The sequence below is a fragment of the Elephas maximus genome, chromosome 7 (assembly GCF_024166365.1).
Source record: "Elephas maximus indicus isolate mEleMax1 chromosome 7, mEleMax1 primary haplotype, whole genome shotgun sequence".
Classification (NCBI taxonomy): domain Eukaryota; kingdom Metazoa; phylum Chordata; class Mammalia; order Proboscidea; family Elephantidae; genus Elephas; species Elephas maximus.
Window position 1 is genome coordinate 134,186,404 of NC_064825.1, and position 71,728 is coordinate 134,258,131.

The 71,728-nt window shown below is 47.8% G+C and overlaps 2 protein-coding genes across 8 annotated transcripts in view; both read right to left on the bottom strand.

Annotated features, from left to right (window-relative positions):
* Positions 1–3,185: 3,185 nt before the first annotated feature.
* On the bottom strand, positions 3,186–57,198 carry LOC126080696 (actin). Its single transcript, XM_049891875.1, has 9 exons — positions 57,109–57,198; positions 40,892–41,030; positions 33,464–33,592; positions 31,901–32,011; positions 22,968–23,052; positions 19,279–19,440; positions 12,132–12,320; positions 11,041–11,222; positions 3,186–3,329 (listed from the first exon to the last, which is right to left on the bottom strand). The coding sequence occupies exons 2-9, from the start codon at positions 41,006–41,008 to the stop codon at positions 3,186–3,188; spliced, it is 1,119 nt and encodes a 372-aa protein (XP_049747832.1). The 5' UTR covers positions 41,009–41,030; positions 57,109–57,198.
* A 4,808-nt stretch (positions 57,199–62,006) lies between these two features.
* Positions 62,007–71,728, bottom strand: part of DHCR7 (7-dehydrocholesterol reductase) — a 19,865-nt gene continuing 10,143 nt past the window's right edge. For 6 of the 7 annotated variants that reach the window (XM_049892783.1, XM_049892787.1, XM_049892784.1 and 3 more), the window contains 4 exons: positions 70,824–71,037; positions 66,176–66,380; positions 64,414–64,545; positions 62,007–63,384 (listed from right to left, as the gene is read on the bottom strand). In XM_049892783.1, the coding sequence (XP_049748740.1) occupies positions 62,920–63,384; positions 64,414–64,545; positions 66,176–66,380; positions 70,824–71,037 (1,016 nt within the window). In that variant the 3' untranslated portion in view covers positions 62,007–62,919. Of the gene's footprint in view, positions 63,423–64,413; positions 64,546–66,175; positions 66,381–70,823; positions 71,038–71,728 lie in introns of all 7 variants that reach the window. The other variant, XM_049892789.1, reaches the window with a different exon arrangement.

A 71,728-nucleotide genomic window follows, 5' to 3' on the forward strand; every position in this document is an offset into this window, starting at 1 on the left:
GGCTGTGCTCCACTCCCAACACTTCTTTCTTGGTGGTATGAGGTCCCTCTCGTCTCTGCTCCCTTCTGTCTTTTATATCTCAAAAGAGATTGACTCAAAATACAACCTAACCCATAGATTGAGTCCTGCCTCATTAACATCAGAGAGTTAAGGTTTACAACACATAGGATAATCACATCAGATCACAAAATGATGGAAAACCTCACAACACTGGGATTCATGGCCTAGCCAAGTTGACACACATTTTGGGGGGATGCAATTCAATTCCTAGCACTCTCCAAGCAGGGAATTCCAGGGCCCAGCCTCCTGTCTTGTTGCTCTTCTGTCATCAACCCAAGGCTCTCACGCTCAGCTGGAGGCCGTCTCCCATGCAGCCAGCAGGAAAGAAAAGTACGGAAGGGGGATGGAGTGTGGGCAGTGTGTGTGGGTCCACCCTGCAGCAAGGGAGTCCCATTCTCCCTCAGCTTCCATTGATTAGAATTCAGGGCCTTGGCCGCCCTACTGCCTGGGGCACTGGGACTCGTTCTCCACCCGTGTGCCCAGGAAGAGGAGGGAGAAGTTCTGGTCAACAGCTACCACTCTCGCCATTCCTGTGTTGTTCAAATCTTTTGAATTCTTATTTGTTTTCCAATTTGCCTTATCAATCACCAAGAGACATGTTTTAAACATTCCAATTGTGATGACTGTGGATTTGTCAACTTCTTCTGGTTCTTTGACTAATTTTTAAATAATTTTTTTAAATTGTGCTTTAGGTGAAGGTTGGCACAGCAAATTAGTTTCTCCTTAGACAATTACTACACATATTGCTTTGTGACACTAGTTGCCGACCCCACGACATGTCAACACTCTCCCCTTCTCAACCTCAGGTTCCCCATTTCCATTCATCCGGCTTTCCAGTCCCCTCCTGCCTTCTCATCCTTGCCCCTGGGCTGGTGTGCCCACTTAGTCTCACACACATGGTTGAGCTGTGTGTGTTATTATTTCATGGGCCTGTCTAATCTTTGGCTGAAGGCTGAACCTCAGGAGTGACTTCAGTACTGAGTTAAAAGGGTATCCTGGGGCTGTTCTCTCGGGGTTTCTCCAGCGTCTGTCAGACCAGTAAGTCTGGTATTTTTTTTGTGAGTTAGAATTTTGTTCTACATTTTTCTCCAGCCCTGTCCAGGACCTTCTACTGTGATCCCCGTCAGAGCAGTCGGTGGTCATAGCTGGGCACCGTCTAGTTGTGCTGAACTCAGTCTGGTGGAGGCTGTGGTAGTTGCAGTCTATTAGTCCTTTGGACTAATCTTTCCCTTGTGTCTTTAGTTTTCTTCATTCTCCCTTGCTCCAGATGGGGTGGGACCAGTATATGTATCTTAGATGGCCACTCACAAGCTTTTAAGACCCCAGACACCACTCACCAAAGTAGGATACAGAACATTTGCCTTATAAACTATGTTATTTTTATGTTAATTGAACTAGATTTTTTACGTAATATTTTTATCAAAGTTACGTGTGTTGTTGTTGTGTGCCATCAAGTCAATGCTCTCATAACAATCACATCTGACAAAGTAGAACTTCCCAATAGGGGTTTATAGCCCGTGATCTTTATGGGGGCAGATTGCCAGGTCTTTTCTCCTGTAGGCCAATGGATGGGCTCAAATCGTCAATCTTTCTATTAGCAGCAGCACGCTTCACCGTTGCACAACCAGGACTCCTTAATAATTATGCTACCATAACATGCCATAAAGGAGCCCTGGTGGTGCAGTGGTTAAGGACTCGGCTGCTAATGAAAAGGTTGGTGGTTCCAACCCACCAGCTGCTCCGCAGGAGAAAAATGTGACAGTCTGATTCCGTGAAGATTACAGCCTTGGAAGTCCTACGGGGCAGTTCTACTCTGTCATATTATAGGGTTCCTGTGAGTTAGAAGCGACTCAATGGCACACAACAACAATAATGTACAATACGCACAGGACTGGCCTGGTAGGGAGCATGTTGTTGTTAGGTGCCGTTGAGTCAATTTCACCTCATTGCAACCCTATGTGACAGAGTAGAACTGCCCCATAGGGCTTAAGCATTATGCAAACAGGGTTCTACTCTGTCTGGCACAATGGTTAAGCCCTCGGCTGCTAACAGAAAAGTTGGTAGTTTGAATCCGCCCAGCGGCTAACCAAGAACTCATTGCTGTTGAGTCTATTCCAAGCGGCCAGTGGATTTGAACTGCTTACATTTTGTTAGCAACTGAGCTCTTAACCACTGTGCCACCAGGGCTCCCCTATAAAGATTTAAAAAAAAAAAACAAAAACGCTATGGGGCAGTTCTACTCTGTCCTAGGGGTGCTATGAGTTAGAATTGACTGCATAGCAATGGGTTTGGTCTGGGTATACCAGTGGATGTAATCCCATTTGGAATAGGGTTTTCTTTGTTATGTTCTAGAGGCCATTTAGTGCGGGTGTGCCCTAAACCTATGACTTTTGAGATGTAAAAAGAGCAGATTAGACACAGAGAGAAGAAAACACAAATGGGGAAAGATGGGTGCCATATGCAGATCTCCAAGGACCTGCTGAGAAGGATTCTGGAGAAGCTGGGACAAAGCCTTTCCTCCAGAGCTGACAAAGAGAGCCTTCCCCCAGAGCCCACACCCTGAATTCGTACTTCTAGCCCCCTAAACTGAGAGAAAATAAATGTCTGTTTGTTAAAGCCACCCACTTGTGGTATTTCTGTTATAGCAGCCCTAGGAGACTAGGTCATTGTTGCTGGGTACTGTCGAGTAGATGCCGACTCATAGCGACCCCTGTGACAGAGCAGAACTGCCCCATAGGGTGTCCTAGGCTGTCATCCTTATGGGAGCAGGTCGGCAGGCCTTTCTCCCAAGGAGCCACTGGGTGGGTTTGAACTGTTGACCTTTTGGTTAGCGGCTGAGTGTTTAAGCATCGTGCCACCAGGGCTCCTTGGGAGACTAAGACATAGCCCTTATTCCACATTAACCTATGGAGTGCCCTGTGGGCCCCTCCCAGGCTGCTGCAAGCCCGGCCCTGATGAAGAGGCAGAAGCTGCACTTATGACCCTTTTTATTAAAGCCTGTGAAGGAAGGGCCGTCCTCGTGTCTGAGCTGGCTCTGAGTTCCCATCAATTCAGCCAAGCGGATGCCAGAGCCTGGGGCTGGCGCTGATGGCACAGGTGGTGGGTGGGTTCCAGAAAGCCACAACTCAGAAGCTTCTTCTAATGACGATGGAGGAGCCAACGTCTCCATACTCTTCCTTGGTGATCCACATGTCCTGGAACGTAGAGAGCGAGCAGAGGATGGAGCCCCCAACCCAAGAGCCGTACATGGAGTACGGGCAGGAGGACACCTGGATGGGGTTGGGGGTGGGGGGGGGAAGGAAGGCATGACAGGGAATGGAGGTGGCACCAGGGAGGGAGCAGAGAAAGGAGAAGAAACCAGAATCAAAACAAGGCTGTAGACCAGGAACGCAGAAATATCCCTAAAAGAACTCCATCAACAGTCATTTCCCCCTTGCAGATATAATTCATTATTGCCTTTTAAATATTTTAAATATTCCCTATAAAGCCCATGCTTCATCTGGCTCCTATTCCTGGCATTTTGTGTGCCAAGTCAGAGTACCTCTGGGCTGAGAGAAGGTCACATCTACACACCCATTTCTCAGGCAGGAGCACGGAGGCCCTAGAAGGTTGAGTCATTTGCTCAAGGCCTCCTGGCATGAGTCCCCTGCCACCCTGCCTCAGGATAGGTGCTCTTTAAAGGGATGCATTTACAAAAGTCAATCAGGAGGGTGTCCCCACCCTGACGACCCCTCTTCTCAGAGTCTGAGAGTTGGCTGTCACTCGCATCGTTTACTGAGAGCCCACTCGCCTGGGACCCTGTGACAGGAGCCCAGGAAAAGGTGGACACAGGCCAGGGGCTCTCTATTTCCCAGACAACAGCCTGGTGGGCCGGGGGTGTGAGGGAGAGGAGATGAGAGAAGGAAGGGGCAGGAGTTGACATCTACCAGACATGTGTTTGGGGCTGGATCTTGAAGACAGAGCAAAAATGAATCATCCCAGGACCCCCAGGAAGCAGGCAAGAGTGTCCATGGGGAGCTGGGGGCAACACGACACTGGTGGGAGATACTGCTGTGCACCCCAAATATCACCTGTAGCAGGAAGAGTAATAGCTCACCCCATTTTTAAATTTGCTTTTCTGTCTTCTTACGTGATTACATACCTTTCTTAGGGCATTTAGGTATCTAATAGTGTACAGTTGTCCCTCTGTATCTGAGGGTGATTGGTTCCAGGACCCCCCGCAGATACCAAAATCCATGGATGCTCAAGTCCCTTATATAAAATGGCATAGTATCCTCCTGTATATTTTAAATCATCTTTATATTACTCAAAATACATAATACAATGTAAATGCTATGTCAATAGCTGTTATACTGTCTTGTTTAGGGAATGCGCCCACTCGTCTGTCAGTTTGTCCTACTGTGGGGGCTTGTGTGTTGCTGTGATGCTGGACACTATGCCACCCGTATTAAAATACCAGCAGGGTCACCCATGGTGGACAGGTTTCAGCTGAGCTTCCAGACTAAGACAGACTAGGAAGGAAGACCCGGCAGTCTATTGAATATACCATCGACTGCCAAAAGGACAAACAAATCTGTCTTGGAAGAAGTACAACCAGAACGCTCCTTGGAAGCAAGGATGGCCAGACTATGTCTCACGTACTTTGGACATGTTATCAGGAGGGGCCAGTCCCTGGAGAAGGATGCCATGCTTGGTAAAGTACAGGGTCAGTGAAAAAGAGGAAGACCCCCAACAAGATGGATTGACACAGTGGCTGCAACAACGGGCTCAAGCATAGAAACAATTGTGAGGATGGCACAAGACCGGGTAGCATTTCGTTCTGTAGTACATAGGGTTGCTATGAGTCGGAACCAACTCGACGGCACCTAACAACAACAACGACAACATTGTTTCGGGAATAATAACAAGACTGGGGCAAACAATGCTCAAACAACTAGTGCTGGAGAGAGTCTGAGGATCTGTGAAAGGGCGGAAGAGTACAGCAGGGGATGACTGCACACTTCACTAGCGTGGACTCAGCGTAGGGCTCAGTGCGCAGCAAATTCAAGCTTCACTTTTTGGAATTTTTTCCACTGAATATTTTTGATCTGTGGTTGGTTGAATCCATGGATGCAGAACTAGTGGAATCAGAAGACCGACTGTAACAAGTTTATTATTCTAAAATTAAGGGCAGTGGTGGATCGCAACAGTCCAATCCGAAATCGATCATGGTGATGACGCAGGATCAGGCAGCGTTTCATTTCATCGTGCTTGGGGATGCCATGAATTGAGGCTAACTCAATGGTAGCTAACAACAAGAAGCCCAGGTGCCTCCTAAGAGAAGGCATTTCTATAATCAAAAGAGATGGTGTCCATTCAGCAGTGGCAGAGTTAAGCTGTGACTTGGCGGCCTCAACCCTGCAGCCTCAGCAGGACAGAGGCTGGGGCTTGTGCCAAGATGAATTCAGCTCAGTTAGAGGAAAGAGGGGGTGTTGGGGAAATGGTCTGTCTCTACATCTCCCATCTGGGCTGCCTAAGTAAAGGCCTTGGGCCCAGAACATTCTCTGATAAGGAGGCTGGGAATTGAGTCACTTTCTCTCCCCCAGTTCCTCCTCCTTATCAGAGAAGCTTTGCCCCTGTTCTGGCCACACAGTAGCTTTCTCTTTCTCTTGTACATGTGCAGGCACCATACCTGGCCAGCCCCACTTCTGTTTCTGGGGGGGAGGGAAATGGGTCGCTCATACTGCGGCACAAGGGGGGAACGGGACAGCAGAGAAAATGTGCCAGATTGTAAGAGCTGACCTTGGAGGTGGGGAGTGGACTGAAAGGGAAACAAAATTTTTAGGCTGAACATGAGCGCCCCATGTGGTCTGCTAATTCATTGCAGTTTGCATTCTTACGTAAGTCCCTGGCATGGAGCCACTATTGCCCACCACCACTATAAAACCTCTGCCCTCCCACTGCAGGGTGCAGAGATCTGCTTTGGTCCTGCAGCCACCCAGGACTTGCTGTTGTATGTTAAGTCTCTCTAATGAAACTTCTGTGCCACCATACTGAAGTTGACCTCTTTTTTTTTTTTGGTCTCTTGGCATCCTCCATTTTTGGAGGCAAATTTTAAGTTACTGGTCCATGCCTGGACAATTGGTGAGCCAGGCAGGGGGCCAAGGAAATGACTAATGGGGGTGAAGAATCTGTGGGGGAAATCCCAGGTTGGCCAGTGACCTTCATGTGGGAAGGTCTGGCCTGTATGCCTTTTTGTGAGGGAAATCCTGATTGGCCAGCTACCTCCATGTGGAGAGGTCTGGCCTGTGTATTCTCTGTAGAGGAAATCCCAGGTTGGCCAGTAACCTCCGTATGGGAAGGTGTAGATTGTATGCTTTTCTGCTTGTGGACTGCCACCTGAGTATGGGTATGTCCCCAAAACGCCAAGCAGCATAGCCCAGTTGTAGGCAGATATGTGCCTTCGTAAGTATGGCAAAAAAAGCTGGGAGAGTAGTAGCGGCCATGGGATGGCCATAGCTCTGGGCGGTACGGCTGGCCACTGGAGCCCAACTGGCTGCTGAAGCGCTGGTAAGAGCCCTGAAGGGAGAATTACAGTTGGAAAAGGATGTGTGGCAGTCGTGTGAGGGCACAACTGACGGGCTGAGCAGCTTCATCCGCGAACAGGATGAGCAACTAGAAACGTTTGCCTGCAGGTTTGTAAAGATGGGGGATTCAGGGGTTGGGGAACAATTCCCTTGCCATTGCTCAAAGCCCTCCAACAATGGGGCAGGAAGTAGTTGGAGGCGCTAAGCAGATCCCTGGCGCTGAGAACACCCTGTAACACCCAGCACAAAGCAAGAGTTGAAACAGTAGAAAAAGAAAAAAAGGAGTAAAAAGGCCTTCAGGATAGCTTGTGTTAAGCAGCCTTGAAGAGACCTTCGAGGTCCTCTCTGGAATCCTCTGATAATGGCCCCCGCCAATATAACCGAGCAGCAACATAGCCTCAGCTGCAGTAGTGAGGGGGAAGCTAAAAGAGGACGGCCCGCCTCCCGGTTACCAGGCAACTGGGCTGAACCCAGGCTCGCACTTGGTGTGGTGGAGGCACGGCCCCACAAATGACCGAGCGCTCTGCCAACTTTGCCCAGATCTTCTGACTTTCAGAAATAATTAAGACTGAGGGTTAAGCTGAGGTCCCTCTGTCACCAGGGAGGACCAAAGGCCTTGTGTTACAATTAAAGTTCAGTGAGAAAATGAAAAGAACTCCATGTCTTGGGTTTTTAGATATCACTGCACAGGTGACCATGATTTCCATAACACCTAACACCAAAACGAGGAAACTTTTGGGTCTGAGGTCACCATCATTGAGACCCTTGCCCAAGCCTGACTATGGATAAATCCTGTCGGGGCCCCCACAACCCCCTACCGTAAGTATTGATAATGTTTATGTATTAACGTACACTTCTGTAAGCGTTCGCCTCCAAGTCCTGATGGGAATCACTGCAGTTAGGGCCGTTTTACTGCGGCACGTGGAAACTATGACGTGGACTATAGCTAATGACCTGGCCATTCAATCTGGCCACTGACAACCCTCAGATTGACATATAAAGCAAGCCCTATGGGGATGAGACATCTGAACAACGACAACAAATAAAGTCAATTTTGCTCCTGAGAAGCTTTTGTTACCTGTGTGGGTGATCACCAGAAAGGCTCCTGTGCTGAGAGGGGAAAACAACCAACGAGCAGACGCACTTGCCAACTGACTGCAGAGGCTGAAGCGTCCTCTGCCCCAGAGCAAAGAGGTGAGCGACCAACCACCTCCTGGATTCAAGAGAGGATGGTCCGTGGAGATTCTCACGCCATCCTAGACCGGGCCTACACGCATGGACTGCCACAATCATCAGAAGACGCCAGACGCATGGAAAAGCTGACCTGCCAACAAAACCCTGGCCAAGGCTACAATCTGCCCAGGGTCAGATTCCTGGGCCAACTGGCCAGGGTATTCTTGGCAGGTAAATCGTATCGGGGCCTCTTATTCTATACAGAGGCTTCCACTGGATCTTAAATGGACTCTTCATGCCCTGTATCACCCTCAAACTGTAGGGGCTATTAAACACTTCAATAGACAGGCTTAAATGGCTGAGGGAAGGGGGTAGGACAACCCCAGCCTGAACTACACATCTCAGACAAGCAGTCTGGGGTCTCCATGCAGCAGCTCCCTGCAAGGGCATTGCTCATTTGTACCGTACGTTTGATGAAACTATCTATTCTGTAAAGTGTGTTTCTTTTGTATACAACTGTTTCTGACCAAAGATCTGGGTTCCCACAAAGGTCACTGCCTCAAGACTAGGACAGATAGCCTGGGTGGCTACACCCAGGCAACCCTCACCTCAAGACAAGAAGTTCTGCTCTTTAAAGTCCCCCACTCTGTGGTTTGCTCTGGCCTTTGCAGCACCAGCTCTAGGATGACGGGAAGACTCCGCACTCTCTACCTGGACAGCTCTGCCCCCTTGTGCATCATTGGCTCCCCTCTCCCTGTGGGTTGGCACACGCCCACCGGTCCTAAAGCAACCACGACCGCCAATGCTCTCCTGACCCCACCTCCCCTGAGCCAGCACCTCACTTCCTTGTTCTTTATTGTGGCCAAACTTAAGCCTCCCCCCCACCACCCCCCGACAGCCTCCCTCTCCTGGGCTGCAGCTAGTAATTGTCAAAGTCTCCAATACCCTCCTGGTGGTGACTTTCCAGTGGGTGGTTCTTGGGCCCAGTCATGCTCGACTGAGGCGGCAGGATTTCCCCGTCAGCCACTCCCTCCTGCTCCAATCCCCCTTACTTGGCCTCCAGGCACCTACTTCCTTAGCTTCCTCCCCTACTCCATGACTCCTTCTCCATGTCTTTGCTGGCCACTCCCGTCTGTCTGTCCAGGCTCTCTGCCTTGGATTGATCGGGGTTGCCATGTTGAGCCCTATGTACAGATTGTTGTTGTTGTTAGGTGCTGTCGAGTCGGTTCCGACCCATAGCAGCCCTACGTGCAACAGAATGAAACACTGCCTGGTCCCGCGCCATCCTCACATGCTCAAGCCCATTGTTGCAGCCACTATGTCAGTCCATCTCGTTGAGGGTCTTCCTCTTTTTCCCTGACCCTCTCTCTAATTTACCAAGCATGATGTCCTTCTTCAGGGACTGGTCCCTCCTGACAACATACCCAAAGTACGCGAGAAGTCTCGACATCCTTGCTTCTAAGGAATATTCTGGTCGTACTTCTTCCAAGACAGATTTGTTCATTCTTTTGGCAGTCCTTGGTATATTCAATATTCTTCGCCCACACCACAATTCAAAGGCGTAAATTCTTCTTTGGTCTTCCTTATTCATTGTCCAGCTTTCACATGCATATGAGAAGATTAAAAATACCATGGCTTGGGTCAGGGGCACCTTAGTCCCCAGTGCAACATTTTTGCTTTTTAACACTTTAAAGAGATCTCTTGCAGCCAATTTGCCCAATGCAATGCGTCTTTTGAAATCCTGACTACTGCTTCCATGGGTTGGTGTTATTAGGTACTGTTAACCCCTTCGTCTCATGGCCACCCCACATGACGGAGTAGAACTGCCTCATAGGCTTTCCTAGGCTGTGATCTTTACAGGGGCAGGTTGCCAGGTCTTTGTCCTGAGGAGCCGCTGGGAGGGTTTCAACTGCCAACCTTTTGGTTAGCAGCCAAGTGACTAACCATTTTGCCACCATAATCCTGTTAATTATGCCAATTTACTTATCTCTTACTTATGACTTTTTATTTCTTTTTCTCGCCTTATTGCAATGTCTAGAATCTCTACCGTCATGATGAACAGAAGTGGTGACGGGACATTTCTGCCTGTCCATGCCCCTAGGGGGTGAGTTCTACCTTTCCCCATTAAAGACGATGCTAGCTGCAGGTCTTCTTCTCTGTCTACACCTCCTCCCTTCTGGACTCTACTGAAGACTCCTGAGTATGTGTCTGCAGCCCAAGCCCCTCTCCCAACTCTACAGATCCCTCCCTCACACCTGCACTTAGATGCACTGTAGGCATCGCAAACCGCACCAGTCCAAACACCAGCCCTTTCCCCCAAGACCATCCTCCAGCCAACCCTCCTCTCAGTGATGGCTGCTCCACCTCCCCAGCTGTTCAGGGCCCCTCGGCTCCCCTCTCTCTCACCCCTATGTTGACACCCTCGGCAAATCCTGTTGGCTGTGCCTTGAGCAAGAGTCCAAATGGGACCCTTCCCACCCTCTCCCCAGCCTACTCTGAGCCACCAGATTTCTCAGCTGGGTCACCGCACTTCCACACCTGTATCCCATAGTCTGCCTTCTGCACGCAGCCGGAGAGATCCTTCCAGCATCTGGCTGGAGCGTGTCACTGCTCTGCTCAAACCTCCTGGTGGCTTCCAGTCTGTCTCAGATCAGGGTAAAAGCCAACGCAGCTTCTCTGTACTCATCTATACCTTGCCCTTACCCACTCAGCCCCAGGCAAGCCTTCCCTGACCCTCCTCCAGGAAGCAAGACAGGCTCCTGCCTCAGGGCCTTTGCACAGGCCACTCCCTCTGCCTGGAACACTCTTCCTGACATCCATGACGCTCTCACCTCCCTCAGGTGTTTACTCCAATGTCACCTTCTTGAAGAGGCCCACCCTGACCCCTCACTGTACCAAAAGGTCAACAGTTTGAACCCACCAGGTGCCCTGAAGGAAAAAGACCTGGCGTATACTCCCATAAATATTATAGCCTTGGAAACGCTGTGGGGCAGCTCTGCTCTGTCCTGCAGGGTTGTTGTGAGTCAGAACTAGCTCGATGGCAATAGATTTTTTTTTTTTTTAACGTGGAATCACCCTCCACTTTATCTTTCACTTGTACTGTTCATTGCGCCTCCCCACGGAAGTGAAGGTCCATGGATTTGTGTCCATCCTGTTTCCTGATGCTTCCGCCCCTACCCCCTACCCCCACCCAGGACTGACCGGCAGGCTGCAGGCATTCCAGGTATTCCGGAGCACCTACCTGCACGTTTATGGAAGGGGAAACCACGTCAGATATTTCTCTCTGCAGCCGGAATCGCAAGCCGGAGCAGGAGCCAGTCCCTCCCGACAACACCATGTTGCCGAAGAGGTTCTTCCAGAGGGTGGGGTCGCAGGAGGAGACACTCTGGGAGGCGACCATGTGGATGCCCAGGGTGTTCCTCCCTGTGGGGATGGGGGGGACAGAGAGAGAGAGAGAGGAGAAGAGACAGAGAGAGGCAGGAGGGGAGAGAGGAGGAGAGAGAGACAGACAGGAGAGAGAAGGGGAGAGACAGGAGAGACACAGGGAGAGACAGAGAGAGGGAGAAGGAGAGAGAGTGAAAGAGAGACAGAGAAGTGGGGAGAGAGAGGCAGTCAGAGGGAGGAGGAAAGAAAGATAGGGAGATTTTTTGGACATGTTGGTCTTCTTGGCTGTGGTGGAGTCAGCTCCCGCCTCATGCTGAGCCCATATACAACAGAACCAAATGCTGCCCAGCCTTGCACCATCCCCATCAGACTGTTGTGATCTATAGGTTTTTCATTAGCTGATTTTGGGGAGACAGTTGCCAGACCTTTCTTCCTAGTCCACCTTAGTCTGGAAGTTCACGGGAACCTGTTGAGCACCCTAGCAACATACAAGCCTGGCTGCACATGAGGTGCGCTGGCCGGGAATGGCACCCAGGTCTCCCGCGTGGAGGTCAACAATACCACCACTGAGCCACCACTGCCTCCTAACAGACACGTCCTGTTGTCGTCGAGTCGATTCTGACTCACAGTGACCCTATAGGACAGAGTAGAACTGCCCCGTAGGGTTTCTAAGGAGTGGATGGTGGATTTGAACTGCCGACCTTTTGGTTGGCAGCCAAGCTCTTAACCACTGCTCTACCAACAGGCACACAGGAAAAACCCGTGGCCGTCGAGTTGATTCCAACTCGTAGCATTGGTGCTTAATAAGTGTTGGTCGGTCCGAGCTTCTGATATGGGGTGCCTATTTGCCGCTGACATGGAGTCCCCTCCAGGCCAGCCTGTTCCTCCTCTCTTACGGGGTGCTCAGCTGTCCCAGTCTGGCTAACTCTGTCCTCCCCAGAGACCCACCTATGAGGCTTGTGTTGAAGAGCGCCTCGGGGCAGAAGAACCTCTCTCTGCCAACATCCATCTCCTGACCGTCGGGCAGCTGGTACGTCCTCTTGAAAGCGGGTGACTCGGCTTTTGCCTGCTCTTTTTCAAAGTCCAAAGCCACATAGCAACACTTCTCTTTCATGCCTCGGATATACTCCCGGTCATCTGTGGGAGACAGGAAAACAGAGGCGTCCCTGGGGGATGTGGAGGGTGCAGACCGCCCCGGGTGACACTGTCAGAGGGGTGACACCAAAATGACCGTCTTTAAGATTTTCGTGCAGTGTTTCAGCAGAAATTTATCATTTTTTAATAAAAATATCCCTGCAGTTAGCTATAAAAACAAAAACACTCTTTGTAAGTCCAGCTTACGTGTACGAACACACCTACCAGGCTAAAACTGCACGCTAATTTGCTTTTTGAACCTTCTCAGGCGCTCTGTTCAGGGCTGTCATTATCGCCCATTTACAACGACGCTTCGGCTCACGTGGTTTCGTCTGCACGCACTACAAGCTTGCGCTCTTGTTTTCGTTGCTGCCAGCGTTCTCATAGTCGCTGATTTTGTCAAATTTTTTGGTGTTTTACTCTTCAGCTAAAGATTAGACGGATCCATAAAACAAAACAAGACTAAATGTGCACACCTGCCCAGGGGCACGGACGAGAAGGCAGGAGGGGACAGGAAGGCTGGTACTGGGGAACCCAAGGTCGAGAAGGGCAGAGTGTGGACATGTCGTGGGGTGGCAACCAATGTCACAAAACAATGTGTGTATTAATTGTTTAACGAGGAACTAGTTTGCTCTGTAAACCCTCATCTAAAATACAGTAAAAATTTTTTTCTGGTGTTTTAGCTACAACATTGTGGTGATTAGTATGGGGGGTGACACCAACCCTAGTGGCACCACTGGAGGAAAAGAGAGTGTCGGTCTGTGAGTTCACAGCAGGGAGCATCGTTTTAAAGATCCAGGTCCTTGTGGAGAGGACAAGGCAGTGACATTTTAGCTGCTGTTCCTACTTTCACATCACACGCTACTGTCTCCTGATCTCTGCTTCATGATGGGGACTCAGTTTGGGGAAGAGAAGGGAAGAACAGGGATGCCCTAACCTGACAAGTGGGCCCTGGTGGCACAGTGTTAAGAGCAGGGCTGCTAACCAAAAGGTCAGCAGTTCAAATCTACCAGCCACTCCTCGGAAACACTATGGGGCAGTTCTACTCTGTCCTATAGGGTCGCTGTGAGTCGGAATTGACTGGATGGCAACGGGTAACCTAACATGCAAGACTGAAAATTTTCTTCATTTTCTAAGCCAATACCTGTCATGAATTGAATTGTGGCCCCCAGAAATGTCTGTCAACTTGGCTAGGCCATGATTCCCAGTATTGTGTGACTGTCCACCATTTTGTCATATGATGTGATCTTCCTGTTTTTTGTAAATCCTACCTCTACCAAAAGTTTGGCAGTTTGAATCCACCAGCCACTCCCTGGAAACTCTATGGGGCCCCTCTACTCTCTCCTATAGGGTTGCTATGAATTGACTTGACAGCGATGGGTTTTTGGTGTTTTGTTTTGTTTTTTTTAATGATATTGATGAGGTAGGATTACTGGCAGTTACGTTATTGAGGCAGGACTCAATATGTAAGATTAGGTTGTGTTCTAAGTCAATCTCTTTTGAGATATAAGAGAGAGAAACCAGCAGAGAGACAAGGGGACCTCATACCACCAAGAAACAAGAGTCAGGAGACTAGCAAGTCTTTTGGACCTGGGGTCCCTGCGCTGAGAAGTTCCTTGACCAGGGAAGACTGATGACAAGGACCTTCCTCCAGAGCTGACAGAAAGAGAAATTCTTCCCCTGGAGATGGCAACCTAAATTCAGAATTCTAGCCTCCTAGACTGTGAGAGAATACATTTCTCTTTGTTAAAGCCATCCACTTGTCATATTTCTGTTACAGCAGCACTGTGACAGAAAATTAAACTCAACTTTATTGTTACATATATATGCTAAACCAGAGGCCATCAAGTTGATTCTAACTCACGGTGACCTCACATGTGTCAGAGTGGAACTATGTTCTCCATAGGATTTTCTCTTTAATTTTTTAAAATTTATTTTCTTGTTGTTGTTGAGAATATACACAGCAATAAACCAAACAAAACCAAACCCAGCGCCGTCGAGTCGATTCCAACTCATAGTGACTCTATAGGACAGAGTAGAGCTGCCCTGTAGAGTTTACAAGGAGTGCCTGGCGGATTCGAACTGCCAACCCTTTGGTTAGCAGCCGTAGCACTTAACCACTATGCCACCAGGGTTTCCTTATACACAGCAATAACATACACCAATTCAAGTTTCTACATGTGCGATTCAGTGACATTGATGACATTCTTTAACTTCGGCAACCATTCTCACCCTCCTTTTCTGAATTGTTCCCTCATTAACATAAACTCACAGCCCCCTAAGATTCCTATCTAATCTTTCAAGTTGCTGTTGTCACTTCGATCCCATATGATAGTTCTCAAAAGAGCATAATGCTCAGATATTTTTTACTAGTTAAGCTAAACTATTATTTGGTTTTAAGACGACTTCAAGAGATAATTTTACGGTTTAAAGATTATCTCAATATGATAGTTTCAGGGGTTCAACAAGTCTCCATGGCTCCAGAAAGTCTGCAGTCCATGAAAATTTGAAATTCTGTTCTATATTTCCCCCCTTTTGATCAGGATTCTTCTATAGAATCTTTGATCAAAATGTTCAGTAATGGTAGCCAGGTGCCATCCATTTCTTCTGGTCTCATGGCAAAGGAGCAGTTGTTCATGGAGGCAATCAGCCACACATTTCATTTCCACGTTCTATTCCTGACTCTCCTTCTTTCTCTGTTGCTCCAGGCAAATAGAGACAAACTCTTGTGCTTTGGATGGCCACTTGCAAGCTTTTAAGAACCCAGGCACTACAGAACTAATTAGGAGGCAGAATAGAAGTACTAAACACGTTATTAGACCAGCTAACTGGGATGTCCCATGAAACCATGACTCTAAGCCTCCAAACCAAGGAATCAAATCCCATGATGTGTTTGGTTGTACATAAGCAGCCACTCTTTTTTTTTTGGCCACTGTTGTAAATATATATATCACACAACTTTGCCCAATTCAACTTTTTATTGATAACAATTACATTAATCTGCTGTGCAACCCTACCCTTAATCAATGTAATTTTTCCATCACCTAAAACAGAAACTCAGTACTTCATAAGCAATAACCTCCTTCCCTTTCCCTCCTACCCCTGGTAACCACTAAGACACTTTAGCCTCTATACCTCTGTTCTTGGCTTTTTGTATAAATGAGGTCATACAATGTTTGTCCTTTAGTGACTGACTGATTTCACTCAGGATAATGTCTTCCGGCTTCATCCATATTGTAGCATGTATCAAGGTTTCATTCCTCCTACTGGCTGAGTAGTACTCCATTGTATTTATGTACCACATCTTGTTTATCCATTCACCTGTTGTGGGCATTGTTTCCACCTTTTGGCTATTGTGCATAGTGCTGCAATGAACACTGATGTACAAGTCTTTTTTTGATTCTCTGCTTTCAAGTCTTTTGGGTATATATCTAGCAGTGGAATTGCTGGGTCATATGGTAGTTCTTCCTGCGTCATTTAATATTTTCCCCACAGAATCCTTCACTATTGCAACTCCAGGCTTGAATTTTTTCTTCAGTTCTTTTGGCTTGAGAAACGCGCAGAGTGTGTTCTTCCCTTTTGGTTTTCTATCTCCAGCTCTTTGCGCATGTCATTATAATACTTTGTCTTCTTGAGCTGCCCTTTGAAATCTTCTGTTCAGTTCTTTTACTTCATCATTTCTTCCTTTTGCTTTAGTTGCTCAGTGTTTGAAAGAAAGTTTCAGAGTCTCCTCTGACATCCATCTTGGTCTTTTCTTTCTTTCCTGTCTTTTCAATGACCTCTTGCTTTCTTCATGTATGATGTCTTTGACGTCATTCCACAGCTCGTCTGGTCTTCGGTCATTAATGTTCAATGCATCAAATCTATTCTTTAAAGTGTCGAAAAGCAAAGATGTCACCTTGAAGACTAAGGTGCGCCTGACCCAAGCCATGGTATTTTCAATCCCATCATATGCATGTGAAAGTTGGACAATGAATAAGGAAGACCGAAGAAGAGTTGACGCCTTTGAACTGTGGTGTTGGTGAAGAATATTGAATATACCACAGACGGCCAAAAGAATGAACAAATCTGTCTTGGAAGAAGTACAACCAGAATGCTCCTTAGAAGCAAGGATGGCAAGACTGCATCTTACATACTTTGGACGTGTTGTTAGGAGGGATCAGTCCCTGGAGAAGGACATCATGCTTGGCAGAGTACGGGGTCAGCGTAAAAGGGGAAGGCCCTCAACGAGATGGATTGACACAGTGGCTGCAACAGGGGGCTCAAGCATAGCAACGGCGTTGTAGGGCTGGCGCAGGACCCGGCAGTGTTTCGTTCTGTTGTGCATAGGGTCGCTATGAGTCGGAACTGACTCGACGGCACCTAACAACAACATGGTAGTTTTATTTTTAATTTTTTGAGGAACTGCCACACTGTTTTCCACGACAGCTGTACCATTGTGCATTCCCAGAAGCAATGGATAAATGTCCTAATGTTCCCACATCCTTGATCCGCAGGGTTTTCAGGGGATGATTTTTTGGCAGTAGATAACCAGGCCTGTCTTCTGAGGCATCTCTGGGTGGGCTCAAACCTCCAACCTTTTAGTTAGCAGCCCAGTGTATCAACCATTTCCACCAGCCTGAGACTCCTTCTACTAGCATGGTAGGCGTAAGCTCTTGGCATAACAGGTCTCTGGGTGATACCAACAATTTTCTCTGACTACTAACCTAAAGGTTGGTGGTTTGAACCCACCCAGCAGTGCCATGGAAGAAAGGTCTGGCAATCTGCTTCTGTGAAGATTACAGCCAAGAAAACCCTATGGAGCAGTTCTAGTCTGATAAACGGAATCAACTCCCCAGCAACTGGCTTGGTTTGGTTTTGATTGGTACAACCACCCCCTGGTGCTGAAAGTGTTGACTCCTAATGGTTCCCAGCTTCTCCTTCTCTGGAGAACTGCCCACAGCTGATCGAAGACTCTCTCGCCTGGAAATGCCCCAGAGATTACACTCCCTCCCCTTCCTGGGCAGCTGACAACAGGTTTGTCAATCCTGTTATGTCCTTTTGGTGTTACGGTTTTATATACTTTATCTCAGATTGTTTCTGAGTTTGGATTGTTGTTGTTATTGTTCAGTGCTGTGAGGTTGATTCCGACTCATAGTGACCCCATGTGACTGAGTAGCACTGCACCATAGGGTTTCCTGGACAGGAGTCTTTACAGGAGAAGATCACCAGGTCTTCTTCCTGAAGAGCCACTGGGTGGACTTGAACTGCAGACCTTTTGGTTAGCAGCCAAGTGCATAACCATTGTGCCCCCAGGGCTCCTTGAGTTTGGTTCAGAGGGGGTGTATTAAAGCAAGAACCCCCTGCCCCTCCCTGCCTGGAAATCCCACTGTTCTGTCTGCTGACACTGGTTTCTACCCTCATCCGCCACCTAACCTGCAGTTCCTAGGTCTGTTGTACCCTCCAAGTTGCAAAAAGCTGCCAACACTGATGCTGTTAACCACTCGCTTCTCTCCTGGGCTTCTGGGACACTGCCCTCTCCTGATACTTCCCCCTTCATCACCTGGTTTGCATGTTGGTCAAACAAATCTGGGTCCAAACTCCACCTCTGCCATTTACCAACTGCCTAGCTTTTGGCAAGTTTCTTGTTCTCTGAAGGCTTCCATTTCTTCATTTGCAAAATACACACATACACACAAACCCAAATCTGTTGCCACTGAGTCGATTCCAACTCATAGTGACCCTACCGGACAGAGCAGACCTGCCCCCATAAGGTTTCTAAGGCTGTAATCTTTGGGGAAGCAGACTACCTCATCTTCTGTGGGGAGGTTGGTGGGCTCAAACTGCTGACCTTTCAGTTAGCAGTGGAGCGCTTAACCACTGTACCACCAGGGCTTCATTCTTCATTTGCAAAGCTGGGATTAGTCATCACTCGCAGGCTTGTTGTGGGACTAGGGGCAACAGGGCTCTGCGGATCTTGCTGCGGAAGGCTTGCTCTCTCTGTTGGCTCTGCGGGAAGGTCCTTGTCTCTTTTCAGCTTCTTTTCCTCAGTTCTTTGGAGATTGCTGTGTAGTGCGGTGTCTATCTTCCCCCATCTGTGCTTCCTTGCTTTTGTGCCTAATCTGCTTCTTTTATTTCCCAAAAGCGACTGGTTTAACACATACCCCACACTGATATGGCCTCATTAACATAACAACAAAAACCCTATTCCCAAATGGGATTACACTCACAGGTATAGGGCTGTCATGGATTGAATAGTGTCCCCCCAAAATGTGTGTCAAATTGCCTAGGCCATGATTCCCAGTATTGTGTGACTGACCACCATTTTGCCATCTGATATGATTTTCCTATGTGTTGTAAATCCTACCTTTACGATGTTAATGAGGCAGGATTACAGGCAGTTATGTTAATGAGGCAGGACTCAATCTACAGGATTCGGTTATGTTTTAAGCTAATCTCTTTTGAGATATAAAAGAGAGAAGCAAGCAGAGAGATGGGGGACCTCATACCACCAAGAAAGCAAAGCCAGGAGCAGAGCACGTCCTTTGGAACCAAAGTTCCTAGACTAGGGGAATATTGATGACAAGGACCTTCCCCCAGAAGTGACAGAGAGAGAAAGCCTTTCCTGGAGCTGGGACCCTAAATTTGGACTTCTAGCCTCCTAAACTGTGAGAGAATAAATTTATGTTTGTTATAGCCACCCACTTGTGGTATTTCTGTTATAGCAGCACTAGGTGACTAAGACAAGGTGTTAGGATTTTACAACATATATTTTTGGGAGACACAATTCAACCCATAGCAATCATCATTGTCATCGTCAATCCACTCAACGTCCTTAAATATACGCAAGGCTGTTTACAGAACTCTGACAACGTTCAAGTTGCCTTGGCTTTATGAATTGGAGAGTTGTAGGTTGTTGCAACCCAAGAAGGCTATTACACTCCAAAGACTGGGTTACATGGCTGGGAACAGCATTTTCTACCTGAGCTCACAAATAAGTGCCCACTTTCTGTCAGCAGTTGCATGAAGTACAAGGTTAGGTCTTGGCCGGCGACGTCCAGTTGCATGGTTGACTGATGCAAAGGGCAGCCATCAATGATGGGCACGAAGTAGGTCATCCCTTCTCCAGATTCAATGGTCGTTCCTAGATGAAAGGACATATTAGCATCATGATATAGGGTACACGGCACCCCCACCATGGCTAAGTCTGCAGAGGGAGAAACAAATGGAGGGACAGGCAAAGGGTGTGAGGAGAAAGCTTTCTTCCCCCATAGAGGAGTGTGCTAGGATGGAAGCTTCTGGATCAGAACAAGGGCTGTTTTGCACAGGAAGCCTGGGGGCTTTCTTATTCAACCAGAAATACAGGTATTAGCAAAGAGAAGTAAACGAAGAAGAATACCAGGCTCCTAACACCTTTTCCTCTAAGGAGCTGCCTGTGCCTTGATGAGAAAACCAGAAATCTCCGAGTGGTGTACTCAACGTCAGGTGCATTTGGATGCAGGAGAGGAGCTGTACATTTTAGTGACCAAGGCAATCTAGCTCTCCCTGTGCTGGTCCAGAAGGGTGTGAGGTGGTAATGGGAAGGTATGGCCTCATTTTGTGTAAAATAGCAGCCTGTAGATCCTTCTAGAAGGAGCCCTGGTGGTGCACAGGTTAAGCGCTTGGCTCCTAACTGAAAGTTCAGTGGTTGGAACACACCCAGCGGCCCCATGGGAGAAAGATGTTGCAGTCTGCTTCTGTAAAGATTTACAGCCTTGGAAACACTATGGGGCAGTTCTACTCTGTTCTATAGGGTCACTATGAGTCAGAATCGACTTGATGGCAATGACAGCCTTCTAGAGTTGATGAGGGGTATAGGTAGTTGGTTCTTCCTTTAACCGGTTGAATCTGGGCTGGTAACCAAGAACTTCAAGTTTCAAATGAAGCAAAGGTGAGACTAGAGGACCTCCTCTTGTAGCTAAGATGGAGTAACAGACTGATTTCCCCTCCCTCCCAGAACACCTGAAAAACCAGGCCAAATACAACCAACAGTGCTTTTTCAAGATATTGAAAGTTGGGTAACAAGAGACGAGCTATCACAAGACAACCACAGACCACTGTCCTTCATGGACATAGATACAAACAGCCTACCCAAAATTTCTGTAAATTGAATCCAATGATATACAAAAAGGATAATACATTATGACCAAATTGGTCTTATCTCAGGAATGCAAGGTTGTTTCAACATTCGAAAGTCAATCAATATAATTCACGGTATTATTGCAGCTAAAAAAGACAATCCATAGAATCGATCAATAGATGCAGAAAATGCGTTAAACAAAATCCAACATCCATTTCTGATTAAAAAAAAAGGCCTCTACAAGCTAAGAATACAAGAGTACTTGCTTACATTGATTTAAAAAAAAGTCTATAAAAAACTTATAGCTAAGCATATACTTATTGGTGAGAGTCTGAGTTCTTTCCCTCGAAGATCAGGAACAAGACATGGATGTCTGCTCTCACCACTTCCACTCACTATTGTACCTGGTGTCCTAGCCAGTTCAACCCAGCAAGAAAAAAGAAAAAAACATAAACAAAAATAATAAAAAGCATCCAATTTGGAAAGAAAAAAGTAAAACTGAGTTTATTGATAGACAACACAATTGTTTATGTAGGAAATCTGATGGAATCTACAAAAAAGACACCACCAGTAACAAATGAGCTTAGTAAGGCTTCAGGATACAATTTTTGCAATACTAATAAGCAAAAATCTACTGTACTTCTAAATAGCAACGATGAACAATCAGAAATTGAAAAAAAAAAAACCATTTACAACAGCATCAAAATAACTGAAATACAGAGATAAACCTGAAAAAAAAAATACATAAGACCTATACACATAAACCACAAAATATTATACTAGAAATTAAAGAAGGCCTGAGATATACCACATTCATGCGTTGGAAGAGTCAGTATTATCGAGATGTCCAGTCTCCCCAAATTGATCAATAGATTCAATACAATTCCAATCAAAAATCAAGGAGGCTTTGATAGAAATTGACAAGCTAATTCTAAAATTCATATGGAATTGTAAAGCACCTAGAATAGCCAAAAATTTTTCAAAAACTTTCACTACCTTATTTCAAGACTCATTGTAAAGCTACAGTATTCAGAATAATATGGTATTGACCAAAGGTTAGATAAACATATCAGTGGAAGAGAATATAGAGTCCAGAAATAGACCCATACATAGACAACTGATTTAAAAAAAAAAAATGTGCAGAGGCAATTCAACAAAGAAAGGAAAGCCCTTTTAAACAATGGTGCTGGAACAACTGGATATCTACGTGAAAATAAATGAATTTCTATGCATACCTCACACCATATTAAAAAATTAACTTAAAATGTAAAATGATAACTATAAAACTTTTAGAAGAAAACAGGAGAAAATCTCTGTGACCTTGAGGTACGCATATGTTTCTTAGATACAACAACAAAAGCATGATCTATAAAAGAACAAATTGATAAATTGAACTTGATCAAAATTAAAAACTTATGTGCTTCAAAAGATGTTAAGAGAATGAAAAGACAAGCCAGAGACTGGGACAAAATACTTGCAAAACATATATCTAGTAAAAGACTTGTATCTAGGAATAAAAAAAAAAAAAAACTCTCCAAACTCAATCACAAACAACCCAAAGAAAAAATAGGCAAAGACATTGAACAGATATTTTACTAAAGAAGATAAACAGACAGCAAATAAGCACATGAAAAAATGCATACCATCATTAGCATCAGGAAAATGCAAATCAAATCCACAGTGAGATAACCATTATACACTTATTAGCATAGCCAAAATTAAAAAGACTGATCATGCTAAGCGTTGTTGAGGATGTGGAACAACTGGGACTCCCATATACCACTGGTGGGAATATAAAATGGTGACCACTTTAGAAAACAGTTTGCCAGTTTCTTAAAAAGTTAAAATGCACCTACCATGTGACCCAGCCATCCATCCCCTGGGTATTTCTCCAAGAGAAATGAAAACATATGTCCAGCTTTATTTATTATAACCCAAAACTAGAAACAACCCAAATGTCCATTTACAAGCAGCTGGATAAACAACAACAACAAAAAAATTGTGGTACAATTGCACAACGGAATCCTACTCAGCAATAAAAAGAATGAACAATTGATACACCAAATAAACAGACTGAGTGAAAAAAAAATTCAAAAAGTAGAGTACATACTGTGTAGCTCCATTTACATAAAATTGTAGAAAATGAAAACTACTCTATAGTGACAGAAAGCAGATGGGTAGTTTTCTGAGGACAAAGTCAAGGGGGGAGAGTATACTGAATGGAAGGGACCACACAGGGGCACAGGAAAGCTTGGGGTTGACAACATGTTCCCTATCCTGATCATGGTGATGGTTTCATAAGGGTGTACGTATGTCAAAACTCATCACACTGTACACTTTAAACATGTGCAGCTTATTATACATCAGTTGGATCACAATAAAGCTGTTAGGAAAAAAACTGAGTTGAGTGAGTTAATGCCTGTTGGTGAATTGTTTAACCAGGGGGGATAAAAGTAGTTAGAAAAAGGCTGGAGAGTTTTCTGAGTGCCACCAGCCAGAGGGACACAGAGGGTGTGAGCTCATGAGGACAGGGTTCACACAGGGCCACTCACCAGTTGTTTTACCAGAGGCGTACAGAGAAAGGACTCCTTGGTTGGCTATATATAGGGCAGGTACATTGAAGGTCTCAAACATAATCTACAGAGAAAAAATGGCAATCACTAGCAGCCAGGCCAGAGAGAGAGAAGACGGTACAACATGAATTCCACTAGTAAGAGGCACGTTGACTCCCACCGAGAGGCCTAGACCAAGGAGTCAGAAAGGATGCCACTTCTACCCGCAGCTCGGCCCATAACTAGCCCTGTGACTTTCTCGGCTCCCCATTCTGTAAAATGGGGCTCACGCCCTCCCACCTACCTCACATGATGAGCAAGAATCTGATTAGGGGGTACAACATTGTCTTGTAAACCATAGTCTTACCATGATGGTTGTTGTTGTTAGGTGCCGTCGAGGCAACTTTCAACTCATAGCAAGCCAACAGACAGAATAGAACTGTCCCACAGGGTTTTCTAGGCTGTAATTTTTATGGGAGCATATTACCAGGCCTTTCTTCTGGGTAGCTGCTGGATGGGTTCCAACTATCCACCTTTCAGCGAGCAGCCAAGCACTTACTCATGGTGCCTCCAGGGTCTTTACCATGATGGTGATGATGCTTAATTCCCTGTAAATCCATCATTGCACTTTTCACTGAACACACCCTTCTTTCTAACCTAGTATGGTGAGGAGACACTTTCAACTGCGATGATTTACTTTTTGTATAATAATGGAATAATGTTGAAAATCAAAGATGTCACTTTGAGGTCTCAGACTGACCCAAGCCATGATATTTTCAATTGCTTCATACACATGAGAAAGCTGGACAATGAATAGGGAGGCAGGAGAAGAACTGATGCCTTTGAATTATGGTGTTGGCAAAGAATACTGAATACGCCATGGGCTCCAGAAGAATGAACGAGTTTGTTTTGGAAGAAATACAGTCAGAATGCTGCTTGGAAGAGAGGATGGTGAGACTTTGGCTCATGTACTTTGGACATGTTATCAGGAGAGACCAGTCCCCGGAGGACATCATGACTGGTAAAGTAGAGGGTCAGCGAACAACAGGAAGACCCTCAATGAGATGGATTGACACAGTGGCTGCAACAATGAGCTCAAACATAGCAACAATTGTGAGGATGGCAGAGGACCGGGCAGTGTTTCATTCTGTTGTAAATAGGGTCGTTATGAGTCAGAACCGACTAGATGGCACCTAACAACATAATAACGGAAACAATCAAAGCTAACATTTATTCTGTTTATTACGTACCAGACATTTTATAGACATTGCTTGGTCAAGAAATATTTATTTATTTATTTTTGTTATATGCCCTGGGGTGAAAGGAGTGAACAAGCAAAATGCAGTCTTGCTATTACTGCCCATGGGGAACCCCATGAGGGTGTGATATTGAAAGGCCTGGTGATCTACTTCGGAAAAATCAGCCACTGAAAATCCTATCAAACAGTTCTAGTCTGACACACATGGGGTCACCATGAGTTGGGACTGATTCAATGCAACTGGCTTTTTGTCCAGATGAGAGATTGGTGGACAAGAATGCCAGTCAGCAGGTGGCAGAGGTAAAAGGTAAATACCGGCTTCTGGGCTCCAGAATGTGGGAGGGCCCTGCCTGGATGAGGTTGGCTGGGTGCGAGACAGATTCTAGTAAACATGGTGGCTTTGCTGGGTAACACCACAATCCTCACTAGGGGGCAACATTCCACATGGGGCTTGGGTATTGATCCAAGAGAAGCGGAAACGTATGTCCATACAAAGACCAGTACAGGGATGTTCACAGTAGCTTTATCTGTAGTAGTTCCAAACTGGAAATAACCAGGCATCCATTCACTAGAAAATGGATGGCCACCTGTAAAAGGTGGAAAGCCAGGGCACCTGGCAGTACACTCAGGGTGGGTGTGGCTGCTGGCACCCGGCAGTGGCTTTGAGTTTGAGCTATTCTCAGGTGCCCCAGGAATTTTGATCCCAGCAGAAGCAAGAGGGCATGAACCATAGATGGGAGGTTAGCTATTGTAATCCAGAAGTACAAAGACCCCTCACCTTAAAAAACACAAAGACAAAAACCAACCTCAGTTGTCATGGGAACAAAAGGTCACAGAGCTCAGAAGGGTCTTCAGGGTTCCTGTGGTCAAATTCCTATTTTACAGATGAGAAAACCGAGGCCCAAAAAAAAAAGAGCTAGCTTTTACTGAAAGTTCAGTATATGCTGTTAAGGCTTGAACTGTAACCTTCCTCAAAATATGTTGAAATCCTACCCCAGTACCTGTGAATGTAACCTTGTTTGTGGAATTAGGGTCTTTGCAGATGTTATTAGTTATGTGAACATGAGGTCACACTGAAGTAGGGTGGGTCCTAATTCCATTTGAGTGGTGTCCTTATAAAAGATAAGACACAGTGGCAGGGAGACGGAAGATAGACATATGACAATGAAGCAGAGATTGGAGTGATGATGCATCTATAAATCAAGGAATGTCTGGGGCTACCAGAAGCTGGGAGAGACAAGGAAACACCTTCCCCTAAAGACTTCTGAGAGAATGCAGCCCTGCCAATACCCTAAATTTGGACTTCTGGCCTCCAGAACATTGAGAGAATAAATTTGTCATTTTAAGTCATCTACTTTTTATACTTTGTTATGGCAGTCCCAGGAAACTCACACAGGTGCTAAGCACTGTTTCAAGCACTTTCCAAGTATTTACTCATTTCATCCTCTCCATAGACACCAGGTAGACCTTTCAGGATCTGTGGGATAATGGCTGCCCACTCACTTTTTCCAACTCTCACGTTTCTTGGTACCCTACTTTTCCCTAGTGGGGACTTGTATAAAGGAAAAAGAAACATTCATTGAAGCAAAGTGGCTGGGATTTAAAAAAAAACTCAGTGCCATCGAGTCAATTCTGACTCATAGTGACCCTATAGCTGGGATAGCAGGCTGAAATTCAAGGCAGTGAATCCAAGAAGTGCGATTGGGTAAAAATTTTGTCTCTTTTGGCTTTTGTAAAGGTAGATAAGCCATGTAAGCATATTTATGGTTTCCTGTGTGGTAGTCAGGGAGCCCTGGTTTTGTTTTTTTGTTTTGTTTTGCTTTGTTTTTGTGTCATATTTGGAAAACCAGAGGTACACAATGTACACCAATGGAAGGTGCCCCGCAATACATCCTGCCACCCAGGTATGGTGGGAAAAATGGGTGCCCATCAAGTATAGTGCCCAAGATATATGGTAGCATGTATTCCCACATATTTCTCGAAACCTATATTACCAATCAAAAATTTAAAGAAACATCATGACTCACCGTGCTTCTATTAATGAAAACACATGGTATCCAAAAAAAAAAAAATTCAAAGCAGAAAATTATTGAATGTTGAAGGGGGTTGTTGCTGTTATTGTTAGGGGCTGTCAAGTCAGTTCTGACTCATAGGGACCCTATGTACTGTAGAACAAAACACTGCCCCATCCTGCACCATCCTCACAATCATTATTATGCTTGAGCCTATTCTTGCAGCCACTGGGTCGATCCATCTCATTGAGGGTCTTCCTCTTTTCTGCTGACCCTGTACTTTACCAAGCGTGATGTCCTTCTCCAGGGACTAATCCCTCCCGACAACATGTCCAAAATATGTAAGATGCAGTCTCGCCATCCTTGCCTCTAAAGAACATTCTGGTTGTACTTCTTCCGAGACAGATTTGTTCGTTCTTTTGGCAGTCCATGGTATATTAAATATTCTTTGCAAACACCACAATTCAGAGGCGTCAATTCTTCTTCGATCTTCCTTATTCATCGTCCAGCTTTCACAGGCATATGATGTGATGGAAAATACTATGGCTCGAGTCAGGCACACCTTAGTCTTCAGGGTGACATCTTTGCTCTTCAACACTTTGAAGGGGTCCTTTGCAGCAGATTTGCCCAATGCAATGCGCCTTTTGATTTCTTGGCTGCTGCTTCCATGGCTGTTGATTGTAAAATGAAATCCTTGACAACTTCAATCTTTTCTCCATTTGTCATGATGTTGCTCATTGGTCCAGTGGTGAGGATTTTTGTTTTCTTTATGTTGAGGTGTAATCCATACTGAAGGCTGTGGTCTTTGATCTTCATTAGTAAGTGCTCCAAGTCCTCTTCACTTTCAGCAAGCAAGGTTGTGTCATCTGCATAATGCAGGTTGTTAATAAGTCTTTCTCCAATCCTGATGCCCCGTTCTTCTTCGTATACTCCAGCTTCTCAGATTATTTGTTCAGCATACAGATTGAATAGGTATGGTGAAAGGATACAACCCTGACGCACACCTTTCCTGACTTTAAACCAGTCAGTATCCCCTTGTTCTGTCTGAACAACTGCCTCTTGATCTATGTAAAGGTTCCTCATGAGCACGATTAAGTGTTCTGGAATTCCCATTCTTCACAGTGTTATCCAGAGTTTGTTAAGATCCACACAGTCGAATGCCTTTGCATAGTCAATAAACACAGGTAAACATCCTTCTGGTATTCTCTGCTTTCAGCCAGGATCCATCTGACATCAGCAATGATATCCCTGGTTCCATGTCCTCTTCTGAAACCAGCCTGAATTTCTGGCAGTTCCCTGTTGATATACTGCTGCAGCCATTTTTGAAAGATCTTCAGCAAAATTTTGCTTCTGTGTGATATTAATGATATTGTTCTATAATTTCCAAATTTGGTCGGATCACCTTTCGTGGGAATAGGCATAAATATGGATCTCTTCCAATCAGTTGGCCAGGAAGCTGTCTTCCATATTTCTTGGCATAGATGAGTGAGCACCTCCAGTGCTGCAACTGTTTGTTGAAACATCTCAACTGATATTCCGTCAATTCCTGGAGCCTTGTTTTTCGCCAATGCCTTCAGAGCAGCTTGGACTCTTCCTTCAGTACCATCGGTTCCTGATCATATGCCACCTCTTGAAATGGTTGAATATCGACTAATTCTTTTTGGTATAATGACTCTGTGTATTCCTTCCAACTTCTTTTAATGCTTCCTGCGTTGTTTAATATTTCCCCCACAGAATCCTTCACTATTGAAACTCGAGGCTTGAATTTTTTATTCAGTTCTTTCAGCTTGAGAAATGCTGAGCATGTTCTTCCCTTTTGGTTTTCCATCTCCAGCTCTTTGCACATGTCATTATAATACTTTACTTTGTCTTCTCGAGAGGCCCTTTGAAATCTTGTGTTCAGTTCTTTTACTTCATGGATTCTTCCTTTTGCTTTAGCTGCTCGACGCTCAAGGGAAAGTTTCAGAGTCTCCTCTGACATCCACCTTGGTCTTTTCTTTCTTTCCTGTCTTTTCAGTGACCTCTTGCTTTCTTCATGGATGATGCCCTTGATGTCATTCCACAACTTGCCTGGTTTGTGGTCACTAGTGTTCAGTGCTGTCAAATCTATTCTTGAGATGGTCTCTAAATTCAGGTGGGATATACTCAAGGTCATATTTTGGCTCTCGTGGACTTGCTCTGATTTTCTTCAGTTTCAGCTTGAACTTGCATATGAGCAATTGATGGTCTGTTCCACAGTCTGCCCCTGGCCTTGTTCTGCCTGATGATATTAAGCTTTTCCAATGTCTCTTTCCACAGATGTAGTTAATTTGATTTCTGTGTGTTCCATCTGGTGAGGTCCATGTGTATAGTCACTGTTTATGTTGGTGAAAGAAGGTACTTGCAATGAAGAAGTTGTTGGTCTTGCAAAATTCTATCACTCAATCTCTGGCATTGTTTCTATCATGAAGGCAATATTTTCCAACTACTGATCCTTCTTTGTTTCCAACTTTCGCATTCCAATCGCCAGTAATTATCAATGCATCTTGACCGCATGCTCGATCAATTTCAGACTGCCACAATTTCAGACTGCAGCAGCTGATAAAAATCTTCTATTTCTTCATCTTTGGCCCTAGTGGTTGGTGAGTAAATTTGAATAATAGTCATACTAACTGGTCTTCCTTGTAGGCGTATGGATATTACCCTATCACTGACAGAGTTGTACTTCAGGATAGATCTTGAAATGTTCTTTTTGACAATGAATGCAACACTTTTCTTCTTCGAGTTGTCATTCCCAGCATAGTAGACTATATGATTGTCCAATTCAAAATGGCCAGTACCAGTCCATTTCAGCTCACTAATGCCTAGGATATCGATGTTTATGTGTTCCATTTCATTTTTGACGATTTCCAATTTTCCTAGATTCATACTTTGTACATTCCAGGTTCTGATTATTAATGGATGTTTGCAGCTCTTTCTTCTCATTTTGAGTCATTAGCCATTAAAAAAAAAATTTTTTTTGAGATGCAAATCGAAACTACAATGTGATGCCATCTCACTCTGACAATAATAGCATTAAAAATAAAAACAGAAAATAACAAATGTTGTGAAGGTTGTGGGGAGACTGGAATGCTTATACACCACTGGTGGGAATGTAAAATTGTCTAACCAGTATGGAAAATGATATGGAGCTTCCTTAAAAAGCTAGAAATAGGAATACCATATGATCCAGCAATCCCATTCCTACGTACATACCCTAAAGAAATAAGAGCTGTGACACAAATAGATAAATGCACACTCAAGTTCATTGCAGCATTACTCACAATAGCAAAAAGATGGAAACAACCTAAGTGCCCATCAGTGGATGAGTGGATAGACAAACTGTGGTATATGCACACAATGGAATACTACACAATGATAAAGAGTAATGATGAATCTGAGAAACATCACACAACGTAGATGAATTTGGAAGACATTATGCTGAGTGAAATAAGCCAATCACAAAAGCACAAATATTGTATGAGACCACTATCATAAAAACAAACAAGAAAATATTTACACACAGAAAAAATAAAAAAATTTTTCAATAGTTACTAGGGATGTGAGGGGAAGGGAGGGAAAATTATTAAGTAGATAGAAGACACATGTTAGTATTTGTAAAGGGAAAGGCAATACAGAATATGGTGGAAGTCAACAAAACATGACCAGGTCATGGGAAGACACTGAGAGGAATGCAAAAATAAAGGGCAACTGTGGTAATTACTGTAACATAGACAATCCTGCAACAATAGCATTAATAAACAATAATTTATGAAAGGATACATAAGTAGATAGGTATGCTAAAGAGGTGTGGGAGGGTGTAAGGGAGTGCACCCACCTGCAGATATAGGTTTGGTTGTGGATATTTCTACATACAGGATTGTAGGTGCTGCATGTATATTAATAGAGACAACAGAGCACACAAGGGCCACACTCATGGAAACTTTGCAGATATAAGCAAACACCGCACAGGACAAAGTTCGTAGGCTTGAAGGTGAAAGACCATAGACTCAGGGGACATCTACATCAATTGGGACAATGTAGTTCATAAAGACAGTGTTCTGAATCCTACTCTGATGAGTAATGACTGGGGTCTTAAAAGCTTGCAAGCAGCCATCTAACGTACAACTATTGGTCTCTTCCAATCTGGAGCAAAAGAAAGTGAAGAAAACCAAAGACTCAAGGCAGCAATTAGTCCAAAGGACAAATAGACCGCATGAACCACAGCCTACACAATGCTGAGACCAGAAGAACTAGATGGTGCCTGGCTACCACTACTGACCACTCCAGGTGGGATCGCAACAGAGGGTCCCAGAAAGAGCAGGAGAAAAAGGTACAATAAAAAATCAAATTCACAAAAAAGGCCAGACTTATTAATCTAACAGAGACTGCAGGAACCTCCAAGACTAAGGCCCTAAGACACCCTTCTGTCCTAGAACTGAAACCATTACCAGAGACCACCTTTCAGCCAAACAATAGACAGGTCCATAAAATAAACAACATGTGAGAGAAACGTGCTCCTTAGAACAATTAGTTATATGAGATCAAAAGGGCAACATCTGCTGAGAAGCTAAGACGAGAAGGCAAAAAGGGGCAGAAAATCTAGATGAAAGGAAATGGGAAACTCAGGATGGAAATAGGGAGAGTGCTGACACATTGTGGGGAATGCAACCAGTGTCATGGAACATTTTATGTTCAAACTAGTCAATGGGAAACTTATTTGCTCTGTAAACTTTCACCTAAAACACAATAAAAAAATTAAAAAAAAAAATTTAGGAATATTTTTGGTTTAAGGTTTAAAGGTTATCTCAGGGCAGGCAAGCACCATCCAGTTCTTCTGGCAACAGTTTCAGGGGTTCATCCAGCCCTCATGGCTCCAGAAAGTCCGGAGTCCATGAGAATTTGAAATTCTGTTTTGTATTTTCCCTCTTTGATCAGGATTCTTCTGTAGAATCTTCGATCAAAATGCTCAGTAATGGTAGTTGGGCACCATCTAGCTCTTCTGGTCTCATGGCAAAGGAGGCACTTGTTCATGGTGGCAGCGAGCCACACATTCATTTCCTCCTTCTATCCCTGACTCTCCTCTTGCCCCTGTTGCTCCAGGCAAATGAAGACCAATTTTTGTGCCTTGGATGGCTGCTTGTAAGATTTGAAGACCCCAAGCACCATGCAACCAACTAGGAGGGAGAACAAAAGTACTAGACACACTATTAGGCCAATTAACCGTAATGTCCCATGAAAACATGGCCCTGAGCCTCCAAACCAAGGAACCAAATCCCATGTGATGTTTGACTGTACATCAGAAGCCTCAGCAGCTAATTCTTTTGTCACTGTTGTAGATATGTCTGCCACACAACTTTTGCCAATTGCACTTTTTACAGGTGTACCAGTTATCGACAGCAATTACAATAACCAGCTGTGCAACCCTACCCTTAATCAACGTGATTCTTCCATCACTGTTAACCAAAGGACCTCTCGTTCTTCATGTTAACGTCAAAGGGGACGTTCCCCCACCTCGTGTCCTTATATGCTGAACAAGGAGAGGGTGACGCCCTGAGGTGACCCCAGAGGCTAAGGAGGGGCCGAGAGCTGAGCCCCCTGTCGCCTGCTTCCTGAGCCCCTTCCCCACAACCTGGCCCCGTTACCTGCGACACTTTCTCTTTGTAGGAGTTTGGGCTTAAAGGTGGTTCTGTCAACATCAGAGGGTGCTGTTCCGGGGCGACGCGGAGCATCTGGTAGAAGCTGTGATGCCAAATCTGAGGAGAGAGGGTTTGACACAGTTCATTTCCTCCTCAAGCAGCAGCATGTCTTCTATAAATGGGCCAGGAACTGTCCACACAACAAAGCAGTATTTTAAGTAATACACGTGGCCGGGGATTCAGTTAGGGCATCCTGGATTTATGAACCAGCAGGAAAGATGGAGTGTGGCCTTGGACAAGACCTACCACCTGCATTCATATGCCAGGTCTTGAGTTAGAAAGTGGGGCAGGCAGAGACAGAAAAGGCATGGTCCTTGTCCTCCATGCTCTGTGGTCAGCCTGGGAGACAGGTATGAACAGCCATGTACAGACAGGTGAGTCCCAGCGCAGGCGGGGCAGACCGTGTGTCACATGAAACAGCTTGGGTCTGCAGAGCCAGCATTAGTCCTAGTGCTACCATTACACAGGTCTGTGACCCCGGGGAAACAGTTTGCTTTTATCAACCTGTCGCCTCATCTTTCATATAGAAAATATTCCCTGTCTCATAGAGGATGATGATGATTAAGTAACATGACCCGTGTAAAGTGCCTAGTACAGAGCTTGACACACAGCACGTAATCAATAAACAAGGGTTATTTTATGCACCCAGTTCCTGGGTGGCTCAGATGGTGCTTGACTGCTAACTGAAAGGTTGGTGGTTCAAATCCACCCAAAAACACCTTGGAAGAAAGGTCTGGTGATCTGCTTCTGAAAGGTCACGGCTTTGAGACCCCTATGGAGCAAAATTCCACTCTGACTCACATGGGCTCACCGTGAGGCAGAATCAACTTGATAGCAGCTGGTAAAAATTATTGCGACTAGAACCAGAATGTCCCTTAGAAGCGAGGGTGGTGAGACTTCAGCGTTCACACTTTGGACACGTCATTAGGAGAGACCAATGACTAGGAAAGGACATCACGGTTGGTAAAGTAGGAGGTCAAGGAAACGAGGGAAAGCCTCAATGAGGTGGACTGGCACAATAGCCAGAACGCCGGACTCAAACATACCAGCAACCATGAAGACGGCACAGAACCTGGCAAAGTTACATTCTGTTGTATGTAAGGTCACCATGAGTTGGTGCTGACTCGACTGCCGCTAAAGACAACAAATGACATCCACACCACGTTGGGCTTTTTATCTACCAGCCCTTTTAATTCACAGAACAGTCCTACGTGGTGGGAACAATTACACCCCCATCTTACAGATGAGGAGACTGATGGTCGGAGAGGCCAAGTTACTTGCCCAAATGCCAGAGCTAATAAGCACCAGAGACAGGATTCGGACTCAGGTCTTCCCACTCCAGAACCTATAAGGTTAGCACCATGATACAACGTCTACAGGGACTGGGAGCTAAGAGATGCTGGTACAACCCTTGATGCCCGGCTATAGCTCCTTCCCTGGGTACCAAGGCAGCAGGAACGCCTCCTGGCCCTGCGGACAGTCCTCATCCCCACAGAAGCTGCAGCCTACCTTTTCCATGTTGTCCCAGCTGGTAACAGTTGCCCGGGAGATGGGGTTCAGCAGGTTGAGGTTCCTTCGGTTAGTCAGCACTTCAGCCCCTATGAACCAGTCTTTCTTTTCCATTCCTGTCAGCGAATTCTACAAAACACAGGCCAGACAGGACTCATCAGCTCTTACAAGTGGCTGGAGCGGGGAGGCCTGGACTCACCTCCGCTCGGTCTTCATTTGTCAGTACGTGAGACGGGCTTGGGGGGCAGCCATGGGCTGTAGGGGAAGTGTCAAGTGACAGTGACCGTGTCTGTGACCTTCTCAAATCCTTTATGCTATTTCATCAATGGCCACTAATACCCAATGACCACTGAGTTGATTCTAACTCATAGTGACCCCATGGAACAGAGTAGAACTGCCCCATAGGGTTTCCAAGGCTGTAATCTTTATAGGAGCAAACTGCCACATCTTTCTCCTGTGGAGAGACTGGTGGGTTCAAACCGCTGACCTTTCAGTTAGCAGCCTAGCGCTTAACTACTGCGCCACCAGGACTCCTTATGGTCACTAATGTTGTTGTTAGGTGCCAGAGTCAATTCTGAATCACAGCCACCCTATGTACAACACAAGGGAATGCTGCCCGGTCCTGCGCCATCGTCACAATCATTACTATGTTTGAGTCCATTGCTGCAGCCACTGTGTCAGTCCAACTCATTGAGGGTCTTCCTCTTTTTCGCTGACCCCCCTGCTTTACCAAGCATGATGTCCTTCTCCAGAGACTGGTCCCTCCTGATAACACGTCCCAAGTAGATGAAGTCTCACCATCCTCGCTTCTAAGGAGCATTCTGGCTGTACTTCTTCCAAGGCAGATTTGTTCGTTCTTCTGGCAGTCCATGGTGTATTCAATATTCTTTGCCAACACCACAACTCAAAGACGTTAACTCTTCTTTGGTCACTAATAGGTCTTAGAAAATTGTTGTCAGTTGCTGTCAAGTCGATCCTGACTCGTGTAGGCCCTGTGTGTGACTGAGGAGCACTGGCCCATAGGGTTTTCTAGGCTGTAATCTTTATGGAAGCGGATCACCAAGCCTTTCGTCCATGGTGCCACTGGGTGGCTTCAAATCACCAAACTTTAGGTTAGTTACCGAGTACAAACCTCTTGGGCCACCCAGGGACTGTCCTTGGCAAATGACCTGCAGGTCAAAGGTGCCCCAAGGACTTGCCCGCTCTGTAGCTGAGGAAACGGAGAGGCTGTTGGAAGAAGGACGCGGGGAGAAGAGGAGCCATGTTCTCCATTTGCTTTGGAAGGTTGGTGGGGAAGGTCTGCGGTTCAGTTTCGTTTCTGCCAGTTTTTAGGAAGATGAGCCTAACTAGCCACTCTCATGGCAAATTAAACTCTTCATCCTGGCCTTCAGAGCGGGTTTATCAGATGGCCCATGTGTTAGTGCAGACACAGACACGCAGGCTGGATTGAATTATGCAAGAATTCATGCTACTTTGACACACACGGGGCCACCATGAGTTGGAGTCAACTCGACTGCAACTGGCCTGGTTGTGCTCCGGAGGGAGACCGAACGGCCCCTGGAGACGGCCCTCCTCACTCTGCTGGGGCCGCGCTAAGGCTCCCTCAGAGTCTTCTCCTCTCCGGCACTCACGCTGCTCCAGGACTCCGGGCCTCCACAGGACTGGAAGCCAGCAGCCACCACTGGCAACAGAGGCTTTTTTGTGGAGTTTGGGGCAGCTCTTCTGGGAAGAGAGGAGCCCTGGTGGCACACTGGTTAAAGCACTCGGCTGCTATCCGAAGGGTCAGTGGTTCAAACTCACCAGCAGCATGGCAGGAAGATGTGGCAGCCTGCTTCTGTAAAGACGACAGCCTTGGAAACCCCGTGGGACACTTCTACTCTGTCCTGTGGGGTCGCTATGAGTCAGGATCAACTCGATGGCCATGGGTTTGGTTTTGGTCTTCTTCTCGGAAGCCAATGGCTTCATTTCAAGTGAAACTGGTCACAGACCAAAGTGGTTCCCCTGGGTGTGTTTGGGCCCGCCCATCCGCCTCTTCTCAGCCCTCAGGCCTGGCCTCCTTCTGGTCTGCGGGTCAGGTCTGCAGGGCGGGCCGCTGCATGTGACCTGCTGGAGGAGGCGGGGAGGGGTCACCAAACGCAGGAGCGGCTGAGCTCCCAGGAAGAGCCCTACTTCATGGGCTGGTGTTGAAACGGGGCACGACCTATCCCGATACCGTGTTTTCCCTCAAGAAAACATGCCTTGTATTCTGCTTAAAGCAAGAGACTAGGAGATTTGTGAGATTCATCGGCGAGGGCCTTTGCAGGGGGGCTCCCGGGGGGCTCAAGGTCCTCATTAACCATAGCCTTGCAGGGCAGAAATCCACAAACTCCAGGTCTCACACCACATGGGGACCAGCCCCTCCTTCTGTACAGCCAGTGAACTAAAAATGACTTTTGTGTTTTTAAATAGTTGCAAAAATATCAAAAGAATAACACTTTATGACACACAAAGTTTTTAAACAATTTCTATATGTACAATTCTTCGGTGAGATCGATTGCTTTCTTCAGGTTGCGCGACCATCTTCGCTACCCTTTCCTGAGTCATTCCACCACCATTAAACTCAAAGCCCCCAAGCAAAAACTCTCCCTCCTCCTCCCTCCCACCCCCAGCAACCACTAATAATCTTTGGTTTCTATATATTTGCTTGACATAAAAAAGTTTTATGAGTTCAAATTCATTCGGCTCCCAAAGATTCACGTGCACTTGTCGGGGGTGGAAGGCAGGAATTCTCTCTTTCTGCCCCCCAGCATGCCACAGGTACAAATGCCAGCTTAAAACTAAACTGCACAACTAGAAAAGTTGGCTAATTTCTTTGCACCCTGATCTTCCACAAGCACTGCAAAGCACAGGGTTGAGCGCCACGGGACTGTGACGTTCTCTATTATCCATGCACCATGTTCCTCATCATCGATAAAGAAAACTTCCCAAGGAGAAGCATCAAGATTCAGGGCGTGGGCTCGGAACACAGACGGACCTCAGCAATCTCACCTTGACTGTCCACACCATGTGGATGTGGACATGTTACCTCTCGGCATGGCTGGTTCTTCTTCAGGGAGAAGAAGGACCAAAGTATGTGCCTGATAGGGCTGCCGGTCCACCATGCTAGCCCAGCAAGCTGTGGCCATTAAGTGAGGGCAGAGCTAAGGCCTTCCAGCTGCTTCTGCCGGAAAAGCTGTGAATAAAGTAGACGAGTGGCTTGCAGAAGACATGCAGGCAGGTACAGCTGGATTGAGCCCCCACTTCCCCTCCACCAGGATAAGGTGCAGAGAAGGAGTCGGGACATCTAGCCTGTGGATGGGTTTTGTTTAGTCTGTGTAGGGTTAATACAATGTGAACTAATATTTAAAAACATGAATTCTCAATTATTCTGAAAAGCAGGACAACCCGGCAACATTGGGTCCACTTGTGTGGAAGTCAGCTGTAGGAAGCAGCAGCTGCCCTCTTGAGCAGGGCATGTGCCCCAGGCCTCACCCTGCCCTATTGCACCCATTTTTCACTGGACTTGTACTTGGACTAAGTGCCCTGGACGTCTACTTCTCAGCATCCACACTGCTCTTAAAAGTGGTAAGCAGACAAGACACATGACTTACTGATTTCTTTTCAACTTCAAAAAGGCACAATTTATTCCACAAAAAGTGTTAGGAGCCTCTTACGATATGCATCTATTTTTTATCTATATTTTTAAAATAAATGTTGTTTTTTAGAACAGTTTTAGGTTAACGGAAAAATTGTGCAGAGAGTAACACAAAGAACTCCCACATACCGCCTCTCACACACACAGTCTCTCCTGTTATTGCCATCTTGCGCTGGTGTGGTACATTCGTTACAGTTCAGGGCTCCATGTGGATACATTGTTATTAACTTAACCCTGGTTCGCAGGAGGGCTCACCCTGGGGTGTTCAGTCCTGTGGGGCGTCCATCTTTTTTTCTTTCTTTTACAGTGGTTTTTCCCCATTTTTGGTTCAAATGAGTCCCTAATTTCAATGTATCGGATGTCTTGTACGCAGAGAAGCAGTGGCTGTTATCTGTAAGACCACCCTCTGGTTAGGGTCTCCAGCTTCTGGGGACATGACATGAAAGCCGTAGTGCTTATGTGCGATGTGCAGGGAGAGGGCACTCTGATTTCTGAGAGAAACGGAACTCAGAGCCTCGCATTTCATTCTGAGGTCATACAAGTAGTACATGGCGCCTTTTATAACAAACATGCTATAGGCGTGTCCGCCACCCATCTGTCAGTTTGTCCTACTGTGGTGGCAAGCACGTTGCTGTGATGCTCCCACCAGTATTTTGAATACCAGCAGAGTCACCCGTGGTGGACAGGTCTCAGCAGAACTTCTAGAATAAGACCGACTAGAGAGAAAGGTCTGGCAATCTACTTCTGAAAAGTCAGCCAACGAAAACACTATGGAGCACAATGGGACATTGTCCGACATGCTTGCGTTGGACACGTCATCCGAAGGGATCAATCGCTGCAGGAGGACATTGTGTTTGGTGGAGTGGGGGGCCAGTGACGGTGAGAGACCCTTGGTGGGATGGATCGGCACAACAGCTGCAATGATGGACTCGAACATGCCAGCAATTGTGGGGATGATGCAGGACCAGGCGACGTTTCATTCTATGACACGTGGGGTCGCCTTGAGTTGGAGTCAACTTGACAGTAGCTGTCTATCATCTATCTGAGGAGCCCCGGTGGCACAGCGGTTAAGTGCTCAGATGTTAACTGAAAGGTTGGCGGTTCAAACCCACCAGCTGCTCTGTGGGAGAAAGACGTGATAGTCTATTTCCATAAAGATTTATAGTCCTGGAAACCCTATGGGGCAGTTCTACTCTGCCCTATGAGGGTCGCTGTGAGTCGGAATCTACTCGACGGTAATGGACTTGGTTTTGGTTTTGATCATCCATCTATCTATCCTATCTATCCAATCTATCGATCTAATCTATCTGTCATCTATCTATCCGTCCATCGTCTATCATTGTGTAAGATCTCTGTCATTCCTTATAGCTATAAGATGGGCTATTGAAGGCCAGGATCTGTGTTCTGCCCGGCCACTTCTGGCTTTGACACGGGCCAATACTAATTGTGCTGGAGGCTACAATGGAACAGGTTTGACTTCTTCTCTCTTTTTAAAACAGTTTTATTGAGACATAATACACATACTATATGATTTACCCACTTAAAACACAACTCAACATTTCTTAGTCCCTGGATGGCACAAACGGTTAAGTGCTTGACTACTAGCTGAAAGGTTGATGGTTCAAATCCACCCGGAGGCACCCCGGAAGACAAACCTGGTGATCTGCTTCTGTAAGGTCACAGCCTTGAAAACCCTGAGGAGCAGCTCTACTCTGCACACATAGGGTCACCATGGATTGGAACCAACTCGATGGCAACTAACAGCCACAACGGCGTATTCACAGAGTTGTGCAACTACCACACCTCCAATCTGAGAACATTTTATCCCCTCAGAAAACCCCACACCCGTTAGCAGTCACCCACCACTTTCCCCCAGCCTCCCGGGCCCTAAGCGACCACTCGTCCACTTCCTGTCTCTATGGATTTGCCCGTTCTGCACATTTTATGTGAAGGGGACCCAGTAAATGCGGTCTTCTGTGACCGACTTCTCTCACTCAGCATCAGGTTTCAAGGGTCATCCACGCTGTAGCTGTATCGGAACGTCATTCCCCTCGCCCCTTTTTGAAGTGTGATTATCAGTTTACTTGAAAATTATTCCCGTGGAGAGAAAAACACTAACTAGACGGTGGATAAGTGGTAACTTTGGTGAAGGATAAGACAGTACACAATACTGGAGAAGCCAGCACAACTCGACCAAGACAAAGTCATAGAAGCTCAACGGACACATCCAAACTCCCTGAGAGGCTAAGTTACTGGGCTGAAGGATGGGGCCCATGGTCTCGGGGAACATCTAGCTCAACTGGCATTACACAGTTTATAAAGAAAACGCTCCATATCCAACAGTGGTGAGCAGCGTCTGGGGTCTTAAAAGGCTGTGAGTGGCCATCTGGGATACACAGACTGGTCCCACCCTGGCTGGAGCAAAGGAGAACGAAGAAAACCAAAGGCACAGGAAAAGATGAGTCCAAAGGACTAACGGGTCACAACTACCACAACCTCCATGAGACCAGCCCAGAAGAACTAGATAGTGCCTGACTACCACCATGGATTGCTGTGACAGGTCACAGTAGAGGGTCCTGGACAGAGTGGGAGAAAAATGTAGAACAAAATTCAAATTCACAAAAAAAAGATCATACTTGCTGGTCTGACAGAGACTGAAGAAACCCCAAGAGTATGGCCCCTAGATGCCCTTTTAACTCAGTACTAAAGTCACTCCTGAGGTTCACCCGTTAGCCAAAGATTAGACAGGTCTATAGGGCCAAGAATAACACACGTGAGGGACGTGCTTCATAGTTCAAGCACGTATACATGACTGAATGGGCACGCCAGCCCAAGGGTAAAGATGAGACGGCAGTGAGGGACAGGAAAACTGGACGGATGGCAACAGGGAACCTGGGGCGGAAAAGGGGAGAGCATTGACACATTGCTGGGTTGGCAGCCAATGTCAGCAAACCATCCGTGTATTCGTTGTTTAATGAGAAACTAACTTGCTCTGTAAATTTTCACCTTAAGTGGCCACAAGTTATGCAACCACCAGCCCCATCTGATTCTAGAACATGTCCAGCCCCCCCCAAGAGAAAACCCCACACCCATTAGCAGTTCCTCCCCGTTCCTGCCTCCCCCAGCCCCTAGTAACCAATGTCCATTCTGTCTCTACGGAGTTGCCCGTTCTCGACGTACATGGAATCATGCATGTAGTATGTGGTCTCCATGTGATTCACTCTCCACACCTGGCTCACGGCACTCACTTATGTAAGCGGCCTGCTTCGTCCAAGGCCTCCTTCTCCAAAGTCGATTCTGGCTCATGGCACCCCTCCCCCCAACCACGTGTGTCAGAGAAGAACTGTGCTCCATGGGGTTTACAGTGGCTGGGTTTTCAGGAGTAGATTGCCAGCCCTTTCTTCCGAGGCACCTCTGGGTGGACTTGAACCTCTCCCCTTGCACTCACCGTTTGCACCACCCAGGACCCCTATCTAAGCTGGTAGTTCTCAGTGTGTTCCAGCCTGCACCATCAGCATCACCTGGGAAGCGGCTACAAATGCAAATTGCTGGGCCCCACCGCAGACCCGCTGAAGCAGAAACTGGGGCTATGGCCTGGCCATCTGCATTTTATCAAGTGTCCCCATGTCCTAATGCATGGTCAGCTTGGGGACCCCTGCTCCAACGGTCTGACCTGGGGAGCTCTGTGGGAGAGGGGCGGGGCTGTCCGGGCCCCCTGGCTGCCTCAGGGCTGAGCTGCACCCCCCATCACTCACGTCATGCCGCAGTTTCCCGAGGATAGTTGGGAACACCACCAGCGGGGCTTCCGTTCCCGAAAAGCCCACCTTGCTGACACCGGAGCCGTAGTCAGCTACGAGGGGTGTGTTATCCATCCTGCTGAATGGGGCCTGGAGGCTGTGAGAAGAGAAGGCAGGGTTACTGGTTGCATTTGCAAGATGGGCACTGTGCTGGGCATGGCCATGTGGCTGGGCTCAGGGGCCCCGGATGTGCTCCTGCTGGGAGGGAGGGTGTGGGCTTGGCTCCAGGTGGAGTGGGAGCCACCCACACCCAGAGCTGGGCCCACTTTGGGGATGCTGCCAGCAGTTTCCTGGAGCGATGGGGCGTTCAGACCTCTAGTTACACATGGCTCCATCCTGGAGAAGGGCTTGGGCCAATGTTTAGGCTGTGTCACAGTGTGATGGGTAAATGGTGCCCCCCTCCAAGGGATAAGTTGAAGACCTAACCCTGTGAATGTGACCTCGTTTGGAAATAGAGTCTTCGAAGATGTTATCTATTAGGTTAATTGAGTCAAAATCAAAACCAAACCCACTGCTGTTCAGTCGATTCTGACTCATAACGGCCCCGTAGATAGGGCACAGCTGTCTCACTGGGTCTCCAAACTCAAAACGGCCCCATAGATAGGGCACAGCTGTCTCACTGGGTCTCCAAACTCAAAACGGCCCCGTAGATAGGGCACAGCTGTCTCACTGGGTCTCCAAACTCAAAACGGCCCCGTACATAGGGCACAGCTGTCTCACTGGGTCTCCAAACTCAAAACGGCCCCGTAGATAGGGCACAGCTGTCTCACTGGGTCTCCAAAGCTGCAATCCTTAGAGCAGCAGCCCGCCGCATCCTTCTCCCACAAAGTGGCTGGTGGGTTCGAGCCACCGACCGTTTGGTTAGCAGCTGAGCTTTTAAACACTGCACCACCAGGGCTCCTTATACTGGACTAAGGTGGGCCCTAATCACATCCAAAGGAGCCCTGGTGGTGCAGTGATTAAGCACTCAAACTCACCAGTGGCTCTGCAGGAGAAGAGATCTGGTGATCTGCTCCTCTAAAGATTACAGCCTAGGAAACCCTAGGGGGCACCTCTGCTCCGTCCTACTGAGTCCTGCAGGGCCGCTTTGAGTGGGAATAGACTTAATGGCACACACCACCAACCATCCCATCTGAGTGGTGTCCTTATAAAGGAGAAGATGTGCAGGGAGACGCACCTATAAGCCAGGGAGTCCTGGGGCCACAGAAGCTGAAGGCAAGAAAGGACCCTCTCCTAGAGCCTTCAGAGAGAGCACAGCCCTGCACACACCCTGGATTCAGGCTTCTAGCCACCAGAACGTGAGAGAATAAGTTTGTCTTGTTTTAAGCCAGATAGGTTGTGGTACTTCGTATGGCCGCCCCAGGAAGCTCATTCACAGACTAAGAGCCTCTTGATGGGCAAGAAGTTCGCCTTGAGTCTCCTGTTAGCAAATGGCAGGCCTGGGACTGGGAATCCAAGCCTGTGCTATTGCCATCAAGCCAAAAACCCGCTGCCGTAAAGTGGACCCCGGCTCCTGGCGACCGCATATGTGTCAGAGTAAACTGCTCTGCATAGGGCTTTCAGCAGCTGATTTTTCAGAAGTAGATTGCCAGGCCTTTCTTCTGAGGTGCCTCTGGGTAGACTCAAACCATCAAGCCTCCAGTTAGCAGCTGAGCGCTTAGCCATTTGCACCACCTGGAGACTCCCTTTCCACCGCCTCCCAGTTCATTTGTGGTGCAGGGATGAATCCGTGCTGGAGCTTACCAGGCTCCTTTTACCCATCGTTTCATGCAGTAGCATTTGAATTAAGGGAAATTAGCCCTGGTGACAAAAACAAAAAACACGTGGCTTTTCCTTTGCTTTGTTGAACATCATCTAATGTTGGCTTCTATTTCAATTTCTTTAGCAAAAGGAGGAAAATGAGGCCATGAGTAATTGCACCACCCTCCCTGAGCCAGAGTGTGTTCATCTGGTCACCTTGAGTGGATTAAAAACTAGTTCAGAGCGGGGGGGCAGTTGCCTGCAATGTGCTGCGCCCCGAACTTGCCTGGCCTTCAGAACAGAGCAGACAGCTGGCACCAGGATGGCCGCATTGGACAAAGGGTGATTTCCTAGTTAATCCGATTGATTATTGATCTGGGATTGACTTACTGGTCAAAATATTTGGCTTCTGTGCACAGAAATAAAAATCTAAGGTAAGCGTGAAGGGTATCAAAAGGAAAGCAGTGAATTAAGAGAGGAAATTGTTTAAGGACATCCACTCGTGTGCAAAAGGAAGAGAAAGACTGAATCGACTGCACATTTCAGGTACTATGCTGGGTACAGTCCTAAAGCCAGGGAGACACCTGGTGGTGGGCTGCAACCCAGGTGGGATCCCTCCATTACAGGTGGGATCCCTCCATTACAGGTGGGATTGTGCCCCCCAAAATACGAGCTGAAGTTCTGACCCCTGTACCTGTGGATATGGTCCCACTTGAGAATAGAGTTTTCTTTGTTATATCACTGGGGCCATATTAGGGTGTGTCCTAACCCTGATCATCTCTGAGTTATAAACAGAGCAGATCAGATGCAGAAGAGGACATAAACGAGGGAAGACAGGTGCCACGTGGAGATCGCCAAGGAACCGAGTAATGCTGAACTACAGAAGCTGAGACCAGAATCTTCCCCCCAGAGCTGACAGAGAGAGAGGCTTCCCCTAGAGCCAGTGCCCTAAATTCAGACTTCTAGCCTCTAGAAGTATGAGGGAATCAATTTCTGTTCTTTACAGTCACCCCCTTACGGCATTTCTGTTACAGCAGCATTAAGAAACTAAGACACCCTCCAAGATTCCTGTCTTAGGCAGGGTTCTCTAGAGAAGCAAAATCAGTGAAGTGTATGTACAAATATACGTATATATATATATATATGTATAAAGAGAGACAGAGAGAGAGACTTATCTCAAGGAAATGGCTCATGCCATTGGAGAGGCTGGCAAGTCCTGAGTCCATGAGTCAGGAGGCTTCTCCTGACTCACACAGCTGCAGGGGCTGATGCACCCAAGATCGTCAGGTCAGATGGCAAGCTGTTGCCTCACAGTCTGAGGAAGCCAACAAATCCCAAAACTGACAGGCAACGTGGCAGGCCACTCGCTCAAGTCCCAGGATCCGGAGGTCAGATGATGATGAGCCTGATGCAGGATCCAGGCTGGCCAAAAGCCAGCAAGCTTTGCCAGAACATTCATATATATTGAATGCAGGCCACTCTCCCGAGGAAACTCCTTTTACAACTGATTGGCTGGCTGATCGTATCAGATGACATTATGGAGGTGGTTACATCATATCACAACACAGAGGATAACTACATCATTACATAACTGCCAAACCCTGAGAATCACAGTCTAGCCAAGTTGACACGCACCCTTAAAAATCACAGTTCCTTTCGGCCAGTGCATCACACAGGGGACTCTCTCTGTCTCTGTCTCTCTCTCTGTGTATAAACTAAACCTGTCGCTGTAGAGTCGATTCCAACTCATAGCAACCCCATGTGACAGAGTAGTACTGGCCATAGGGTTTCCTAGGCTATAATATTTATGGAAGCAGATCAGCAGGTCCTTTCTCACGTAGAGCAGCTGGTGGGTTCAAACCACAGAGCTTTTAGTTAGCAGCCAAGCGCCTTAACCACTGAGCCACCAGGGCTCATATATATACACACACATGCATATATATATATGTATACATCTATATATATGTGTGTATACACACACACGTGTGTGTATATATATATATATATATATATATATACATGACATCATTCCTGGCACAGTATTAAGTGACAGTCATGATAACTGGGCAATCAATAATACTCAAGCTAGTTATAATTTGTACACAGATGCAGAATTTTTTAACCGAGAAAAACACGTTACTCTGAAAGCGAGCCCAGGGTTATCATTAAGAGCCCAGGTCTGATAGGCAGGCAGATGAGGGTTAACTTCCGCGGCAGCTGCTGAACCTCACAGACCTTAGTTTTCTCCTCTATAAAATGTGAATAACGACACATACCTCGAGGAGTTTTGGATTAAGTAAGCAGCACACCTGGCACATAGCTCATGTTCACTAAACAAATAACAATTATTGTTATCATTTAATTAATTATGATGCGTAAATAAAATAAATGTCACCTACAAGTGGCATTTATTTTATTTACGCATCATAATTAATTAAATAATAACAATATGATTAGAGAAAAGCAATATTAATAGAGAAAAAGAGGAAGACTCTCAAGGAGATCGACACAGTGGCTGCAACAATGGGCTTAAGCATAACAACGATTGTGAGGATGGTGCAGGACCAGGCAGTGTTTCGTTCTGTTGTGCACAGGGTCGCTATGAGTCAGAACTGACTCAACAGCACCTAACAACAACAACAAGTGACTATGTATGAATGTTCTAAATAATAACGCCCACTAGCCAGTTTGTTGAACGCTGTCACACAGGACATGCTGTGGAGCTGTTCAAGGGGGGTCACTGTCAGCTTGGGCTACAGGCAGGAAGTGACTCTTGCTGCCAAGAGAGAGGTAGCATGCCCTGTCTTGGAGCCCCAAGGTCCCTGGGTGGCATAAACAGTTGACACTGGGCTACTAACCTAAAGATTAGTGGTTCAAACACACCCAGCAGAACCGTGGAAGAAAGCCCTGTCAATCTGCTTCCGGAAAGATTATAGCCGAGGAAACCCTATGGAGCACAGTTCTCTGAGACACATGGGGTTGCCACGAATCAGAATGAACACGATGGCAATGGGTTTGGTTTTCATTTTTGGGGGGCGGGGAGGGTTTGTCTTGGAGCCCACCAAGAGAGCCCAGCCACCAATGGGCATGAGACAAAGAGTCCCAATGTATGTGTTGACAGGAAAAACAGGCAGACCAAAGCATGCCGATTGGAGCAGAGATTGGAGATCAATCAGTACGAACTTGATCCTTAGAGGCAGCTCTTTGAATTACATTGCTAATGACAACCAGCTCTCTGTTGGGTTCTGAATGAAGAAATGAATTTCCTGGATTAGATCAGATCAATGTGGAGCAAGACGTGTGGGACAAGACGAAAGGTTCTCAGAATCTACCGAAGAATCCCACCACACTGGAACTGTTCCTCAAGAACAGAGACAAAAACTGGTTGACCTTGGGTGGAATCAGCCTGTAGACATGTTCCATTTGGCTTGAACAGATTCAACTTGGTTGCCCAACATTCACAATTCAGAAGATCTCTCATTAAACAAAAACAAAAAAAAAAAAAAGAAAGAAATGAAGAGCTCTCTGGCTTCACTCAGGAGTGGCAGCAATGGACTTCACTCTCCCACATGACGGTCACTGGCTGGACAGTCATTGCATGGAGGCTGCCCCTTTCAATGTGCTTGAGTTCTCCCGCCAACCACCCACCATTTTGTCCATTTTTGTTGCCCCTGCAGGAATTGGAGTTTGAGATCCCCTATTCCAGGCACATTGGTTAAGAACCATCGCCAGTTAATTCCATATTGAGAAAACTGGAAAGGATGGCTAATCCTAGAGTTCGTTGTGTCTAAGGCTGGAGAGTCAATGGAATATGGTGCCCAGTCATTGTTTTCACACGTTCTGTCCTCTTTATAATGTCCTGTGTTGTACGGTCTTCTCCACCACCCAGGGACTGTTGTGTAGAGATCTCTGCTGGGCAGACCCAACCTGATAATTGGAGTCAAGAGTGGATTTGTTGACACTGGGTAAGCTGTACCCCCTACATATTTCCCACCCCCAAACTGCCAGAATGTTGTTTCTCTGATACGCTGCATGGAATGAAAATGCCGTACATAAAAATGTGCGCGCCTGATTGACAAGGCAGCACTCCATCATTTAAGTCTTAGTCTCTCACAATAAGAGCGTTGCTTCAATAGCCTGCATTTCCAAGTACAATGCACAGCTGTGAACGCCCCCTGCCAACAGCACCCACTGGCAGATGAAATAATAGCAGCACTTCAGAAACGGGTGCTGATAATGAAAAGTGGAGTGCCTTGGGATTAGCAGTTCCCAGCCTCAGGCCTGACAAATCTGGGCTGCACTTTAGCACGGAGTCTGTCAGAGCTAGCATAATACAGCTCAACCAGTGTGGCCACCTCCTCCTCAATGCCACCTTGGCCTCTGTCCCCACAGTCCTTCATGGCTGTCTTTGGTCCTCATCCCACTCTCCCTTGAAATCAAGATTTTTGTGGCTTCCTCTACCTGTGCCCCCTCCCCAGCCTGACTTCCTTGAAGTCAGAGCGCTTGTTGGAATCAACATTTCCTTCAGCACCTCACACACACTGGGTCTCCAGCCAAGTGTTGCTGGGTAGAACTGAACTAAGCTGGCTGCCACCATCTTGGGACGTCATTTTCTTGGCCAAGGGCATCAACACTAGTATAAAAAGCCCCAGAATAACATTGTCTCACAGAGGCAATGGGTGTGAACTGTCATCAACCAAAATGAGTCAGGTGGTCCTTTCAGCTCTGTTTGGGTGAGTGTGCGGACCGCGGTTCACCAACCTCGCGCTATTGACGTTTGTGGCCAGGTCATTCTACGTGGTGGAGGCTTTTCCATGCACTGAGCAGCATCCGCTGCCTCCACCCACTGGATGCCTGTAGTAGCCCCTTCCCCCAGCCGTAACAACCAAAAATGTCTCCAGATGCTGCCAAATGTCTCCAGGCAAGGTGGGGGAGCAAAACCGTCCCAGTTGAGAACACCTGTTGTAGAGGGAGGGGCCTTCACAACACACGCCTGTCAAAGCCTGATGGGAGGACATCTCCAAGGACTGAAACAGAGAGAACTGGACTTCCCAGGTCCCTGAAATTCCTTCCTAATCAGGGAGACCATCACAACAGATATTTGATATTATTGGTTTTGCTCCCTTATTTTCCAAAATGATCTTTTCCAAACCAACTCCATCCTGAGAAGGATGGGAGATACCAGCATGGCCAATGTGTCTGGGTTATCCCGGGACATCGGCTTGTTCTATTGCCCCTCCCCCCACGGATATGAGAGGAGAGGCTGCTCCCCCCCCCGCCACCTCCCCTCCCCCCTCCCCCCTCCATGGCCCTGGTGTGCCTGAGGGTACTGTGTGTGCTTGAGCTGTGTGGCTGCAGAGAAGAGCGTTCCACGTACAGGCACCTGTTTTGTAGACTTTAAAGCGCCATACATGCGAAAGAGGGGACCATGGTTACGACATGACAGATTTATCCCTGTGATATTTGGGCAATTTGAATTTCCCAAACAGTTCGGGTTGAGATGGATGTGTGTCTCATGATGAGGGAGTGTGTGAGTGTATGTGTTTGTATATGCAGGGGATGTTGGAGTGGCTTAGAATTGGAAGATAAGTCACAAAGCTGAAGTATTTCTAAAGAATTGTTTGAGCCCCAGATGGATAGACGGATGATAGATATATGACTGTTAGACGCATGGTGTCATGGATTGAATTACGTCCCCCCAAAAACACGTGTACCAATTTGGCTGGACCATGATTCCAGGTATTGTGTGGTTTTCCTATATGTTGTAAATCCTGCCTCTATGATGTTAATGAGGGAGGATGGACAGCAGTTGTGTTAGTGGGGCAGGACTTAATCTACAAGACTGGATTGTGTCTTGAGATACAAAAGAAAGAAGCAAACAGAGAGACAGAGGGACCTCATACCACCAAGAAAGCAGCACCAGAAGCATCCTTTGGACTCAGGGTCCCGGCGCAGAGAAGCTCCTAGTCCAGGGGAAGACTGAAGAGAAGGCTGACAGAGAGAGAAAGCCTTCCCCTGGAGCCGACACCCTGAATTTGGGCTTTGAGCCTACTTTACTGTGAGAAAATAAACTTCTCTTTGTTAAAGCCACCGACTTGTGGTGTCACTGTTATAGCAGCACTAAATGACTAAGACAGATGGATGGATGGACGGATAGACAGAAATATGGAGGATGGGTGGATAGATAGATAAGAGATGGAGACACCTACACAAACATTTCTATCCCTTCGCCCCTTAGGCATCTCTGAATTCCGACAGCCATATCTTCACCTAATTAGACAGGAATCCATCTCAAAATTGGTCCTTTCAGGAAAAGAAATGACATATCTGTCCACTGCCTATGCAAAATTTCTACAACCTTGGCACCCTTTTATAATAAGACATAACTCAATCCCACAATGTGTATAGAATACTAACTCCTTGGATTGCTTTGGCAAGCTCTTGGATCACTCCAAATGCAGGCAGAGACACTTGGGGACCTCTCCCCCTCCAGCCCATAAAGCCTGCTCATGCCTGATGTCTTCATGGCTGGCGGGATTTGTTCTTCTCGTGGGAAACCGACAGGATTGACAGGCATAGCTTACTGTTTGTTTTACTTAAGCAGATTATGCCAAGATCGATGTGGCAACGTCCCAGAAGACCACATATAGCCTCAAGGGAAAGCAACATGTGATGCTTACACGCTTTCTGCACAAAGCCCTTCCTTTATGAGGAATCATGCTGCCCGGCCTTTAATGTTTCCAAATGAAAAGAGAAACTTGCCCCAAATGACTTTAAGGAATTGTGATTGGATGTCCCCAGAGACAACGCGTGGCAGATGGGCAGACGTGGGAAAAGCACAGAGTCCGGGGTGGGTAGGGCAGCGCGAGGCCAAGTACCTGAAAGGCCCATTCTAGCTGGTCTCGGGTGTCCTCCATTGTTGATGCCCCCAGCGCTGCCGGATCTGTGGGGCTTCTTAGAGATGATAAGAGCCACCATACAGAGAGGACCTTCCTGTGGCAGACGCTGTACTTTGAAGTTAAGCCGTTTCACCTCACAGCAATCCTGCGAGGTTGGGTCTTATGATTCTCATGTTTTCAATGAGACAGGCTAGTGAGAGCTGGAGGTAATATTCAGTCCCAAGCAACTTGATCCCCATCCATCCTCTCTGTGTGCTAAACTGCAAGCAGCCATAATTTTTTGCGGCTTCTCCCATCAACGTTGTTGTTAGGTGCAATCATGTCGGTTCCAACTCAAAGCGACCCTGTGTACCACAGAACAAAACACTGCCCGGTCCTGCACCATCCTCACAATCATTGTTGTGCTTGAGGCCACTGTTGCAGCCACTGTGTCAATCCATCTCATTGAGGCTTGTCTCAGTCATCTAGTGCTGCTGTAACAGAAATACCACAGCGGATGGCTTTAACAAAGAGAAATTTATTCTCTCACAGTCTAACCCAAAATACAAATCCAAATTCAGGGCGTCAGCTCCAGGGGAAGCTTTGCTCTCTCTCTCAGCTCTGGAGGAAGGCCCTTGTCATCAATCTTTCCCTGAGGGAGGAGCTTCTCAGGTGCAGAGACCCCGGGTCCACGGACACACTCCGCTTCCGGTGCTGCTTTCTTGGTGGTGTGAGATCCCCCTGTCTCTGTGCTCACTTCTCTATTTTATATCTCAAAGAGATTGGCTCAAAACAAAATCCAGGCTTGTAGACTAAGTCTTGCCTCAATAACATAACTGCAGCCAATCCCACCTCATTAGCATCATAGAGGTAGGGTTTACAACATATAGGAAAATCACATCAGATGACAAGATGACAAAATGGTGGAAAATCACACAATACTGGGAATCGTGGCCTAGCCAAATTGAAACACATATTTTGGGGACACAGTTCAATCCATGGCAAGGGTCTTCCTCTTTTTTGCTGACCCTCTACTTTGCTAAGCATGATATCCTTCTCTAGGGACTGGTCCCTCCTGATAACATGACCAAAATACACGAGATGAAGTTTTGCCATTCTCGCTTCTAAGGCGCATTCTGTCTGTACTTCTTCCAAGACAGATTTGTTCGTTCTTCTGGTAGTTCATGGTATATTCAATATTCTTCTCAAAGCACGGTCACCTAAATAGCAGAATCAGATTCACGTGTTAGAAATGCAATCCTCAGCCCCCACCCCACATCTACTGAATAAGAAGCACGGGGGGCGGGGTCCACCTATCTTGGTCTAAGAAGCCCTCCAGGTGATTCTGATGCCCACTGCTTTAAGGTAGGACAACCAAAACCACCATCTCTGATGGCAGAAATCGGGTGTGATTGTAGACTCCCCAGTTAAGGAAAGCATTTTCTTTTATTCTCTCTCCCACCCTTTGGGGGAGTTATAATTACCTTGAAGCCTTATTTTCCTAACTAAATGCACCTCAGCAAGATGAGCAACTAGCTAAGAGTCAATCAGTACAATGACTCGAGTCCCCCAAGGAGCGATGATGGAGTAGAAGGTGTGTATTGGCGGGGGGGGACAGTTTTGTGTCTGCGAAGAATGAAGTTGACTCTTCTTCCCTGTTGTTGTTGTTGTTGTTAGTTATTGTTGGTTGCTGTAGTTGTTGCTGTTGTTGTTCGTGGTTGGTTGGTTTTGGTTGTTGGTTATTGTTGATGTTGTTGTTAGCTGCTGTCAAGTCAGCTCTGACTCGTGGTGACCTTATGCAGAGCAGAACGAAACGTTGCCCAGTTCTGCGCCATCCTCACAGTCTTTGGTATGTTTCAGCCCCTTGCTGTAGCCACCATGTCAGTCCATCTCATTAAGGGTTTTCCTTGTTTCCTCTGACCCTGTACTTTACAACAATGATGTCCTTTTCTAGTGCTTGGTCTTCCCTGATGACGTGTCCCAAGTAAGTGAACTGAAGTCTCTCCATCCTCACTTCTAAGGAGCATTCTGGTTGTATTTCTTCTAAGACTGATTTGTTCTTTCTTCTGGCAGTCCATGCTATATTCAATATTCTTCACCAACATCACGACATCTTTCTGGAATCTCTCCAGAATAAATTAGGCTTTTACAGAAGGCACACAAGATAATGTTTGAAGGGCTCTGATGGTACGAAATCAGCCATAACAAAATGAAGCCCTTACGGTTGAGTGACAAAAGCTGGGTGAAATAGCCAACTCACATGGTTTCCCTGGGGCTTTTCTGGTTTAAAGACCCGTGTCCTGGGCAATCCCGCAGTCCCAGGCAAACCAGGACGGTTGACCACCCTCAGTCTGGGATGACACGGCCAGGCTTTCCTGAGCAAAGCCCACCATGCCCAGGTAATGCAGCGGCAATCCCATCAACGAGCCTGTGATGTTGCATGCAGGACTGGGGTACGTGGTCCTGTGAGGAGCCCACAGGTCAGTGGGTTGAGTAAGTCCCAGAACCACAGCTGTATGGATCCACATGGCACGAGTCCAGAGGTGGGATGAAGTTAGCAAGCCACAGAGCTGCATCAAGGGTGATTATTCCATTATATGAAGTTCAGAGGCAGGGGAAATGTGTCACCCACTGTGAGAAGTGGTCCCAGAGGGGGAGCCCGGGCACTGCAGGCTTCCTAGCAACAGAAAAGCTGAGCCAGCTGGGTCCTCACATCACCTGGTACCAAGTGCCCTGGGGGCTAGGCACTCTGATCCACCCCACTGTGTTCCTTGATCCCACATCTCCACTGAAGCTGCTGTTGGCTGGCTGCCATGCCTACAATTCCATCTGAAGCTGGGTGGAGTTTTGCGAGTCGCGATGAGCATTTTGCAGTTCATTCTTCCATATTAGTAAAGGAGCCCTGGTGGTGCAATGGTTATGTGTTCACCTGCTAAACAAAAGGTTAGTGGTTCGAATCCACCCAGCGGCTCCATGGGAGAAAGACCTGGCTATCTGCTACCATAAAGATTACAGCCTAGGAAACTCTATGGGGCAGTTCGACTCTGTCACACGGGGTCACTGTGACTCAGAATTGTCTTGAGGGTGCCAACATCAACAACAACATGTTTCTTTGGGAGTCCCTGGGTGGTGCAAACAGTGAATGCCCTCAGCTGCTAACTGAAAGGTTGGAGCTTTGAGTCCACCCAGAGGTGCCTCGGAAGAAAGGCCCAGCAATCTACTTCCCAAAAATCAGCCATTGAAAACTCTATGGACCCCAGTTCTACTCTGATACACGTGGAGTCGCCTCTGATACACGTGGAGTCGCCTCTGATACACCTGGAGTCCCCGTGAGTCGGAGTCGACAGCAGCAGGTTTTACATTCCTTCTGTGGCTTATTTCATTCAAACTTTGCAGAGTCGTCCGTGTTCGTCCACACCCATGTGTGTAGCATCGGTTCATTTTTCAGCGCCGTGCAGTGATCGTTCGTGCCAAGGGGCGTGTTTGCCTAACAACACATGGCTGAAACAGTCCTGTAAGGAGAGTGCCACGGAGCATCTGCAGGGCTCGTGTTGTTAGGCGGGGCGGGGGCAGGGGGGCAGTGGAGTTGGGGCCAGAGCTAATTCTGGAGCAATCTGGGAGAGGCTCAGGCTGCCATGAGCTTCTGTTATGGGTTCAATTGTGACCCCCCCTCCAAAAGATGCACTGAAGCCCTAACCCCTGGTAGCTTGCATATGGTCTTATTTGGAAATAGGATCTTCGCAAATGAAATCAAGTCAAGAGGAAGGCATACAGGATTACGGCAAGCCTTAAACCCTTATAAGAAGAAAATCTGGACATAGGAAGATGGTCATGTGGACACGGAGGCCAAGACTGGGGTGATGCGGCTGCAAGCCAAGGAATGCTGAGCATCGCTGACAACCAGGGCGGATTATCCAGTGAGCTAGGTAAGCACGGGTTTACTAATCTGAACAATTTCACCACAGATCAGTAAGTAAGCACAAGTAAGCCTGTGCTTACCTGTGCTTACTGGGTTGTCTGCCCCTGTCAGGGACTATAAATTTGAAAAGAGGCTTTGATTCTGTAGGAAGGTGCTGTGGGGTCGGGAGAGAGCAGATGCCACTCGCACGTAGAAGGAGAGTATTTGATGTGGTGAAAAACTGTGAAATTGTTCACTCGGATGATCTGCTATGCTTACCTTGCATATTGGAACAATATCATTAATATCACACGCAAGTAAAATTTTGCTGAAGATCATTCAAAAGCAGTCGCAGTGGTACATCAACAGGGAACTGCCAGAAATTCAGGCAGGATTCAGAAGAAAATGTGGAATGAGGGATGTCATTGCTGATGTCAGATGGATCCTGGCTGAAAGCAGAGAATACCAGAAGGACGTTTACCTGCGTTTTATTGACCATGCAAAGGCATTCGACTGTGTGGATCATAACAAATTATGGATAACATCGCGAAGAATGGGAATTCCAGAACACTTAACTGTGCTCATGAGGAACCTGTACATAGACCAAGAGGCAGTCAGTTGAACAGAACAAGGGGATACTCATTGGTTTAAAATCAGGAAGTGTGTCAGGGTTGTATTCTTTCACCACACCTATTCAATCTGTATGCTGAGCAAATAATCCAAGAAGCCAGACTATGCAAAGAAGAATGGGGCATCAGGATTGGAGGAAGACTCGCTAACAACCTGCGTTACGCAGATGACACAACCTTGCTCAAAGTGAAGAGGACTTGAAGCACTTACTGATGAAGATCAAAGACCACAGCCTTCAGTATGGATTGCACCTCAAAATAAAGAAAACAAAAATCCTCACAACAGGACCAATGAGCAACATCACAATAGATTGGGAAAAGATTGATGTTGTCAAGGATTTCATTTTAGTTAGGCCCACAATTAACACTCTTGGAAGCAGCAGTCAAGAAATCAAAAGATGCATTGCATTGAGCAAATCTGCTGCAAAAGACCTTTTTAAAGTGTTAAAAGTAAAGATGTCACTTTGAGGACTAAGGCGTGCCTGACTCGAGCCATGGCATTTTCAATCTCACATGCATGTGAAAGCTGGACAATGAATAAGGAAGACCCAAGAAGAATTAATGCCTTGGAATTATGGCATTGGGGAAGAATACTGAATATACCCCAGACTGCCAGAAGAATGAACAAATCTGTCTTGGAAGAAGTACAGCCAGAAAGTTCCTTAGAATCGAGGATGGCGAGACTTCTCGTGCACTTTGGACATGTTATCAGAAGGGACCAGTCCCTGGAGAAGGACATTATGCTTGGTAAAGTAGAGAGAGGGTCAGAGAAAAAGAGGAAGACCCTCAAGGATCATGAGGATGGTGCAGGACCGTGCAGTTTCATTCTGTTGTACACGGGGTCGCTATGACTCGGAACTGACCACACAGCACCTGACAATAACAACGACACCCCAGCTTGTGAGCCCCGAGTGTACACACAGCACCACCCGGGAGTGGTGAACCCCTTCAGGACCCTAGATTTGGCGTTGTTTCTTTGTGCTGAGCGATCTAACTTCTTGTGTGCCCTGGGCGTCCTCTGGTGGATGTTCACTGGGACACAATTCTTAGGGATTCTGCTCTCAAATCCAAGTCCCAGGAAGGAAATGGCATAGTTCCTGAATTCTCCTAATATTCCTCCCATAACCGAGGTTGTATTTTCAGCCTATAAGCCTGCCCCTAAGATGATCCATGGCAGTTTTACTTTGTTTAAATAAAACAAAACAAAAATTTTTTCTTTTAAAGCTGAGGAGTAGAAGGGAGAGCCTGTTTTAATGCACATGGACTTAACACCCATCCAGAGAGGGCACGAAGCTACCAAGGTGCACGGTCTCTCTTGAGGGAGCCATGAGCTCATCTAGAGCAGGGTCGGCAAACTGTGGCCCACAGGCCAATATGGCCCACCGCCTCTTTTTGTAAATAAAGTTTGATTGGAACACAGCCATAGTCTCACCTTTATGCGTGGTCCCTGGCTGCATTCACGAAATAAAGACAGAGTCAAGTAGTTGCGAAAGAGACTGTCTGTCCTGCAAAGTCTAAAGTATTTACTTTCCGGCCCATTACAGAAAAAGTTTGTCAACCTCTGGTGACATGGGTCAAGCCGGACACGTTTTCCAATGAGCTATGACCAGCCTGCCAAAGAGCTTCCTATTTGGGTTTGGTTTTGCATTCATTCTTCATTCATTCCTTCAAACAGTCATTGCAAACCTACTATGTGCCAGGCATCATTTCTGGACAGCAGAGGTTCCTACATTTTCAAACGTGGAGAGCAAGCCCTAGTATTTGAGTTTGGACTTCCCATCCAAAAAGGCTTCTCAGCCTTTTTTGACTTCTGTCCCTGACTGCACCATCTAGACCAAAGGTTAGGCATTTCAGCACAGGTGGCACCTCTGTGCCAGACTGAAGTTGACCAGGAGCCCAGTCCCCACCTTCACCTTAAGCTCGTGATGGACTGAAGTTGACCAGGAGCCCAGTCCCCACCTTCACCTATATCTCCTGATGATACTGGAGGCCAAATTCATCTGCTAGGAAGCATACCAGTGGTGCAACCTCTGGGCTGGCCGGTGCCCGTAGGGGAGGAGAAGACTGGGGGATCCCTGAAATCTGGGTCTGGTTACTCTCCTGTCAGCAAATCAAGACTCTTCCGCTGAGGCCTTTGTTATAGACTGAATTGCGTTCCCCAACATTTATGTTGAAGTTCTAACCCCCAGAACCTCTAAACGTGACCTTGTTTGGAAATAAGGTCTTTGCAGGTGTTGTCAGTTAACATGAGGTCACACTGGAGCAGGGTGGTCCCAATTCAGTATGAATGGTGGTCTCTTTATAAAAGAAAAGACAGACAGGCAGGCAGGAAGACAGCCAAGTGTAGGCTGAGTTATGCTGCAGCTATGAGCCTAGGGACTCCTGGGGTCACCAGAAACTGGGAGACAAGGAAGGATCTTCCCCAGAGCCTTCAGAGAGAGCATGGCCCTGCCGACACCCTGAATTCAGATGTCTAGCCTCCAGAACTGAGAGAGAATACATTTCTGTTCTTATAAATCGCCCAGTTTATCATACCAGAAACCGGTAGAGCCTCGCATCATGATTAGGGGATGGCTTCCTCACTCTCCTAAGTGTTACCCTGGCTTGTAGCACTGCTGAGAAGCGCCTGTGCTGATGAATTTCTAATATCTGTGAAAAAATTCCAACGCATTCTCCTTTGCCAGCACCCGTAAGCAAGTCAAGGCAGAGCCTTCTTCTTAACAAGTAGAACCTTTTAAAAAAATATACCGATTAGTCATACAAACAGACATGTTGACAGAAACACAGGTCACTTTGGAAGTGCTCTGCCCAGTGCAGCCCCACTCCCGGACTTTGGAACCTGCAGACAAGCACAGAGTCTGGCGGGATCACAGGACTCCCCATCTAGGAGAAGGATTTTTAACACACAGAGGAAGAGGCCCGAAGAAGAGCCGAGAGAAAACAAAACCATTAATGTTCACACTCGAGAAAGCCCCCAAAGCAAACCTCTCCGTGAGTCTCCCAACACCTGGGGGTGACCTGCCTGCTTACTTTTGTGCTCTCAGAATGAAGATGCAGCATCTGTGGGTCTGGTTCTCAAGGGCTTTGTTCGTATTCTGAGCTTGTCGGTCATGCTCACTGGCGTTTTCAGTTCCTGTTAAACAACAATTGATTCCAAAAGGCTTTAATTATGCTGAGAAAACACCTAAGCCAAACCAGAGCTACAGAAACTACTGTCTGAAAACCACCCGCAGGCAGCCCTCTCGTCACTTTCCTTCAGGGAAGGGACAGTTCCACTCAACCGCGTTCTCCGGTTAACCAAGCCTTCCTAAAACACAGACAGCAGTGCTGAAAACACAAAGGTTTCTAAAGTGAATTACCAACCTTCCTGCCGCCTTAAGCAAGGATGCTGAGGGTAGTGTCACCTTATCTTGATGGCTTGGGGACATCATTATGAACAATTGTACTGTGCTGTGACACAGCCATGACCTCAGGGGATGTGAGCTGCCCAGGGACATCAGCCCTTGCTTTCAGTGGGACCAGCCTGTTATCCTTTGGGTTTTCTGTTGGTGTTTCGACTTCTTCCATACCCACCTGTACGGTCGCTGTGGAACGCTGACCCATAGGGATCTGGTCTACCTGGGGACATCAGGGGTCACCTGAGTTGTCTCCAAGTTTTGGCTATCACAAATAAAGCTTCTGTGAACATTTGTGCAGCTTTAAAAAAAAAGAACTTATTTGTTGTCGTTGTTCAAAATGTACACAGCAAAACATACACGAATTCAACCACGCTTCCAGGTTCCTTTCTTGGAGTTTATGTCCTCGCATATCCCTGGTAAGGAGCCCGTGTGGCACGGTGGTTAAGTGCTTGGCCGCTAACCAGAAGATTGGCAGTTCAAACCCACCAGCTGCTCTGTGGGAGAAAGATGTGGCAATCTGATTCCATAAAGATTATATGTCCTATAGGGTCACTATGAGTCAGAATCAACTCAATGGCAATGGGTTTGGTTTTTGGTTGAGTCCCTGGGTGGAGCCCTGGTAGTGTACTGGTGGTTAAGAGCTCAGCTGCTAACCAAAAGGTTGGCAGTTTGAATCCACCAACTGCTTCTTGGAAACCCTATGGGGCAGCTCTCTGTCCTACAGGGTCGCCATGAGCGGGAATCGACTCGACGGCAATGGGTTTGGGAGCAAGAATTCCAAGCAAGGGTGGGCCTAAAGGACATTGAGGCTTCTGCCGTGCTGTCTCTGACCTAAGTCGCTCTGGGGAAGCCAGCCACCATGTTGAGAGGACTCAGCTGCCATAGGGAAGGTCCCTATGTGAGGAACTGAGGCCTCCAGCCAACAACCAACACTAACCTGCCACCTTGGAAGCGGCTCCTCCAGTCTGAGCCAGCCTCCAGGGGACGCAGCTCCAGGCTGACAGCTTGACAGTAAACTTACCAGAGACCCTGAGCCACAGTCTCCCAGTAAAGCTGCTCCTGGATTCCTGAACCTCAGTGACTGTGTGAGATGATATATATTTATTGCTGGTTTAAGACTTTAAATTTTGAGGTAACTTATTACACAGTAAAAACAAAAAAACTGGTTGCCATCAAGCTGATTCTGGCTCATGGTAACCCTGTGTATGTCAGAGCAGAACTGTACTCAATCGGATTTTCAGTGGCCGACTTTTTGGAAACAGATCACCAGGCCTTCCTTCTCTAGCACCTCTGGGTGGACTCAAACCGCCAACCTTTCAGTTCACAGCCAAGTGCATAACCGTTTGCCCCACCTAATCCTACCCATCCAGGGCTGATCTTGTGACCCACGAATGCGGCACAATCCAGTTTAAAAAGCACCGTGGTAAAGGGTTTTTTTTGGTCCCACCCCTGCTTCGTGATTGGGTCCTCTGTAGTGATTTATGTTTACTGAGCATCTACCAGACAAAGCTCTAGAGAGTCGTGGTTAAGGGCACTGGATGGAGTTTGAATTCCAGCTCTGCAGTTTATCAGCCCATAAGCTTGGGCGAGTTTGATGATCTCTCTGCGCCACCTATAAAACGGGGGTGATGATGATAGTACTTAGCGGTTGGGTTATTGTGAGGATGGGTTAACGTGCACTGGCCGTAGCAGGAGCTGTAAGAGGTAGTCGCTATCGTGAGTCAGTGTTCTGGGGGTTGGAGATAGATCACGGAGGAAAATAAAGAAGATGTTGCCCTCCCAGAGATTACATTCTGGTAGGGGAAAGAGACAAACAAAACGAGGAAGTAATTTATTGGTGCAAATGGTTAACGTGTTTGGCTGCTAACTGAAAGTTTGGTGGTTCGAGTCCACCCGAGTCACCTCAGAAGAAAAGCCTGGCAATCTACTTCTGAAAAGTCAGCCATTGAAAACCCTATGGAGCGCAGTTCTGCCCTGACACATAGCAGGGTGCCATGAGTCAGGGTCTACTGGATGGCAGTGGGTTTGTTACTTTTATTTCTCTTTTGAGGATGACAGCAGTCAAGCCAAGGCCGGTGGGCCCTCAGGACTGAGCCTGCCTGTGTGGGAACCCTTCTCCCCATCCCCAGCCAGAATTCCCCTTTCTCTTTGGTCCTCTTAGAACCCAAGGCCTACTGGATCAAAAACAGATGCCTGCTATCTGTCCAGGCACATACATCATTCTTAGTCTCTAGTGACGCCTGAAGAGGAGTTGTTAAAAATAACATTCATTAAAAATTACAAACAAAAAAAATACAAACCACTTATTACCTGGCACACACCTGTAAGACTGTGAACATGCTGGCGTGTGCCCCGCTTTCCTGTATGTATTTCATGTGAAAGCTTTATCAGTTGTACTTAACATCCTTATGAAAAAGTCTCTTTCTCTTCCTCCAATTCCTTGGGCAGTATTTTGAGATGTGTTAATGGATCTAAGATGGTTTATCTCAGATAGCTTTTTTTACACGTGTTGAAATTGCCGTCCGGAAAGACAGCACTGTTTGTACTTCCGGGCACTAAGAGAATGCTGAAAAAAAAAAAAAAGAGAATGCTGGCCTCCCTCGAACCCTGGCAATGGCGCCTGCTGTCATTTCACAAGGTTTGCCAATGGGATACACAAGACCAAGCGGCATGTGGTTTTAATTTTCATTCCCAGGTCCTTGCTGAGCCAGGCAGGGTTCTTAGGCACGATGTGCAAAACACGGCTGTGGTGGTTAGGATTTGTCAGTCTCCGAAGCCTGTGAGCCAGAGGGCTGCTGTCTGACCTGCCGATCTTGGGTTCACCAGCCCCTGTGGCTACGGGAATCAGATGCCTCTACCCTGACTCACAGACTTGGGATGTTCCAGCCTCTACTACTGTGTGAGCCATTTCTTTAAGTCTCTGTCCTTATATTTACATGCTTTATTGGTTTTGCTTCTCTAGAGAACCCAGCCTTAGACCGTGGCGCTGCAGCCCAGAGATGCTGAAAAGACCACCCTGGCCAACTGGTAGTGGCAGATCCAGGACTTGAACCTAAGGCTCTCCCAGAAAATCAGCCTGGCAAACCCTTCTCACAAGGCACAAAAACCATCCCAATTACCCTAATTTTTCAGACGAGGAAGCAGAGGCACAAAGAGGACAAGGCACCTATTCAAGGCCACAGAGCTGCTAAAGGGTGTGGCCAGAATTTAGATGTGGGCAGGAGGGCCCCAGGTCTGAGATCACCACCATCCAGTCTTCTAATCTGTTGCCGTCAAGTCAATTCTGACTCACGGCGAGTGTGTGTTATGCAGTAGAACTGCCCAATAGGGTTCTCTTGGCTATAATCTTTACAGAAGCAGATTGCCAGGCCTTTCTTCCATAGCACTGCTGGGTGGGTTTTAACTGCCAACCTTTAGGTTAGTAGTCAAGTGCACCATAAAATGAATGCATTCCAAGCCTGGGAAGGAAAGGACGGATCCAATTTGCCCGGTGCTATCCCGGCTTTTATCCCGGCTGGTTCCCCAGTCCGGCTGGTGTCACAATCACTTGTCTGGCTAGTGACAAATACAGATGCCTGACACCTCAACCCACCTGGCGTGGGCTTCAATCTGTCGGGGGGAGGGCACCAGCGTGTGGCAATCACTGCTCTAAGGTTGGCTGGGCAGGGTCACCAGTTCCCATTCCCTCCAGGCTCTTCGGAAACACCCTCTCTCTTTGCTCAGAGGTTCTAACCTGGCAGATTCACAGCTTTTACTCTTCAGTTTTTCCCCACATCGGGTGGACCCAGCACCCCTTCTGGCTTCTCCAGTACAGCTCAGCCAGGAATCTCTTCTGTGCCTTTGCTGGGGAGCAGGGGCCACGCTGGACTTTTTCCCCTTAGGTGAATGGAATGGGCTCCCCAGTCTAACACAAGAATAGCCCCAACCAAAGGGCTGATCTTGGGAGGTGTAGGGCCACTCCACAGAATCCCTCTGGAGGTGACCCATAGCTTCAGCACAGCGTGGAGTACCAGATCAGACATTTCTTGGACATCCATCCCTTCTACATCCCAGGACAGAGCCCTGTGTCAATCCCATCCACCTGTCCGTCTGTCCTACATTGGTGGCCTGCATGTTGCTGTGGTGCTGAAAGCTAACCCACTGATACCTCAAACACCAGCAGGATCACCCGTGTGGACAGGTTTCAGTGGAGCTTCCAGACTGAGACCAGATTAGGAAGGAAGGCCTGGTGTCCTACTGCTGAAAATTAGCCAATGAAAACCCTGTGGATCACAACAGAGCACTGGCCAACTCGCTTGCATTGGGCACGTCATCAGGAGGGATCATTACTGGAGGAGGCCATCATGTTTGGAGAAGTGGAAGGCCAGTGAGGGTGAGTGGGACCCTTGGTGAGATGGGCTGGAACAGTGGCCACAGCAATGGACTTGAACATGCCAGTGACGGTGAGGATGACACAGGACAGGCAACCGTTCATCCATCCATCCACCTACCTATCATTCAGGTCCAATCAGGAGACAGAAACCACACAGTAATTTCAACAGAAAAAAATTTAATTAAAGAATTATTACTGCTAATGGGGGGTTAACTTATAAAGAACACCCTAGGTCTGAAGAACAGCACCCCAGGAAGGAAGACTGTTGAGAAGGTAGCCCTTCCCCTGGGCCTCACTGGAGAAGGCACGGTCGAGGCCCAGTATATGAAGTTTGCTGGGTGGCCTGCAGGAAACTCAACGACAGTGAGGCCAGGGGGTGCAGTGTCTGTACCGTGAGGCCACAGTGAGGTGGTTGCTGTGAGCTAATGAGGGTGGGCACACTCAGAGCAGACTGCCACTGACACCCTGCCCTGCACCACTGAAAGGTGAACAGCGGGAACACGCAGGAAACCAAATGGAAGCCCCGGAACTGGGAGGAGAGGCCTCGTCCTCGTGCAGTGTCCCTCAGTGCCCTCTAGTGGCAAGTTTAACATGGTGCACACTGCAAAGGAGAAACACCTACAGGGTCGGGCCCACTGAGGCAAAGCAGGCAAGAAGGGCAGATTTGGAGCTGAGAGACAAGAAATGGATAACTAGCAGGCCTCATCTCTCACTTCCACTTCACTTAGCAAGGGAAAGTACAGCCCTAACAGCAGGGAGCTGGAAGACTTCTCATCTTGTAACAGTTTGTCTGGGCAGTGCAGCGGCTCGGGCCTCCAGTACAAAGAAAAGCTGTCACCAAATGGCTATTAGAGGTGACCAGGTCATCCTCCTGCCCTCTGGACTGTGAATACTGAAAATCAGTCCCTTCTGGCAAGAGGGCATCTGTGTAACACTCAGAAGTCCCCTGAGGACAAGGGGGAAGGAAAGCTGCTAATATTTATTGGAAACCCACCACCTACCAAACACTGGGCTCTCGACCCAGCTCCAAATGTTCTCAACAGTGGCTCCGACAGCTCCTTCCTGAGCCCTTTAGAAGACTCCGGGCAGCAGGCGGTAAGGCACAGCGGCCGTGTAGCGCTCCCAGTCGCGGCCATACTTGTTAGCACAGCGGTGTTCATCCCGCAGGCAGCGGTGGGTCAGCAGGATGGTCATATAGATGACGTAGAAATAGGGCAGCAGGTGGCCGCCACCGCATGCCAGGCAGTAGGCCAGGCTGCCCATCAGGTCGCCCGTGTAGTTCAAGTGGCGAGCCACGCCCCAGAAGCCGGACACTAGCAGCTTGCTGTGGTGCTTCTGCCCGTCGGCTGACACGTAGGAACACTCGATGACCCTGGGCTTCTGGCCCCAGATCAGGCAGCGCCCATCCGTGCGGCGGAACAGGTCTTTCTGGTGGTTGGCCATCCGGAAGACGTAGTAGCCCAGCAGGCCCAGCAGCAGGACGCCCACAGCATGTGGGGTGGAGAGCTGCACCGGGTGGTGGACCAGGTACAGGCCCTGGGGGGCGAGAAGGGAGTCATGCGATGCACACAGGCCTGGGGGGCGAGAGGGACGGGTCACGCGATGCACACAGGCCTGGGGGGCGAGAGGGACGGGTCACGCGATGCACACAGGCCTGGGGGGCGAGAGGGACGGGTCACGCGATGCACACAGGCCTGGGGGGCGAGAGGGACGGGTCACGCGATGCACACAGGCCTGGGGGGCGAGAGGGACGGGTCACGCGATGCTCACAGGCCTGGGGGGCGAGAGGGACGGGTCACGCGATGCGCACAGGCCTGGGGGGCGAGAGGGACGGGTCACGCGATGCGCACAGGCCTGGGGGGCGAGAGGGACGGGTCACGCGATGCGCACAGGCCTGGGGGGCGAGAGGGACGGGTCACGCGATGCGCACAGGCCTGGGGGGCGAGAGGGACGGGTCACGCGATGCTCACAGGCCTGGGGGGCGAGAGGGACGGGTCACGCGATGCTCACAGGCCTGGGGGGCGAGAGGGACGGGTCACGCGATGCGCACAGGCCTGGGGGGCGAGAGGGACGGGTCACGCGATGCGCACAGGCCTGGGGGGCGAGAGCGACGGGTCACGCGATGCGCACAGGCCTGGGTTCAAATCCTGCCCTGCCCTCCTAGCTCCTACCCAAGTGTCGTGCCCTAGTTTCCGCATCTGTAAATGAAAGTGCCCACCTCAGGCGGTGGCTGTGGGGAACAAATGAGTAAACGTACAAATGTGTGTGTGTGCATGTTACACCCATGTGATGGCCTGAATTGCGTCCCCCTAAAAGACAGGGGCTAACAACTGGGGAATGGAGGGTGAGAATGGTGTACACCCGGAGCATGTGAGCAGTGTCACTGAATCGTACATGGAGCAATGGCTGAATTGGTGGACAGTCTCAACAACAAATATAAAATAAATTATTTTTTTAAAAAAAGGTGCTGGTCAGGGCTCCAGCTCTCAGAGCAGCCTGGGCGTGCTCCTGGACCAGGCGACCTGTGCCCTGAGCTCCCGCCCACCCACCTGCCCCCAGCCTCACCTGCAGCGTGTAAAGGTACGGCAGCCAAACGCAGTCCCCCCAGCCCAGGTACCATCCAAAGTGGTCGTGGCAGATGTCAATGGTCTTCAGGTACCAAGTTTCATTCCAGAAGAAGTCCAGCACGTAGATGGCCTGCAAGGCAGGGCAGCCGTTGGCCACCACCTTCCCCCCGGGGCACGGCTGGAAGGCCTTGGGAGAACCGCGCTCTTGCAGGTACACGGGTCACCTGGATGGTGGCTGCTCTATCCTTCCCCCCTGCTGGGGACTTGGGGAGGGTGCCTTTGCACGAGGACTGGGGGGCCCACAAATGGTTACCAGAAAGGGTACCCATGATTTCCCCAGGAAGTGGAGCAGAAAGAAGCTGCTCTGGTGAAGGGCTTGGGGACCGTCCACAGAGCAGGGGGCAACCACATTACCGTCCACGTCAGCAGGTCGCCTGACATTTTTCCCACCAACTGCCCCTGTGGCCCAGTGACCCGCAGTGACCTGTGACCCCGCAACGTGGGGCAGGTCGATGTCCACTGCACAGATGGACAAGGGGTGACAACGACACCCCCTCGAGGGGGGCCCCTGAGACCCGGGGGTCCAACTGGGAAAACCCCTTCGAGGCCTTAAGTGGTGAGTAAGACAGAATTGAGCGGGGTCATTCCAGAATGGGCAGACCGCGATGCTTGTGATGCTACGAGGCTCTCCACGACACAGAGAAAGAGAGAGAGAGAGAGACCCACGGTGGAAGGAGTCGGAGAAACGCTGCGAGTAACCTTCCTTTCTGGAGAGCGGCAAGCATCTATTCATATGTTAAAGACCCTGAGGAGCCTGACAACAAGGAAGTCCCTTTAACAAGCCCCAAACTAGTCGTCTTCAAGCTGACCCTGACTCATGGCAACCCCACAGGCACCAGAGTAGAACTGGGCTCCACGGGATTTTCAATGGCTGATTTTCGGAAGTAGATCACCAGGCTTTTCTTCCTAGTCTGTCCTAGTCCGGAAGCTCTGCTGACACTTGTTTGGCACCATGGCAGCATGCAAGCCCTCCACCGACAGACGGGTGGTGGTGGTTATGCGTGAGACGCGTTGGCTGGGAATCAAACCTGGGTCTTGGCTGGGAATCAAACCTGGGTCTCCCCCACGGAAGGCGAGAATTCATGTGGCCCCTATGTTCCAAACTCAACACATTTCTGTTCCCCAGACTTGCCAACCTCTCCTGCCACAGGACTTTGCACAGGCCACTCCTCCACCTGGAATGCTCCCTTCCCTCCCCTCTCTTCCTGGTTAACTATTACTCACCCTAGATCCTGCCAAGGGCAATCCCCAAGGGAAAACTTCCTGGACAGGGCTGGCTGGGCTGCATCTGCCTGGTCCCACCTGGGGGCCAGCACCACACCTGCAGTGGGGTTTTTCACCATGTGCTCGTAGCCTGCTCCCCAAAGATATGTATGTGGGGGGTGGGTTCTCTTAAAAGTGGTGGACCAGAGTGTATGAGGAGTTCCCGAGTGGTGGAAAGGGTTAAGTGCTAGGCGGCTAATAGAAACGCTGGAGGTTTGAGTCCACCCAGAGGTGCCTCAGAAGAAAGGCCTGGCAATCAGCGTTTGAAAGGCCACAGCCATTAAAAACCCTACGGAGCAGTTCGACTCTGTGCACACGGGGTCGCTATGAGTTGGAATCCGCCTGACAGCAACCGGCAGGGTCACCTGAAAACCATCTGCCCAGCGCCCTGCGCTTGGGGGTCTGCACCCCGTCCCCGCCGGTCGCAGCCAGGTCACCTGCAGGATGTTGACCAAGATCATGGAGTTGGTCACCCGGCCGTACAGCTCCTGCTGCTTGGCTGCAAAGGACAGGTTGATGAGGGTCCAGGCAACAATCCCAGGGCGTCCATTGAAGAACAGCTTGAAGTCAAACCACTTGCCGATTCGGGGATTAAACTCAATACCCATCATGTAGTTGTAAAAGAAATTGCCTGTGAATTTGCTGAAAAAGTTAAAAAAAAAAAAAAAAAGATGCATTTAGTCAACGAGCCTTCCAACCACCTGAAGACTGAACAAGGAAAAAGGAGATGGAAGAACCGATGTGTTCCAACTGTGGGGTCGGGAAGACCGCCGAAGGTACCGTGGGCTGCCAGAAGAGCGCCCAAGCCGGTTCTGGGGGACGTACAGCCCGAGCGCCCCTTAGGAGGGAGGGTGGCGAGACTTCATCTCCTTGTCTTTGGACACATCATCAGGAAAGACCAATTGCTAGAAAAGGACATCCTGTTTGGTAGAGGGTCATCGAAACCGAGGGAGACCCTCAGCAAGACGGACTGACACAACGGCGACAACGGTGGACTCAAACATAGCAACAATCACGGACAAAGCACAGAACTGGGCCCCGTCTTCTCACGGTACACAACATCACCGTGCATCAGAGCCGACTCGCACGGTACACAACATCACAGTGCATCAGAGCCGACTCACACGGTACACAACATCACAGTGCGTCAGAGCCGACTCGCACGGTACACAACATCACAGTGCGTCAGAGCCGACTCGCACGGTACACAACATCACAGTGCGTCAGAGCCGACTTGCACGGTACACAACATCACAGTGCGTCAGAGCCGACTTGCACGGTACACAACATCACAGTGCGTCAGAGCCGACTCGAAGCACCTAGCACCGACAGTCATCAGCACCTCCCACGCCACGTGGCCTGGCTTGCCTTTGTGGACGGTGCTCAGCATGAACTGGGGCCTCAGTGTCTGTGAGGGACGACCGGAGCAAAGGGCCAGGAGCAGCGGGGTCAGCTTGGCCCTTGCTTGTCCCCCTGTGCCCTTGCTGACTTCCACCCTAGAAGCATTTGGAGCACACCACAGACAGTGGAGAAACAGGTACTTTCAAGGAAGGTGAAGGGACAGAACCTGTGCTGAGAGCCTCTTGGAGCTGGCACCCAGGTCTCTCCTCAGCCTCTTGAGTTCCCTGGGGCATGGCAGAGGTGGGTTGCAGAGGTGGTCCGACAGAATGAAGATTTCATTTCCCAGCCAAGCCTATATTTTAGAGCAGATTCCCAGGGCATCGGGCCTCCCATGAGCAAATAGAAGGATAAATTGTACCAAAGTGACACAGTGACAGAAAACGCCCTGGTCCAAACCAGGGGCCAGTTCCAGGCCCCACAGCATCCGCTGGCTGGACAAGCAACCTAACCATTTGTTGCATCTTATGGATTGAATTGTGTTCCCCCAAAATACGTGTTGAAAATCCTAACCTCTATGCCTGGGGTGAAATACGGATTGAATAGGTATGGTGAAAGGATACAACCCTGACGCACGCCTTTCCTGACTATAAACTACACAGCGTCCCCTTGTTCTCTCCAAACAACTGCCTCTTGATCTATGTACAGGTTCCCCATGAACACAATTAAGTGTTCCAGAATTCCCATTCTTCGTAATGTTATCCATAACTTGTTATGATCCACACAGTCAAATGCCTTTGTGTAATCACTAAAGCACAGATAAACATCCTTCCGGTATGCTCTGCTTTCAGCCAGGATCCATCTGACATCAGCAATGATATCCTTGGTTCCACATCCTCCTCTACTGGACTGTATGAAGGAGAACGGGGCATCAGGATTGGAGGAAGACTCATTAACAACCTGTGATATGCAGATGACACAACCTTGCTTGCTGAAAGTGAAGTGGACTTGAAGCACTTACTGATGAAGATAAAAGACCACAGCCTTCAGTATGGATTGCACCTCAACATAAAGAAAACAAAAATCCTCACGAATGGACCAATAAGCAACGTCATGATAAACGGAGAAAAGATTGAAGTTGTCGAGGATTTCATTTTACTTGGATCCACAATCAACAGCCATGGAAGCAGCAGTCAAGAAATCAAAAGACCCACTGCATTGGGTAAATCTGCTGCAAAGGACCTCTTTAAAGTGTTGAAGAGCAAAGATGTCACCTTGAAGACTAAGGTGCCCCTGACCCAAGCCATGGTATTTTCAATTGCATCATATGCATGTGAAAGCTGGACAATGAATAAGGAAGACCGAAGAAGAGTTGACGCCTTTGAATCGTGGTGTTGGCGAAGGATATTGAATATACCATGGACTGCCAGAAGAACGAACAAATCTGTCTTAGAAGTACGACCAGAATGCTCCTTAGAGGCAAGGATGGTGAGACTGCGTCTTACATACCTTGGACACGTTGTCAGGAGGGATCGGTCCCTGGAGAAGGACATCATGCTTGGCAGAGTACAGGGTCAGAGGAAAAGAGGAAGACCCTCAACGAGGTGGATTGACACAGTGGCTGCAACAATGGGCTCAAGCATAACAAGGATTGTAAGGATGGCTCAGGACCGGGCGGTGTTTTGTTCTGTTGTGCATAGGTCACTATGAGTCGGAACTGACTGGAGGGCACCTAACAACAATTGACAACAACATGCCTGGGGTTGTAATCTCATTTGGAAATAGGTTGTCTTTGCTGTGTTAATCAGGCAGGATTAGTATAAGGTGTACTTTGAGATATAAAAAGATTAACTAAACAAACGAGCAGAGAGAGAGATGGGATATGATGCCAAAACAAATGGAGATAACCAAGGAACCAGGAAGCAGAAGGTGAAGAGACAAGGACCTTCCTCCCGGGGCTGACAGACAGAAAGCCTTCCCTGGGCCCACACCCTGAATTCAGACCTCTAGCCTAAACTGTGAGAAAATAAATTTCTGTTTGTTACAGCCCCCTACTTGTATCTCTGTTACAGCAGCACTGGAGAACTAAGACAGCCCCTGACCCCACAGCCCCCAGGGTGCCTACAGAATCGGCTGAGATAACCCACACAGTGGCCTTTATCAGGTGTGACTTGCTATAAACACACAAGAATACCTGTGTTAATCAGAAAAATATATTTTCCTGTTACATTCTCTCAGGATAAATAAAGGAGACAGAAGCAAAATACGCAAAGTCTACGAGAGTTGTGATTATACAAGAAAAAAAAAAAAAAACCCCAATCCACTTTCCCTCAGGCGGACTCCAACTCATGGCACCTCCACCTGTGTCAGCGCAGAACTGGGCTCCACGCTGTTTCCAGCGGCTGATTTTCCGAAGCAGACCGCCAGGCCTTTACTCTGAGGTGCCTCTGGCGGACTGGAACCTCCAACCTTTCGGTTAGCAGCCAAGTGCTTAGCCGCCTGCACCACCCAGGGCCTCCTGATGTGATTATAAAGTAGTGGGAACGAGGCCATGAGCCACAGAAGAAGGCTGGCTTCATCATTCTATCATTCCACAAGCTACAAAAAACTACCAGCCAGAGACATCTTCAAAGTCCTAGGGGTATAAGTTAAAGAAAACAAGCTTTGGCTTTTTGGGGTCTCCAGGCTAAAATGGAAACACCCCAAGAACAAGACTCTTGTTCTACAACATTCCACAGAAGGAGCCCAATAACACCTGATGAAGAATAGACGGGTCGGTGGTTGGCTGACCACTGTCCAGCCCAAGGCTTACATGAGAATGACCCAACCAGCGAGTTCTCCCTGGGAAGTTGTTACATTAAAATTGCTGAGATAACAAGACTCCTCACTAAAATTATTTTGGACCATACTAGAAGTTCAACAGAGGCCATGGGCTACCTTTGCCTCGGTCAGAATCTGTCTTTCCAGTTTTCATGCCCTATGACAGGCCTACAGGAAAGGACTCGGTCACCAAAGATGGACATGGCCACGTTCATCTGAGATTTCCGCAGGCAGGAGAAGCCACCCAGCCATGAGAAAGGATGTTCTCCAATTCGATCAAAGATCCTATGGAAGAATCCTGATCAAAAGGGGGAAACCGTGGAACAGAACTTCAAAATCTCATGGAACCCAGACTCTCTGGGGTTACTGAGGCTGGATGAACTCCTGAAACTATTGCTCTGAGGAAATCTGCAAACCTAAAACCAAAACTACCCCCTGAAGTCACCTTTAAACCAAACAATAATTTAGCTTAATTAGAAAAGCATGTTTGCCTTGAGCACTGTGCACTTTTAAGGAATTATCTATATGAGATCAAATCGACAACAGCAGCTCAAAAGGTTAGATGAGAAGTTTAGGGGGTTAGCGAGTTTGTGCTAAAGATGGTGGAACAACTTGGAAAAGGTTATCCAGAAGGTGGTACAACTTGAAGAATACGACCAATGTCGCTGAATTGTACAGATAAAAATGGCTGAATTGATGTATTTTTGCTGTATGTATCTTCACAAAAAGAAGAAAAGAAAAAGAAAAACAAAGGATGTCCCCCAGGATTCAAGAGGTTGTTTCATTAACCTGCTGATGGATTCTTGGCTGTAATCTTTACAGGCTGCAACCTTGAAGGACTCTTGACCCCAAGGCAACAGAAAAGCAATCGGGGCAACATCAGCTCTTCATTCTAGCCTTGACCGGCTAGGCTAGTAAGGAACCTACCAGTCTTTGGCATTGGTGGGGAACAGGTAGCCCTTGATCATAGCGAATGTGGAGACGGCATAGCCGAGAACGTTTGTGCACCACAGCAGTGGGATCCAGTTGTCGAAGATGATGGTTGGCGAGAACCAGAACAGGAGGTGGGCGTTGGCAAACCAGAGGAGGTGTGTGATGAGCCAGGCCTGCAGGCCGTTGATCTCATACTTGTTGACAGCACCTGCAAAGAGAAGAGGCAAACGTCAGCAAGGTCTCCGGCCGGCATGAGGTCGATGGCCCGAAGGTGCCCGCTTTGGCTCAGATCTGACTTGCCTCCTGGCCTCTCTGGCCACCCCCTGACCCCCTCCCTAAAGACACTGCTCAGCTTTGCTGAAATCCTAGTCCCCCAAGTCACAGTGAGGGTTTCTGGGAGGTGCAAATGGTTTGCACTTGGCTACCAACTGAAAGTTGGTGGTTTGAACCTGCCCCGTGGTGCTGTGGAAGAAAGGCCTGGCAATCTACTTCCAGAAAGATTATAACCAAGAAAACCCTATGGGGAAGTTCTACTCTGAAACACATGGGACCACGAGTTAGAATTGACTTGATGGCGACAGGTTTTGTTTTTTGGGGTTTAGTCACAATGGTCGGGGTGGGTGGCATGTCACACTGTTGGTTGAGAATCTAACTATTCCTGGGGGCCAAGTCCTGAGCGGGGGTGTGGGGGTTAACCGGCAGGGAAAGGAGGTGGAACCTCCCCCTTCTCTGGGCCACCATCTGCAGATGGTTAGAGCCGTCAAGGCCGGGTGGAACAAGGATCCCCTCTAGGCTGCCACGCTCCTTGTAACTGTCGGGGGACCCTGCCCTTCCCTAGCGGGTAGCTGGCGACAGACAGAGACTGGAAGGAATTCAAATCCTCACCCCAGTGCCCTGCA

Coding starts and splice junctions, on each gene's coding strand:
- LOC126080696 (XM_049891875.1), bottom strand. CDS start 41,008: ATGGATAACACACCCCTCGTAGCTGACTACGGCTCCGGTGTCAGCAAG. Junction 32,012..33,463: donor GCTGGGACAACATGGAAAAG/GTAGGCTGCAGC, acceptor CTCTCTCCTCAG/ATTTGGCATCACAGCTTCTA. Junction 12,321..19,278: donor GCACTTATTTGTGAGCTCAG/GTAGAAAATGCT, acceptor TGTCTCCCACAG/ATGACCGGGAGTATATCCGA.